Source organism: Choloepus didactylus, chromosome 23, assembly GCF_015220235.1.
Source record: "Choloepus didactylus isolate mChoDid1 chromosome 23, mChoDid1.pri, whole genome shotgun sequence".
Lineage (NCBI taxonomy): Eukaryota > Metazoa > Chordata > Mammalia > Pilosa > Megalonychidae > Choloepus > Choloepus didactylus.
In genome coordinates, this window is record NC_051329.1 from 13,933,951 (window position 1) to 13,997,965 (window position 64,015).

Here is a 64,015-nt window from a genome sequence, read left to right on the forward strand (position 1 = left end):
AGCATGATCACAGCATGGCTTGGGTATCACCTGCGTCTGCCCTCCAGAATTCTGACCAGGGTCGTGCTCAGGCGTCATCAGAAACAGTGCCGACGAGCACTTTTGTAGCACCTACTGTGTGACGGGCACTGATCGACATTGTTTAGAGTTTTTTTTTTTTTACTCCTCATGCCATCCTTATGACAGTTACTATAATTAGCCCCACTGTACAGGTGAAGAAACCGGAGCATAGAGAGATGAGTTTGCCTAAGGCCATGAAGGGAGGAAGGGATAGAGTTGGGATTTTTTATATATATATATATGGTTTTATTGAGATATATTCACATACCCTACAATCATCCACAGTGTACAATCAACCATTCACAGTACCATCAAGGGTTGGGATTTTTAACCCAGGAGTGTGGCTCCAGAGCTGACGCTCTTATCCCCCACACTATCAGCCTCCCTCAAAGGGACGCTCTGGAGTCATGCATTCAAATCCCAGCTACCACACACTCGAGAGCCGCATGACTTCTGCAGGCTGCCCCTCTCTCTGAGCCTCCATTGCTGCATCTGTGAAAAAGGGACACTTATCATAATTGCATCATGGACTTGCCATGATAGTTCTGAGATAATCCACACAAAGGTTAAGGAGAACCTGGTGTTAGCTTTTGTTATTTTTTCCACAAAGGTGGAATGTCTAAAGCTGCAGAAAGGGTTGGAAGGGCTGGGAAGGGAAGACAGTTTACCTGCTTTCCTATGTCCCAGGGTTTCATAAGGAGCAAAAGACACGCCACATGCATGTGACAGCATATTTTTATTTCTATCCTGAAATATTTTAGGCATGCAAAAGTATAGCGAATAATGTTATAAACACCTATGTATTCAACACCCATCTTAAGAAGCAAACACTTTCAGATACAGGTGGAGCCTCCTGAGTGACATCTGCATTCTGTCCCTTCCTCTCCAAGAGTAACCACCATCCTGATTCTGACATTTGTCATTTGCATGCATGTCTTTACACTTTGTAGGTATTTATCCTCAAGTAATACGTGGTATCATGCAGTATGTGTTGTTCCACACATTTTAAAATGCCCCATTAATAATACCATACTGCACATGTCCTTATACAAATTTTTACCAACATGATGTTTTTGAGATTGGTCTATGTTGATGCAAGCATTTATGGTTAATTACTTTCAACTGTGGTAGAGTGTTCCACTGGAAGCCTGCGCCTCAGTTTATACCGCCGTTCTCCTCTCGACGACCATGTTGGTAGCTTCCTTTCCCAGGCTTTGGAATGATGAGCAATGCTGCAATCAATCATTCTGTACGTGGCACCCTGTGCACACATGTACAAGTTTCTCTAGAGACCACAGCAGGAGGTGAATGGCTGGGTTGAAATGCCCGTGCATCTTTGAACAGATCAGATTTCCCAGTTGCCTCCCAACACAGTTGCCCCATTTTGGACCACCTCAAACAGTGTCTGTTGGTCCCATAACTCCACCTTCTTGCCAACTCTTGGTTTTGCCAAATGACACTGGTGTTTTACAAAGGGGAGGCATTCTCATTAGGGATACCATGTGATTGCTGGTGGCGAAGGAGTTCTGGGTGTTGACAACTGAGCTGGAGAGGTAATTTGAGGCCTTTTCCAAGAACAAGTCTACAAGAAGCTCCCATCTTCTCCAGTTTTGGGACCAAGAGTCCCATTCTTGGGCTCCTGCAGCTCCTGTTAGCTCCCCCACTACAGCATTCATGACGTAAAGTTGAAATTACGTTTATTTTTCTCCTGATTCAACTGAACACCATGAAATTGGGAGTTGCCTTATTCACATTTTAGCTCCAGAGTCAAATGCCAAACCTGGCACACAGTCAGCCCTCAATAAATGTTTGTTGAATGAATGACAGAATCAATGTTCACCTCTGCAATATAACCCAGTGCCTGACACATGGTAGGGTCACCTACATTTGGTTGAAAGAATGATGGGCAAAACACTGAAATTAATAGGAAGTAAAAGAAGTTCCGGTATAAGGGGAAATTTTCTATTCATTCATTCCTGTATTTGATTTTCCAACAAGCATTTATTGCATACCTACTACGTGCCAGGCCCATGGTCCCAAACTTTAAAGACCTCATGCTGTGACATTTTGCAGTGACAGAAGTGGGCACAGAAAAGGGAAACCTAATCCATCTGGGGAGGGAGGCAGCAAAGTCTTGCCAGAGGAGACAAAACCCTCCTTGGTGCTGGCCTCCACTTCCCCCTCTGTCCTCCTCTCCCCACCACCTCCCTGCCAGCTCCCGAGGACCCCTCTTCTCCAAACTGTCAAGATGGTCAAATTCAGTTGCCAGATCACATCCCGTTTACCTTCAGTTTCCCTCAAATTGAAAGTGCAAAGGTCATCGTAATTGAGGTGTCAGGGAGGTGGATGAAGAGGTTTGCTTCTTTCTTTGGCTATTACTCAAGAAAGAAAAGACCAGAGATGAAGGGGCCGTGCTGACACCGAGGACAGGGGCTGGAAGCAAAGGGGAAGGAAACCTTCTGAAAGAGACAAAAGCAGGCTCCATGATTTCCTGGCTTTTGGATCGGAGGGCCCAGCATCCTGGAAACTCACACCTCGGGATCTGCCAAGCAGGCATGCGAGCACACCTCCGAGCTCAGGCATGGCCATAAACCACTCAGCCGGCACTCGCAGGCTCACCGCCCCGGCCCCTGGATATACTTGTCCAAAGAGAAGAATTAAAAGGAAGCCATGGGCACGAAGCAGTAAATACTTCCTGTGTTCAGGTGACATCACCCCTAGCTCCCTTCACAGTGCTCCGTCGTTTATGGAGTCACTGCAGCCCCAGGAGACATCTCCTGCGTGGATGGGGTGGGGAGCTCCAGATTTATTTGACCTAACCCACTAAGGGTTTGCCATTTCATTTGGGGGACCAGAGTGATTTCTCATCTTTCCTTGAAGAGAGTTTACCTCCCCTCTCGTCTCACTTTCTCCTGGGCTTTCTGGAGTGAGGACAATGGAGTCTTGAAAATATCAGGAAAAGGAGGTACACAAGGAAAAGTGGCTGTCCCTTGATTTGGGGAGGCTGGCCCATGCTGACATAATTGGTCAGCCTCAAAAGCAGACTGTCACTCAATGGTGGCTTTCTGTTCGAACCTTAAAAAAAATTATCGAGTGACTGAACCATTGCCTCAAAGTTTTGATGAACTTTGCTACTAATTGAAAACAATCAACTCACTCTGAGATTTTTTTTTGATTTTGTAAACCCTCACTGCTAACTTTCAAACAGTTAGAATACAAATACAAGTTGATACAACTTTTCTGGAGGGAAAAGTGATAACATGTTTCACAAAGCCTTAAATCCCAGTAGTTCTGCAGCTAGGAATTCATCCCAAATAAATAATCAGAACTCTAAACCAATATTTAGACACAGGATGTCCACTGCAGTGCTATTTATAATAGAGGGAAACTGGAAATAGCCCAAGTGTCAAGAAATAGGGATCTGGTTGATTAGATTATGTCACCATAGTTAATCTTTTAGAAAATTATTACTAGAATTGAATGCGCATTGTCTGCTTGAAAGTGGGAGGGGGTTATAAATAGGATACGCTGTATGATTCCAATTTTGTTAGAAAGAATATGTTTATAGAAGGTTGTACACCAATGAACTTACAGAGGCCACCTCTGGGTGGTGACCTACACAGGTTCACGTCCCCATCAGATGCCCAGAGCGGGACTCCTGGGGGTTGCAGCCACAAGTGGCAGAGCTACCCACAGCCACCCTCACCAGCTTCCCCTTCACAGGCTCACTGCAGCAGCTGAAGATTCGCGATTTCCCACTGCCCAGCTTGGCTGGTCAGTGCTTCCTTCTAGGACCTCCACCTTCCTCCTGGACCTTCCCTTGTTCAGCATCTCCTACACCTGCTCAGGTATTATTCCATGAACAAACCTCTCATCCCAGAACTCACAGTGGTCCTGCTTCCCAGACTGAACTCCGACTGGTACAGACCCATGTCAGGTGGGAGGCGATTTTGGGTAGCAGTTGGGAGGGCACGTTTGATCCCTATAAACTGTGTGCACCTCAGTTTCCTTGTGTGTATAATGGGGCTATACAATGTGTGGTGTGTGGGCAACAATGAGTCAATCCATGTCAGTTAGTTACTACAAATGGCCAGATAGTTTATCACGTGGTCTTATTTTCTTACTCTGCTTCTCCAATACTTTTACAGAGAATGCAAAAATAATTTCTCCCTCTTTGACCGTATATTCCTCATCTTAAAGCTGACCCACTTCTGCAGATTATTCTAGCTGGTATTAAACTTGTTAAATTTAACAAGTTAAATTGTCAGGCACAATGAGATGGAAACAGGTCCCACTGAGAAACAACAGACATAAGGCTTAGAAATGGATGTTGAGCAGTAATAAAATAATTCTGCTTTCTTCATGACACCCAGTTTGTGGATTCATACGCAAGTGAGGCAGGTCAGGAAATGTTATTTCCATTTTGCAGACGAGGCCACTGATATGACAGGTCCCAGGGCATGGGCTAGTTAACAGCAGGAAGTACCTCCAGGCATTCTGATTCCCTGTTCAGCAATTGACACCAAGATGACAATACCTGTAATTTTCCAGAAAATGCTGCCAGTAATTGTGGTATATGTTATCTGTTTTAATCCTCCCATCTGCCTGCAAGTTAGATATTACTATTACCCATTTTTCTAAACGAGGAAACCGAGGCACAGGGCTAAGTAACTTGCCCAGTGTCACACAGCTGTCAGTGGTAGTCCGGGATTTTTACCCACAGACTCTATCTTCAGAGAGGAATGGAGGAGGAGGCCTCTGATCTGAGCACCAAGCCAGGCAGGGTCTAAAGCCATCGATGAGAAGACATGGGCGTGGCTCCCTGTCTGAGCATCCCTGCAAAGTGTGGTGGGGGATATTATTGGTCCCAGTGATCCGCTCCCCTGAGGTTGTATTATACATCCACGTCCAGGCACCAGTCTCAGGGTTGGCGAGCATGTTTCCCCACAACTCGACTCTGGGCTTGGCTGGGTGCCTTCTTTTGGCCAACGGGACACCAGTAGATGAGACGTGGGCAGAGGCTTGACATGTGCTTGTGCAGTTGACCTGCCCTTTTGCACTATATTTGTTGTGAAAAGATTATGCTAAAGATAGCCACTGCCCCTTCAGCCTGGGCTTCAGCATGAAGCACATGTTGCAGACAACATGTCCTGGATGGCCACTGGTCCAAGAAGGCACCAGACCTGTGAGCATGAGAAAGAATGACTGCTGTTTTAAGCCACTGAGTTTTGGGATGGTTTTGTTACACAGCATTACTGTGGCAAGAGCTGACTAATACATTGAAATACCCTGTTTGCATGGGGAAAAAAGTAGCAACTCTTTTGCATAGTAAGCTCTTGTTTAAATATATATACATATATGGTTGCATGAGTGTGTGTGTGTTACATGCATGAATGTATGTGTGTTCACATGCACATAATATATGGAAGTCTACAGACTAAATGTGAATGGAATTAACACTGTATAAATCATACATAACTGAACTTGACTTTTTAACCAAAATAAAGATAATGTTTTCATAACTGCAAAATAAAGATTGATTTTCTTTTTAAGACTTAATATGTCTGGTCACTAATGGATCTATCAACAGGAAGTGACTTTGTCCCAAATGAAAATGCAATTACTTCTTTGGGAGACATATTCCCCACAGCCAACCAGATCCACCATCCAGGGGAGGTGAACACGTTTTCTGAAAACACCAAGATGAGAGAGAAAAAAACACACAGACACGATTTCTTTAGAACAGTGGTTCTCAATCAGGGGTGATTTTGCCCCACCCCCGAGGATACGTGTCAGTCTCTGGAGACTTCTTGGTTGTCACAGCTGGGAGGGAAGGTGCTACTGGCAGCTTTTGCACAGAGGTAGCCAGGGATGTTGTTATCCATCTTACAAGGCACAGGACAGCCCCCACGGCCAAGAATTACCCAGTTCAAATGTCAACCGTGCTGCTGTTGAGAAGCCCTGCTTCAGAGACTGTCGGTGAAACCCTCCTTGGTCTTGAATCTGCAGCCGGCTGGACAGACACCAGCAGGAGATGCTTTGTGGGTACCCAGAGCCTTGCACCTGAGCTCAACCCAGGCGCCTATCCCACGTAAACAAAGTACAGAGTCCGGGTCACCCTGAACTTTGGGATGGAAGAGGGGGCGAGGTATGTGTTGAGGGGGCAAGAGAGGACTCTGTGATGTTGAACGGTGGAGTCCTTGGGTCCAGACAGGGCTGGTACCCAGGACAGGGCAAATGGTCAGATCACCGGGCGAGAGCAGATCGCCGGGCTGGCCCTGAGAGCGCACATGTCGGATGAAATGACCCACCACTTGCTGAACAGTATGTTTGCTCTGAGTGCACTTCTGTGAAAATGACAGAAATAAAACCTCTTTCACATATACACATCATGTATATATATGCATATGCCATGTATCTATACATATATATCATGTGTGTGTATATGTGTGTGTATTTCTAGAAAAAGGTCTGGAAGTATAGATACCAAGCTATGAGTAAAGTAGTTGGGGGAAAAAGCATAGAAAAAGGAAGAATTTTACTTTTTTATTTTTATTTTACACTCCTGCTTGGTCTGAGACTATTTTTTTCTTGCAGCCACCATACACTCTTACTATAATATTTTATAAAAAGAAAATAATGATTAAAGATTTATAGTAGAAGATACATTTTTAAGCATAGGACATTATTATGAACACAGAACTACCAAACACAAAGATGAAATGGGTAGTATAGGATTTTGATACATTTTTTTTTTAATTTCCTTCCATAAAATGTAACGGTTTTAAGTGTACAATTCAATTATACTTTTTAGTAAATTTATGGCATTGGGTGACCATCACTATAAACCAATTTTAGAACATTTTCATGACCTCAAAAGATCCTTTTGCCCATTCACAGTCAACACCCATTCCCACTCCAGTCCCAGGCAACCACTGATCTGCTTTCAGTCCCTATAGATTTGCCTTTTCTGAACATTGCATATAAGTGGAATCACACAATATATGGTCTTTTGCTTCTGGCTTCTTTCACTTAGCAGAATGTTTTGGAGATCCATCCATGTTGTAGCATGGATCAGTACCCTGTTCTTTTTTATTGCTGAGTAGTATTTCACTGTACGTATAGACTCCATTTGTGTATCTATTCACCAGTTGATGGACCCTTGAATTGTTTTCATCTGGGTGCTATATTATATGTTTTCAAAATATTAATAACTATGCTTGAAAAACATCAGTAATTTCCTATATACATGTACAACCTAGAATATAACAATTCCTCCAAATATATAAACACCACAAAACAAATTCTATCTATCTATTTAGCTAGCTAGCTAGTACCTCCACATTCTCAGGAAAATCGCAACATTTTAGAATTCTCAAGCTTGGAAATTGTAAAGTTATTTAGTAATAAGAGGACCAAATTAAAAAAAAAAAACAGAATACACTGGCTACATGTGTGCTTAGCTGAGATTTATTGAAAATTGTCTTATGTACTGAAGCTAATACAATGCTTGGCCATGTATTGATGCCTTTTATTCTCTCAACCACCCTATGAGAAAGACCTTGCTGTTGTCCCCATTTTACAGGTGAAGAAAGTGAGGAACAAGATTAAGTGTCAGGAAATATCAGGATTGAAGCCAGGAAAGTTGAGCACTAGCCCCCACCCTCCTAACGACTACGCATGCACTGATTTTTGTTAATTAATAAATACTATTTCACTTCTCCCAATCTGTTTATTCCTCAGCTTGAAAATATCCATGCCAGTATCAACCAATCATTCCGTTTCCCTAATGTGCACCAGCTCAAGCGTTTTGCTGGTGAACCTTTGGGAGCGTACCACTCACTAGCATCGTGCAATCTTCAATAGAAGTCTCAACCTCTCCAGGCCTCAATCTTCTCATCTGTAAAACGGGGACAGGAGACCTCACTGGGTTGCTGTAGCAATAAATGAGCTGATGAATACATCAGATGCCTCACAGGTAAGAAGCCCTCGCAAGTGTGAGCAGGGGGTGAATTTTGTTAGCGTTGTGTTATGCTTTTACTCCTCATTCATATTCGTGTCTAGTGTGTGTGGCTCCTTTTATACAAATGCACACCTATATTTACACACCTAGAGGCACTCGCCTAGAATTGAGCAATCAATGTCAGGTCCCAAGCTGCACAGTCTTTCAGTAGAGAGCAGGGGAAATCTTTGCTCAGGACATGCACACGGACCCCCAGATACAGGGGCAGCCCCCACCCCACCCGGCCTTCCCCATCCCCCTCTCCCAGCATTCCAAACTGCAGAGGCTGACCCTGTCTCTCTTGATGATTTAGGTTTTAGAGAAGGACCGGGGAAGGATTTGTTTTGACGTTTAAAGGCAATCCAAGTAATGAATGGCACAGCGCATCCACCTCCCGGTCCATATATCTGTGCAACAGTATCTATTTTTGACGTAGCTGACACGCCATTTCCTTTGGCAGCGCTAGGGGGGCTTGCATTTAAATTAAACTCGTCTCCGACCCCTCGGATCTGCAGCCCGTTCGGGGACAGACTCTGGCGAGGGAAGCAAGAGAGACTGGGGGTGGGGGGTGGGGAGGGGGACTTGCTGGAGGCCAATGATGGATGGGGGAAAGAGCCCCCTACCTACAGGAGCTGGAAACGGGACCCTCTCTAAAGCATTAACGAATGACCGAGGGTGTCCCCAAGTCTTCTAATCACCTTTACTTTGCAGATTTAGAAGGCAATTTTAAAGCAGGCAAGATAAGCAGGTCAGACAAACAGACAAAGAAAACAAAATCAAATCATATAATTGTCACAAAGGGCCAGGTTTTGGATGGGGTGGTGGAGATGCACTTACGTATTAACTACAGCAAAACCTCTCAGGCTTCTGTGAGTAACTAACTGATCCCCGTGACCCACTGCCCAGAAGTTCTGGAAATCTATTCCCAAGAGCTCAGCTGGTGGAGCCGAGAATAAAGGTGTGCTCAGGAATCAGCAAAGCCCAGCTCTGCCACTTACTAGCTGGGAAGAATTCTCTTTCCTTCCCCAAGCCTCGAGATCCTCATCTGTAAAAAGCCCCACATGTCCCCTGAAGGGTTATTGTAAGGACTGAAATGGAGAGAGAGAGAGAAAATATGTGCAAGCGATTTATAAACTGTTGCAAAGTACTCTCCAAATGTTGCAATTATTAGATAACAGTGAGGAGACATTTGTGCTCTGTGATGGCAGAAAACAACTAATAAAAGAAGATATTGGATTGGCCCACCTTCTAAGTCACATGAACAGCTCTCTCTGTGCTCTGCCATTTTTCTTTCTTCCAGCCCTGAGGTACTGAATCTTTGATCTTCTACTAAAAAAAAAAAAAAAAAAAAAAAAAAAAAAAAAAAAAAAAAAATAGATAGTGGGTCCAAGAGGCTGTGTGATCCCTTCTGATTTAAACCTTAAATAAAGCAAACCCCTCCTGGTGAATACCATCACCCATATTGAGGAGAATTTTCTTTTTGTCAAAGCAAAGAAGAGTAGGTGTGTGAATGTTTTTTGGGGCCAGGATGTGTGGGGAAGACACACATACACAGACATACATACCTAGCCTTCATCGACTAGCCAAGAATTCTCACAACAGGGAACTTGGGCAGAAAACAATTCCAACTTCTCCCCAGGCCAAAGTCACCTTGGACCCTGGCGCTGGCTGCTGTGGGATGATGAAAGATGTGTCCCAAGGACCAGATAGAGAAACAATGAGGAAATTTTTTCCAGGAAGCTATTCTCTACCCAAGGATTTATCTCCAACAGCAGCTGCTAAAAGTGCTCTGGGAAAGGGAAACTGGTGAGCAGTCTCCAAACCTGGTCTAATGCAAGCCACCAGCTGGGTTCCTATGTCCCCAAACTCCTTGGAGTCACAGGATCCCATTGCCTAAGAAACACAGCATTTTGCAGTCACTGGATATAAATGGACAGACAGACTGCAGGGGTCCATGTCTTTTGGTGGATGACCTCCTATTTCACACTGTCTACTAGCATATCATGGAATTAGATACCCAGGGAACTCACTTTGGGAAAACACTGTCTCAGTGTCAAGCTTTATCTTTGGACTCTCCTCTGTTCATCTTATTACCAATAATGACCATGAAGGCAGCCCTATTTAGAGATGACACAAACTGGGAAGAAGACTTCATATTTTAGATGATGTTTAAAAGAATCTAAAATTCTAAATATTGTTAGATAAAATGTAGTTGGGTTTAATGACAAACTTAAGCTCGCCTTCAGTTTTTAATCTGATGCCAGTACATAGGATGGAGACATGGTGTCATCACTCACAGTTGGTGTGACCGTGACTCAGAGTTTAGGTTGCTGAAACCCACCAATAAGAAGCGATGACAAAATAGCTCAGCGGTTTTGTGGGCTGTACCCATAGCAGAACGTCTGAGCCAAGATTTGATCAGGACACACCTGGGATTCAGATCTGGGGTTCTGCTGTTGGTGAAGGACCCGGAATATCAAGAGAAAGGAATCCTGGACTTCCAGACAAACAGAAGAAGTAGTCTGGGGCTGTTAGTCCTGGAGACAGGAAGACTGCTGCCCATGAATATTTAGAGAATTGTCCATTTGGAGAAGGAAGAGCCTCATTCTGCATGAATGATGAAGGTTTCACAGGAATCAGTTTGGCTCGACATGTGGTAGGGATTTAAAAAGCTAGAGTTCTTTAAAACTATATAGAAAGGGCTGAGTGTGAGAGTGAGCGCAAGATGGTGTGCAAGAAAAAAGTGGGGACCACCTATCTGAGATGTTAAGAAGGGACGTCTGCACTAAGGAGAGAGTTTGGAACACAAGCCTGCCAAGAAAATGCCCCATTTTTAAGTACCTGTGATTCCAGAAAGCAAGGTTCACTAGAATCTTGCTAAAGCAATAATGTTGAGAAGTTTGGATTATATAAAAACCACCAGAAGACTACTTTACAATGCTCCTCGAGGTGTCATCCCTTGGGGCAGTGTTTCCATAATGATGAAAAGGACAAAACTGAGAAAACAGTATCATATCTTAGATATGAGCATGGAATTCAGGGTCAGGAAGATCTGGATTCAAAACCTGACTCTGCCACTTACTCACTGTAGGATGTTGGGGCAAATTAGACTCTCAGTTTTCTCATCTACAACATCAGAATAATTGTATCTCCATGATAGGACCACTAAAGCATTAAAATGAGGGCTTTTATTGACACCCTAAATTCCTTCTTTTCCTGTTCATAAGATAAAATTGACATATGGTAAAACATGCATACAAAACGTAAATGTTAAAAATCAGAAGCAAACACATCCTGAAAAATCACCTCTCAAATATACTTGCTACGTCTTCTTTATGCTTTTATATCTTTTTCATACTTGCTTCAATAACTGTTTATGATTTTCATCAGGAAAACAAAATCAATAAAACTTGACACATTAAACATTAAAACTTGACACTATCCTTACAATACCCTGTGTGCTCTCCTCCAAGTTAACTTTGACCTCCAACATCCTTTGCTAAAACAAAGCAGGATGTAGCACTAAGAAACCTCAGATTTGGGATCTAATCTCTATCATAACCTCCATTCTTGCCATTATCACCACCATGCTCATCACCACTGCAACCATTATGACCACTGCCATAACCACTATCACCACCCCTACCACCATCATAACCACTATTATTATCTCCATCACCACCATCACCACCACCATCTCCACCACCATCACTGCCACCATCACCACCTCTATGACCACCTCATCACCACCTCCATCATCACCACCACCACCATCACCACCATCACCACCACCAGCAGCACCTCTATCACCACCTCCATCATCATCACGACCACCATCACAACCTTCATCACCACCACCACTACCTCCATCATTATCACCACCACCACCATCACCACCACCATCACTGCCATCATCACTACCTCCATCACCACCCCCATCACCTGCATCACCACCATCACTACCACCATCACTACCTCCATCACCACCATCATCATCATTGCCACCATCACTACCTCCATCACCACCACCATCATCACCTCTATCACCACCCCTATCACACCTCCATCACCTCCATCACCACCATCACCACCACCACCATTACCACCACCATCACTACCTCCATCACCACCACCATCATTGCTGCCACCATCACCACCTCTATCACCACCTCCATCACCATCGCTACCTCCAACACGACCACCATCACCACCTCCATCACCACCACCATCACCGCCTCTATCAGCACCTCTATCACACCTCCATCACCTCCATCACCACCATCACCACCACCACCGCCGCCACTACCTCCATCACCACCACCATCATTGCTGCCACCATCACCACCTCTATCACCACCTCCATCACCATTGCTACCTCCATCACCACCACCATCACCACCTCCATCACCACCACCATCACTGCCACCATCACCACCTCTATCACCACCTCTATCACACCTCCATCACCTCCATCACCTCCATCACCACCATCATCACCACCACCATCACTACCTCCATCACCACCACCATTGCTGCCATCATCACCACCTCTATCACCACCTCCATCACCATTGCTACCTCCATCACCACCACCATCACCACCTCCATCATCATCACCACCATCACCATCACCAGCAGCACTAACACTGACATTACTGTGAAGTGCCTTGGCCAAACCCCTTCAGCTCCCTAGACTCTGTGCTTGAATCTCGGGCCTCAGCTGGTCTATCCTTAATTCAGTATTAAATATTGACTTGGCTCTATAAAGAATTTTAATAGCCCTTTGTTACATTATTCTGACCAGGGTCCCACTGGACTTAAGGGCATTCAGTTCTAGACGTCAACTCGAGGTGAATATGTGAATAAATTTAAATTTGTATTAAAATTCTCTGCAGCTCATAACTTGGGAAGTCTCTGTTGAACATTTGTGCCCTCAGGTTCTGGGCCTCTAAGACCAGTTATCTTGGAAGATTTAACTATGAAAATGCAACTAAGAGTCTGAGAAAAGCCAGTAGCACAAAGATGACTTCCTCAATCCAGGGGAAGCAAAGTTCCAGCCTTATAAGCAAAGTTCTTCCAAAGAATCTGGGGAATCTTTTCTTTTTCTGGACTCCATCCTTGACCTGTTGCCTCACTGTAGAGAGCGTTTCTGAGAGACGCGATCAAAACATTCCATTGAGTCAGACTACATCCAAATATCAGACGATGTCTTTGAACCCCTCCAACAAACCACAAACTTAGGAACCGACATTGACACAACACTCAGAAGATTCAAAACATTGGGCAGGGAAAGAAGGGGAGGGTGTGGGCAAGGACTCTTTGATGCAGTCTGTTTCTTTCTCTTTGTGCTCTAATGGGGTCTAAGGTACTGGTTGGCAACTTCCACATCCGCATGCTTATTTTCTGAAGAAAGTCTCTATCAAGTTCTCTCTCAGAAGTTCCCGGCCAAGAGCAATATTAGAGATTTGTTATTGGTTTAAATAACCAAGCATTTCGATGGATAAACATTCAAGCAAAAAGAGAAGGACATTTCTCTTGAGAAAGAAAGGGGGATGGAGAAAATCAAACTATTAGTCGTCAAAACATCTCGTTCTCCAAAGAACCAGGCTTATCTTTTCACAGACTTTCCTTTGCAAGAATTACTGTCTGACCCCCGTGCCACATTTTTAATCCCTCCAAACTGGTTTTAGTTTTTGCCCAGATGGATGTTGGGTCTGAATTAAAACCGGGTCATTTATCTTTGCCACAGCGTTTTCTTCTTCCATGACGGAAAGTTATGAAGATAGGTGCCTTCTATTCGGAATGCAACCCCTTCCTAACTTATCAGGCTCCTGTGGTTTGCTGATAACCAAAGAGACTCAACCTCAGAGGTGTAGAAACTCATTGAGGATAAATGAGGAGAACATTAAAAAGAAGACATATGGCTTTGCAGTCAAGGAGGAGAGGAGAAGAGGTTTTCTGGATGTGGTTCTGCTATGTTTGCTAATAAAAGGGGCTCTCAAAAGGTTGTGCATCCCAATTTTCCAAATCTGGATTCAAACCCCTTTATGTGTACCTCCTCTTCAGGCCTAATTTTTGGGGAAAACATTAGAATTCCAGGCACCTCTTCAATGAAGAATAAAAGGTAGAGGGCGATTTAAAGCCAATGGCTGATTTCTCCCCTTCTCCCTCCCCTCACTGAGGAGATGACTTCTCTTTGAAGCCAATGTCTGCATCTGAAGCCTTGTCAATAGGAGTTGCTACAAGAAAAGCCCAAACTGTGCCCAGAGAGAGCCTCTCTGCCTTAGTTTAAGGAGTAAGATGAAAGTCTGAGGCCATTTCTGCCCTCCTGGCTGAAGCTTGATGTGCAAGGTCTTAAGAATTAAGGCAAGCCCAAATTTTCAAGACTTAGAAAGCATCCCATTCCTCTAATTCGTTGCTATTCAACACCACCCCACTCCCCATCTTTCAGTTGATACTGGCCTGGGGATTTGGAATTGATTTGGGGGAACCAATCATGAGAGCATCACCCTCTGGGCTGTCTCCTAAATACCTGTTGCCATTTCATAATTATTATGGAATGCTCCCAGTTGTAAGCACCATGATATTGGCTACACATTAGCTGCCGATGTTATTAAATTCCTTCAACATGAGGGAAATAATAAAAACAAAGAGTATCTCATCTGAGGCCAAACAGAGCAGAGGGAGGAAATTAATGAGTGGTGTGTCACCCAGTAATGAATCGAATTCATAGGGAGTAGAAAAAGTAATAAACACCTTTAAAAAAAAAAAAGAAGAAGAAGAAGAAAGCAGCCATAGGTTATTTTGAGCAAAGTTTGTGTTTTTCCCCCCCTTATGACTATAAACTTTCTCGTGGTTAAAGCTACATGTTATTTCTTAGAATATTAAAGTTCTCAGAGTTTGGAGGATGGGAAATCCATCCCTGCAAGGGTTCTGGCCTGTTTGCTAGAATAGTCTCACCAAGTTTGGGTAGCTCAGTGTCATCACCCCTTTTTGTCTCGGACATAGGATGGAAAAGAACATTTGACTCAATGCCAATTCCTGCAGTGCTGGTAACGTGTATTTACTGCCCTCTAGTGGTCAAAGCTTGACTGGACTCCAAGGGATTTTTTTTTTTTTCCCGGTGAGCTGGGTGTCAAGTGCTTTTGAAAAGCAATTTTCCATCTTGCCTGTTGCCTTTGTGCTCTAATTGTAATGGCTTTCAACTTTATGATGCTGGCTCCTTCATTGTAAGCTGTCTCAAACCCTCTTGTGGAAGCAGATGAGTCTTGAACTAAATTATAATTTTGGAAAATGGTAAATTGTAATTTTTCGGAGGGACTCTTTCGGCTTCCCAAAGTAGACCGTTCTTTGCCTGTACTGTTCCCTGTTGATGGCCTATCCCCAAAGGTGGCTTCTTACTTATTTATAAGTATCTTCTGTTGTCCAGGTTTATTTGGCAAAATTATATTTTTTTCTTCATGCTAATTGTGTGCCTTGCAAAAGCTCTAAAACCAAGACATCCCCTTACCTGGAAATTCCACTTCTAGGAATTTTCTCTTAGTAATCACTCTGGATATGAGCAAGATTGAGGGACAACTGTTTCTTTAGGATTGGTTATAATAAAAAAAAATACACAAACCAAATGTCCTAGATAAATTACAGTGGAGCCAACCAATGGGGTAGGAAGTAGTAACTTAAAATGACATAATACAGCTGAGAAGACCTTTTTTTGTTAATAGATGGGAAATGAAGGTCTAGAGACGATGGACCTTCCCAGTGTCTTGCAGAAAACCTTGGGTGCTGGTTAGGTGAGTGTTCACTTTGTGATAAATCATTGAGCTATAAATTTTCTGAATGCATGTATATTTCACAATTTTAAACTTTTTTTTTTTTTTAAAGAAACCAGGTATCCTAACCCCTAATTTAGCACTCTTTTTTCCAAAACTATTCTGCCCGTAGGAGGAAGGGAAGAAAGGGGGAGCTATAAACAAGGGGAAAAAAAAATGGAATTGTGGCTTCTGGTAACTAGATTTTAAAATTGCATTTGGAACATTCAATTGATGAGAGTAGATTTGCTTGTAAATTGCTTTCTCACTGATGGATTGGCAGAGAATGTGAACCGCCAGTAAACTGAGGCTCACAACTTGTTAGATCTGGAAAACAATCCATTTAAATTCTTGACTCCCTGGAGACTGGAGGTTCCTATTTTCTTATTGCCAAAACAATGGTGAATTGCTATGTTTTTTCCAGTCCTTGTTGAAACTCACAAAATATTTAGCGAAAAGCAATTTGCCTATATCTCCAAGATATCTTATAACTCCTTTCCTTTATATTTCTATGTCAGAAGCAAAAAAAAATGGCTAGTCAATTTTGAGTTACATTAAATAAGTACTTATTTTGTACCTGTCACCCTGAGACAACTGGGACAAACAGCATAGCCCCAGACCTTCAGGTGCCCTCAGTCTAGCTGGAAGGAAGTTTCACATCCAAGGGGGGAAAAACAGAACAATCTAAGGCAAGTAATTGCATAGTGTACAATGTCACCATTATAATGCTAAATGAATAAAATCAAGTGTCAAGATGGATGCATGGTTTATCACTGAGAAACTGAGTCAGAATGGCATGGATTTAAGTTCTGGCTCCATCTCTTGACGTCTTTAGGGACAAATGAGCTTAAATCTCTGCAGCTCCGTTTCTTCATCTGTAAAGTGGGAATAATATTAGTACCTATTTCATTAAGCTATTGTAAAGAGTAAATAAGAGAATGCACATTGCTAGAAGATTAAATGTTCCAAAATGTGACTATAATACTAATTACTATTACACGTGACACATTGCTAAGAGATTAAATGCTCAAAAATTCACGAGAATTCTTGAGCCACGCCATTTGGAGAGTCCTGGTGGGGATTCTCAGGCCTTGCATCAGGCCGGATGTGCAGGCCCCAGCTTTAGGAGAATGGCTCCTCAAGTTGAGAAATAACCAAGAGGCCCGAGAAACTGCCATTTCTACATCATTTGCCAGTTTCTCTCAATAGATGGTGCCCTCGAGACCTTTGCTCACAAGGAGTTTTTCACCCAGGGGAAAAGAATGAGTTTCTTTGCCGAGTACAAGTCCAGGGGGCAAGGTCTCCAATTTGATCCACTTCTAAAGATCTTAGCTTCTGAGTGTTGTCACCACAGAGTTTATTTTGCCTAAGAAATGCAACCAGGAATAAATGATCGGAGGCAGACAGCCCTGCCACGGTGTTGAAAGAAACCGGGGCCATTTGGGGATTTAAAATGTAGGGCAGCTGAGTGGGGGGCTGCCACCTTCCCTACTTCCCCTGGCAGGGCCGTGCCATCCTGAGGCAGATTCACGGGCCCTGGTGTCTGAAGCTCTGTATTCGAATCCTGGCCCCGACTGTAGCTGCCTGGTGACCTCGGGCCTGTCACTTCACTACTGCATCCATTTCTTCCTGCCCAAGAGGGAGATGACACCCGTGGAGCTCAAGCCCCTTGAAGGCAAAAAGTAAAAGCTGATATCTGCTAAGTACTTATACTGTTCTAAGCACTTTATCTGTGCTCTCACTTTTCAGGTAGGTGTCAGTAGTGCCCCTGTTTCATGGATGAAAACACTGGGGCACAGTTGCTTGCTCAGGGTCACCCCCTAAGGGACGTCAGTCATGCTTTAACCCAGACCATGTGGCTTCTCAGCCCATGCCCCTCACCACTCACCCCCTGCCACACGCTGCCTCCCCATGTCCCACGTATGAGGTCACAGCATGCATGACTGTGTGCCCCGTCTGGCCTGGCACCTGCTGCAGAGTAGGTCAATGAGAGAAATGGAAGAACTCAATGTCCAGCACTTGAGATCGTGAGAAAATCAGTTTTTTTTTAATCTCAATAGCTGTATCTTAAAGAATACTGGAGCTGTTTGAATCTTTAGTGATGACTTAGTTTATCTAGGTCCCTAATTTTCAAATGGAGAAAGTGACACTCTGCGGGGGGGCAGGGGGGGAGTTGGAAAAAATAGTCAAAGTTCTTTAATACTCCTTCCACTGAGAGATGGGGTCTATGAATCCTCCCTTAGAATCTGGGCTGATGTAGTGACTTGCTTAAAACCAGGAGAAGATGGTGAAAGTGATGCCATGTGTTTTCTGAGGCTGGGATTTGAAAGGCAAAGCACTCCCATCTTATACCCTGGAACATTGTGCTTGGACCCTGAGCTGCCTAGAAGAAGTCCAACTCCCCTGAGACTGCCAGGCTGGTCCAGTCATGAGTAGGAGCTTAGGTGGAAAGCCCAGCTGAGCAGGTGACAGCTGGTATCACGTGCCCATCATGTGACTGAGGCTTCTTGGATGCCCGGCCCAGCTGTGCCATCAGTTGCCTGCAACTCCAGCCAACATCTGACTGCAATCATATCAGAGACCTCAAGCAAGAAGCACCCTGAGCCCTTCCCAAATTTCTCATCCACAAAACTGTAAGCAAAATAAAAAGGTTACTTTAAGCCACTATGTTTTGTTACTGACCGGCAGTAACTGGAACTCAACCAAAGATGTGACCAGGAAGTGACCAGCCAAAGTCAACCATGGGTGAGACCAGGGCTAGAATCCTGATCTCCTGACCCTTACCCAGAGTCCTCCCTGCTCCAAGGCTGAGTTGAGCTTGTTTCGCAAGCCCTTCAGAGATGCTTCCCCGGTGGATACTCTATCCAGGTCAGGAGGTGTTGCAATTTCTGCTTAACAGACCTCTGGGTGCACGATGCCAGGGAATACAAAAGAAAAGCCACAGGCCAGAGAGAGGAGACAGACTTCTTGATGGAGAATTCCAGATAATTTACGTAGCTACCCCAACCTTGAAGGGGTGGAGCTTACCTCCCCACTCCTCACGACGGGCTGCACGTGGTGACTTCCTTCCAAAGGGGACAGCATGGAAAAGGGAACAAAGAGAGTTGACGGTGGAGAAACCAGCCAAGCCCGGCCTCAGCCACTCATATGACCCATGGAAAACAGGGACCCCTGATAAATGAAGTGATGGGAAGGAGACTTCTCCTCTGGGGTTTTCAAACCTTCCCCAAACCCACAACCACCCCAATCTAATCATGAGAAAAAGAGCCACATTACAACTGAGGGATGTGCCACAAAATACTCAACCAGCACTCCTCAAAACGGTCAAGATCCTCAAAAACAGGGACAGTCCGATAAATGTCACAGATTTTAGCCTTAAGGAGACGTGATGACTAAATGTAACATGGGATCCTAGATGCAATCCTGGGACTGAAAAGGGACATTGCGTAAAAAAAAAAAAAAAACAAAGTATGGACTTCAGTTAATTACAGTGTATTGACAGCGGGTTATCAGTCATGACAACTGTACCTTAGTGCTATAAGATGCTGGCAATAGGGAAACAGTGTGTAGGTCTATGGGGACACTCCATCTATGTGCAACTTTTCTGTAAACCTAAAAACATTCTAACGTAGAAGTTTATTTGCATTTTAAGCAAGCCACAGATCAGGCCTGGCCTCCACTCTGTGAGAGCCAGAGGGCCATCACCCTGTTCATAGAGATACAGCCTCCCCCTGTCCACCCAACCTCCCCTTCCCCCACCAGGGTCATCCAAAAAGCGCAAGACTCCAAGTCCACAGGGCCAGCCAAGTCCCCAGCTCACAGGCTACAGGAGCTCGAACCTATGAATCAGCCTCTGGGCTTGAAAACGCAGAAGCTTCCATCCACACTGAAAGTTTGTAGGATTGAAGGACCAACGTGTCAAAGTCCTTTCAAAAGTATGAAAGCACTTTGTTTTTATAATCTCCTTCATATCCAAAGACAAGGATGATTTGATACAAAACAGAGACACTGAATACATGTTTCAATAGGTAATTATCTAATGTACACTCTCACCATATACATAATTTTACATAAATTCATGTGTGTGTGTGTGTGCAGTCTTTTTTTCAACTTTCCTTTTTTAATGGTCTCTCCTCACAGCCTTTTATCTATATCACGATAATCATACTTCACCCTTGGGTGTGTACATCTGTATTTTCTCCATACTTATGTAGTCCTATACAAACCTGCATATACATATACATATATAATATATGGGGAAGGGTGTCTTTATTTACTTACTTTACAAAACATGTGGGGGGCCATATTAGGTACACTTTTTTAACATCTTGCTTTTCTCCCTTAAAACACAAGGTGGTGTTTTAAGTTACCTGGCAATGCCCTAACTCATCTTTTTATTGGCTGCATAATATTTCACAAGTGGATGAACCTTAATAGATTTGGGCATTCCCTTCTTATGGGCATCCATTGTATTTCCAGAGCATTCTAGACACATGAGTTAATGGTCTGATTCTTTTATTTCTTTAGGTTAGATTCCTACAGTGGGATTGCTGGGTGGGCAGGTCTTTTTATGGTGTATTTTCTGCCTATTTTTATTTTATCAGATGTTGCTAGAGCCACATTGAGTCACTCTGCCTTCTAATGTCACTGCATTTGCCACTGTAACAGAGAAGGCTCTTATCTGAGGACCAGGCAGAGTCCAGCTCTGCCACTGATGGGCTGTATCACTGTGAAACTGTGGATAAGTCAGTTTCCCTCTCTGGGACATCTATTTTGTGGTTGGTAAAGTAAGTGATTGGTCTAGAACAGGGTTTTTCTAATTGACGATAGGGCTGATTTTTTAATAAATAAAATGTGTCTTGGACACCCGATATATGAAAGGATATAGGGGATGCTCTGGCAAAGAGGGGAGGTGGGGTACAGAGCCACTGTTCACTTGGTTTTTCCTTCTTCCACCTTGGAGGGTCTTGAGGAACCCACCAGACCCGGAAAATTCTGCTGGGCACAGTTAAAACTGATGGGCATTTCCAGAAGTTTCATGTTCTGAATGGATTTCAATGCTGCACGACCAAGGAATGAGATGAAGGGCTTGTTTCATCAGTGCCACCCGGGCACCACCACTTTACCCTAACGCTACTGAGGAATGACAGAAGAAGAAGGCATTTGTGGCAATTCCATTCCCTGCTCCCCAAGGAAAGGATATCAGAGTCTGGGCCAAAAGAGAAGGGTTAAAACAAGGATAATTTATGGATACCCTTACACCTACACTCTTGAACACCTTGCTGAGCTCCACTTCTTCAGAGAACTTAAACATACGTTCCATGATAAAAAAAAACAAAATCCCCAGGGTTGGCAAAGACATGGGGAAATGCACTCTCAGACAATTCTGGGTGGGGGGATAAACTGGCAAAGTGAATTATTAAACGTCTCGTAAAAATGTATGCCAGGTGGCAGAATATGGCTTCCAGGGAAGATGATGGAGTGGGGAGATAGAGAACACACTCCTCCTACAAAAACAGCCAGAGGACAGGCAGAAACTGTCCAAATCAAGGGTGCTGGGGCTCCTGAGGCCAGGGGAGCACCATCTAGCACCCAGGAAAGAGCAAGAGGAGCAGAATGAGAAGCTGCGGCAAAAAGTGGGGGTGAATCACTCTGGGCAGTGGGTGCCGGCCACTGTTTCACCACCAACCTGTGGAGGCTGAAAAACTACACTCCCTCCTTAGGGCTGTGGGGAAAGATTTGCAAAGAGCACCATTTGCTGGGCAGGCTAGGAAAGTGCAGCTTAGGGGGAAGCGAGAAAATAAAAGGAAAAAAAAAAGATTTTTTGGCATCTTTCCTGAACCTCTCCCAAGGGCCCTTTGGAGCTGGTCTGTGCCCCCTTCATGGGTCTCTGGCCCTGTTTTGATCAGTTAAACATGGGCAATTCTAAAGATCCAGAATAAATTAAACCAAGTGTCAAAGGAGAGCCTTAACACAAAGTCAATCAACAATAAAACCCTAGGCAAGAGAGAGGAACTGACCTTCAGAGGAAACTCATCAAGATAATCAATGACTAGAGTGAGGACAGAAGGGAGCCAAGAGGGCAGAACAGGGAGCTTTAGGATTCAGTTCCTCCTCTGGGGCAGCTAGGAAACAGCCAGGAACTGTATGAAACAGCTGTCTGGGGGGCTCTGGAGGTGAGAACACCGCACAACATTCAAGGAAGAGTGGAAGGAAGAGACAAATAAACAGCAGTGAAGATCTGTGAGTAGATCTCTCCAGGCTGTAGAGGCTGCCCATCCCCCACCGGCATGGCAGGTCACCTCGGGAGCCACTCTTGGCTGGAAACAGAGTCGTCTTTCCCAAGAATGAGGGGGGGGATGGGGGAAGCATGGCCGAGTACTGAATGTGGCTTTTCATTGGTGAATTCGGAGTGCTGGGTTCCAGCTCTGAGAAGAGCTAGAGTTTCAACCTGCCTAGGATAGAAAGCAGACAGCAGCCTCTGTTTCAATCCCGCTCCTGGCAGGAAGGGAAATGGAGATAACTCAGAGACACAGTAACTTCTCCAGGCAGGGGAACAGTTGTTAAAGGGCAGCTCTTTCCCAAAAGGGGGTGAGGGTGGGGGGTGGGGAAGAGGCATGGCCCAGGGCAGTTTGTGGCTTTTTATTGGAGAATTCAGACTGCAAGACCTGGGATCTGAGCAACAGTTTCAACTTGCCCAGGCCAAAAGGGGGCTGGCAGCCTCTATCTCAACTTCACCCCAGCAGGGGCAGAACAGGGTGAGAATTGAAGGCACAGAACCCCTTTGTGGGGACCAGTTGGCTGAAGAGTGCCATGTGCTGGTCAGGCCAGGAAAGTACACATTTAGGGAGATGTCAAAGAGAAGACTTGCATCCTTCCAGTCTCCTCCCCAGGGCACTCTGGAACTGAGCTAAACCCCCTTCATGATCTCTGGGACTGTTTTGACTGGGCAAAACTGACTTGGGAAAGTCTTCTCTGGAGGGACCCTCCTCCCATAATTAGCCCTCCACATAAAAGCAGCTAGAGATCATAAAAAAGAGTGTTGTAAGTATAGAGAGGCAAATCAAAACCAAACAGAACAGATCAACATGCCTGGGGAGGAACAGGGGAAAGGAAGCTTTCTTCTGGGGGTGAAATGATTGCACAAATAGTGCAGTCTCAAAAATTGGACCATACATTCAGGGCAAGAAACAGAAGAATAAGAGCTGAAAAAACCTGGTAAGTTAAATACAAGCTATTCTAAAGGTACAGAATAAGTTCAACCAAGTGTCAGAAAAGAGCTTTAGCACAAAGTCAATCAACAAGAAAGCTCTAGTCAAGAGAAAGAAACTCACCTCCAGAGTAAACTCATGAAGAAAATCAGATGCCAAGACACCAGCAAAAAATTACAAGCCATACTAAGGAACAGTAAGACATGATCCAGTCAAAGGAACAAATTAAAACTTCAGATGAGACACAGGATTTGAAACAACTAATCAATGGTGTTCAAATAAATCGCCTATATCAATTCAAGGAGATGAAGGAAAATATGACAAAAAAGATAAAGGATATTAAGAAAACACTGGGATTGGGAAAGCCATGTGGATCACACTCCCCTTTGTCCAGTGTATGGACGGATGAGTAGAAAAACAGGGGCAAAAAAAAAAAAAAAAAGAGAGAGAGAGAGGCCTCAAACTTTGTAAATATTAAAATTATGTGAGAAAATTACTGGCTTTCCACCATAAACAGACTGATAGTAAGCTCAGTGATTTGGCAATTTTTTCCCTTTTAAATACCCTTTTTTTTTTTTCCCTTTTGATGAGCCTATCTTTCTAAAGCCTGGACTTCCTTGCAAATCTCTTTATAAGTAAACTTCTTATCCTTTCTAAAAAAGAAAGAGGAAGGAAGAAAGGAAGGAAGGAAGGAAGGAAACAGAAAATACTAGGTGAGCATAAAGACGAATTATAAAGCATGCAAAAAATATAACAGTGCTTATGAGAATGAAAGGCACAATAGAAGAGATTAAAAATACTCTAGAGGTATACAACAGCAGATCTGAACAGGTAGAAGAAAGGATGAATGAACTAGAGGATAGGACATCTGAAGTCTTACAGACAAAAGAACAGATAGAGAAAAGAATGGAAAAAATTGAGCAGGGTCTCGGGGAATTGAATGTCAGCAAAAAGTGCACAAACATATGCATCATGGGTGTCCCAGAAGGGGAAGAGAAGGGAAAGGGGGCAGAAATAATATTTGAGAAAATAATGGCTGAAAATTTCCCAACTCTTAGGAAAGATATAAGAACATGTCCAAAAAGCACAACATACTCCAAACAGAATAAATCCTAATATATCTACTCCAAGACACATACTAATTAGGATGTCAAATGCCAAAGAGAATTCTGAAAGCAGCAAGAGAAAGGTGTCACATACAAGGGAAATTCACTAACACTAAGCACTGATTTCTCATCAGAAACCATGAAGGAGAGAAGGCAGTGGTATGAAATATTTAAGATACTGAAAGAGGAAAAACTGCCAGCCAGGAATTCTTTTTCCAGCAAAACTGTCCTTCAAAAATGAGGGAGAGGCTCTCTCTAGCTAAGCCAACTCAGCAGGTGAACTCACTGCCCTCCCCCCTACATAGGATCTGACTCCCAGGGTTGTAAATCTCCCTGGCAATGCAGGATATGACTCCCAGGGATGAATCTGGACCTGACATCATGGGATTGAGAACATCTTCTTGACCAAAGGGTGATGAGAAATGAAATGAAATAAAGTTTCAGTGGCTGAGAGATTCCAAATCGAGTCGAGAGGTCACTCTGGTCGGCATTCTTATGCACTATATAGATAACACTTTTTAGGTTTTAATGCATTGGAATAGCTAGAAGTAAATACCTGAAATGATCAAACTGCAAGTGTCAGTAGCCTTGACACTTGAAGACAATTGTATAGTAATGTAGCTTACAAGAGGTGAATGCAAAAGCTTTATGGATCACACTCCCTTTATCCAGTGTATGGATGGATGAGTTGAAAAATGGGGACAAAAAAAAAATAAGTGAAAAATAGGGTGGGAGGTGGGGTGAATTGGGTGTTCTTCTTTACTTTTATTTTTTATTCTTATTTTCACTTTTTTTGGTACAAAGAAAATGTTCAAAAAATAGATTGGGGTGATGAATGTACAACCATATGATGGTGGACAACTGATTGTACACTTTGGATGATTGTATGGTATGTGAATATATCTCAATAAAATTGAATTTAAAAAAATGAGGGAGACAGAGGCTAAGCCTCCCTAATATTATGCCTAAGAGTCACCTCCAGAGAACCTCTTTTGTTGCTCAGATGTGGCCTTTCTCTCTCTAAACCCAACTCAGCAAATAAATTCATTAACCTTTCCCCCACTTGGGACATGACTCCCAGGGGAATGAATCTCCATAGCAACATGGGAAATGACTCCCAGGAATGAGCCTGGCCCTGGTATTGAGGGATTGAAAATGCCTACTTGACTAAAAGGGGGAAAAGAAAGGTAACCAAATAAGGTTACAGTGATGAAGAGATCTCAAATCGAGTCAAGATGCAATCCTAGAGGTTTCTCTTACGCAAGCTCCAGCTAGACATCCCAAATGGCAACAGTATGCCATGCCCTTACCAACAGTAGTTCTGAAATACTTAGGTCCCTATTTGAGATTCTATGAAAGATTTACTCACTAAATTTTATCTCTCAGAAACTTAAATCCACAAGAGTGTTCCTATTGCAGACAAGTCTTAAAACCCAGAGGCAACAGCCTCTTTAAGAGCAACAGTCAGATGCAGCCCCCTTCCCCATAGTGTCGACACCCCTTTCAATATGAACAAGTTAGGGTGGTCACTGCCTAGACACCCCTGAGGATTGAGAAAGTGATTAAACGAAAGGAAGGGGTAGCAACAGATAAGATAGGGTTTAACAAAGGATTATGAATACTGAAACTTTGTATAAACATATATATATGTGCTAGGGTATTAGAATAGCTAGAAGAAGATAACTGAAATGGCGGAAAATTCTTTGAAATTTGCTCCATAGCTATTCATTGAATTGTGCTTTGACAGTTAGCACCTTACTGTATATACCCTGTATTTCACAATAAGGAAAAGAACTGAAATTGTGGAACTGTAATCTATAACATTCTTTGAAATTACCTATATAACTGCTTGTTGAGCTGTACTTGGAAGTTAACACCTTGCTGTAAGTATGCTACACTTTACAATGACGGAAATAACTGAAATTGTTATAACCCATAGCATTCTTTGAAATTTGCTAACTACTTGTTGGATTGCACTTTGAAAGTTACCACTGTTATGTATATATGTTAAAGTTCACAATTTTAAAAATGCATAAAAAATATGTAGGACTGTACAGCACAGTGAGCCCTAATGAAAACTATGGATTTGAGTTAGTATCATAATTATAATAGTACAGTTTTACCATCACAACAAAGGTACTACACTAATGCAAAATGTTACTAAAGGGAAAACTGTGGGGTATGTGCAGAGGGGTGGGTAATAAGAATTCTGATTTTTCCATTATTTTTCTGTAAACCTACTTCTCTAATTAAAAAAAGAAGAAAATGAGGGAGAATTTAAAATATTCACAGACAAACAGAAACTAAGAGAGTTCATCAACAAGAAACCTACTCTACAAGAAATACTAAAAGGAGTTCTGGGGCCTAAAAGGAGAAGACAGGAGAGGCTTGGAAGAGAGTGTAGAAATGAAGATTATCAGTAAGCATAATGATAAAAAGGGTAAAAAGACAAAAATAAGATAGGACATTGCACTGGTTTCAATCTTTATGTACCCCAGAAGAACCATGCTCTTATGACCCAGTCTTGTGGGTGCAGACTTATTGTGGGAGGGATCTTTTGATTAGGTTTGTTCAGGTTGTTTCCATGGAGATGTAACCCCACCCACTCAAGGTAGGTCTTAATTAGTTTACTGGCATCCTCTGTGAGAGGACAAAGGGCCGAGACATTTTTTAGAGAACTCAGAGATGCTTAGAGAGAAAATACCCAGAGACATTTTGGAGACAGACATTAAAATCAGAGCCAGCACAGACCCAGACACTTGGAGATGCAGACAGAAAGACATTTGGAGATGCTAAGAGATGAAGCCCAGAGTTTGCCCCGGAGAAGCTAAATGAGAACCCACAAATGCATAAAGAGAAAGCCACTGGAATCAGAAGCTGAAAGCAATGCAACACAGGAGCAAAGGACCATCAGACACCAGCCTTGTGCCTTCCCAGCTGATAGAGGTGTTCCGAATGCCATCAGCCTCTCTTCAGTGAAGGTATCCTCTTGTTGATCCCTTAGTTTGGATGCTTTTATGGTCTTAGAACCGTAAATTTGTAACCAAATAAACCTCCTTTATAAAAGCTATTCCATTTCTGGCATTTTGTATAACAGCAGCTTTAGCAAACCAGAACAGACATATAAAAGCCAAAAGATAAAATGGTTGAAATAAGTACTGCCTTTACAGTAATAACGTTGAATGTTAACAGATTAAACTCCCCAATCAAAAGACACAGATTGGCAGAATGGATTAAAAAAAATATGATCCATCTATATGCTGTCTACAAGAGACTCACCTTAGACCCAAGGATACAAGTAGGCTAAAAATGAAAGGTTGGAAAAAGATATTCCATGCAAACAGTAACCAGAAAAAGGACAAGGTAGTATTGGACAAAATATACTTTAAGGGCAAAACTGTTCGAAGAGACAAAGAAGGATGTTATATATTAATAAAAGGGGCAACCCACCAAGAAGAAATAACAATCAAATATTTATGGACCTAATCATGGTGCCTCAAAATACATGAGGGAAACATTGGCAACACTGAAGGGAGAAACAGATGTTTCTACAAAAATAATTGGAGACCTTGATACACCACTCTCATCAATAGATAGAACATCTAGACAGAGGATCAAGAGGGAAACAGAGAACTTGAATAATATGATAAATAAACTAGAGCTAACAGATATACACAGAACATTGTACCCAAAACAGCAGGACATACATTCTTCTCAAGTGCTCATGGATTGTTCTCCAGGATAGAGCACATGTTGGGTCACAAAACAGGTCTCAATAAACTTTAAAAGACTGAAATTATACAAAGCACTTTCATCATAATGGAATGAAGCCTGGAAATCAATAACAGGAGAGAACTGGAAAAGTCACAAATACATGGAGTTTAAACAACACACTCAACTGGTGGGTCAAAGAACAAATTGCAAGAAAAATCAGTAAATACCTCAAGATGAATAAAACACAACATGCCAAAACTTATGAGATGCAGAGAAGGCAGTGCTGAGAGGGAAATTTATAGCCCTAAATGTCCCCATTAAAAAAGAAGAAAGAGCTAAAACCAAAGGCCTAACTGCACACCTGAAGAAACAAGAAAGAGAACAGCAAACTAATCCCAAAACAAGCAGAAGGAAAGAAATAACAAAGACTAGAGGAGAAATAAATGAAATTGAGACTACAAAAACAATAGAATCAACAAAACAAAAAGTTTGGTTCTTTGAGATCAATAAAATTGACAAATCCTTAGCTATACTGACAAAATGTATGCCAGCTGATCCAGCAATTTTCCAACTGAAATTTGGTCTTAAGGAAGTCAGTACTCAAAAACCTATAACAAACATGTTCATTGTAGCATTTTTTTAAAAATAAAAGCTGTTCCTTTTAACCTGCGCATTTAAATCCCAAACTTCTAGTAAATACCTAAACACACAACTATATGGAAATGGAAATATTTTCACCAGATATTGTTGAGTGAGGAGATTTCTCATGTGATCCATTTTTAATTATAGAAAGCATTGTATAGATTTAACTGTTTGGAAGGATATTTCACAATAGTGACGCAACTCTGGGTGGTGAAAAATCACGGGTGATATATTTTTCATTGACAGTCTGCATTTTCTGTATACTTTTCCCAAAAATGGATGTGGAGCTTAACTGTATATTTTTTAAACACATAAACATCTTCAATTGTATTTCATTGGTCAGAACTCCTCATGCATTTTTTCCTTTTAGAAATGACATCTTTTTACATTTTAAATGTGAAAAATGCCTATTGCCAAAAAAAAAATCAGGAACTATAAACAAGACAAATTTGACACTATATCATGGACATCTTGGCATGTTAATATATGCAGATGTAAATCATCACTTTTGATGGATGTTGCTAAATGCTTGGCTGTTACAAAAGATGCCATGGCACAGCAACACAGATGAACCTCAAGAGCACTGTGCTGAATGAATGAAGCCAGACTCAAAAGGCCACATACTGCATGATTCTATTTACATGACATTCTGGAAAGGGCAAAACTTTGGGGACAGAAACAGATCAGTGGTTGCCAGGGTCTGAGGATGATGGGAGAGACTGACTACCAAGGGGCAACACTAGGGAACTTTGGGGAAGTGATGGAACTGTTTGGTGTCTTGACTGTGGTGTTCATCTGTTGAAACATATGGCCACATATGCCCCCCAGAAGTGATTTTTTTCTGTAAAAATTGAGAAGTGTAAAAAAAATTGAAAAATCATAAACTGAAAACAAAGTAATAATTGTAAAAGATGCTCCTAAGAGCAGCAGCCTTGCACACTTGCCCAGGTATAGCTTTGGGATCAGTCCCTACTACTGGAATTTCTTGGAGCTGCACTCATTACAGTGCTGCTCGAGTCTGAAATTTCCTGGAGGTTGGGGGACCTGAAGCTCCAATCACCCCCAAACATGCAAGGGACTCAGAAGTTTGAACAAAATCATCAAAGAAGAAGGAGGCCAACTTTGGTTGAGCACTCAAGTGCCAGGCACCGTGCTGGGCACATTACATCACTGCTGTCCGTTCCTAGCTGTGTGACCCTGAGCAGATGTCTTAGCATCTCTGAACCTGTTTCCTTTCCTGTTCAATGGAAATACCAGTAATACTTCTCAGGATTATTCTGAAGATGAAATGAACTGATAGAGGTAAAGCATTTACAACATGTCTTATATACAGTAATTGCTTGAAACATGTTCATTAGTATTATTACAAGTCATAATACTACTATTATTATCACTATCACAGCAAGAAACATTTACTGAGTGCTCACTGCACATCAGGCACTGTGATTTGCAAGTTGCATGCTTCGCCTTATTTAAAGCTTATATTCAACCCAGTGAGGCAATTATCAAGGTAGATGTGAATGCCTTATTTCAAGTAGACATTTTGACCTCAGTTTTACAGATGAGAAAATAAGGCTCAGAGAGGTGGAGTAACTTGCTCAAGGTCACACAGTAATAGTTGTACACAGGTCTGTGAGATTTCCAAGCCTACGCTCATGCCACTGACAGAGATGGGGTGGTGGTGGGGTGTGTAAAATAGAACCATTAAGGGCTGTGTGGCCTTGGGCAAGTTGCTCAACCTCTCTGAGTCTGGAAACCGGGCAGGATAACTAGTAGCTAAGTGTATTACCAGGTTCAAGAGTCAGGAATGGGAATGAAAGTTTGTTACAGTAGCTTGTTTGACAAATTAGAGCTCCTTAAAATGAAACAATTCTTTCATATATTGGAACACTTTGTTTCAACTATGTCCACATAGTCTCAAAACACTACTGAGAGTTCTTTTCATGTCATGTTTAGTCTGTCCTGGGAAGCTGATGAACACTTGGCTGGAAGGGCTTGGAGGTTAGGACTGCATGTACATAAACACACATCGTCACACACAAATGTGCTGTCAACATTTGTCTAAAGTGTGGTCTGATTATAAAGATGTTTTCCTTCTTAACTCTGTGGTTGATTAATTTAACATTCCTCATTAAAAGTTTAGATAGACATCACAACTGGGGGGTCTTTTACTTTTAAGATATACCTTTATTAGTTTTTTTCTGATTTAAAATTGATATGTGCTCACTGTAAATACAAAATTAAAGCATGCAGAAATATATCATGGAGAGAAACTGTGAGCACCTTAAAAACCCCTAACCCCCTCTCCCCTGAAATAACCAAAATTGGCAGCATGGGGTATGTTCTACAGAAGGTATGCGGAAATTGTTGACAGAGAATGGGGAAGATATGGACAAGGTAGACACTGATGAGAGAAATGATGAGAGTGAATGTCAAGCGTTCTTCAGTCCCATCTAACTGAATAAAGACAGGGTGGGAGGGCTGTCACATGGGAGAATGAAAAGACATAAGGGAATCCTAGCTGAGATTGAGCTTGGTAAGAGCAAATGGTTTAGTGGTGCTCTGACTCAAACAGGAGGGAAAAAAAAGTTACTGCCACATGGAACTTACATTCTAGTAGGAAAGCCAGGCATTAAATAAAGAATCCCAGAAATATATATAGAATTTCAATTACGATCATTGCTGTAGAGCAGTGAGTCTCAACCAAGGGTGATTCTGCCTCCCTGGGCCATTTGGCGATGTCTGGAGACATCTGTGGATGTCACAAGTGAGAGAGGAGGGCAGAGCTACTGGCCCCTAGTGGACAGAGGCCAGGCATGCGGCTAAACATCCTACAGTGCACAAGACGACCCTCATTGCAAAGAATTATCCAGCCCCAAATGTTGATAATACTGAGGCTGAGAAACCCTTCTCTGGAGGACAGGTTACACGGGGCTGCGAGACCAGATCACAGAGAAAGCTGCATCTGTTATGGTAGCACTTTAGATAAGATAAACCTCCAAATCCTACTGGCTTTGCTCATATGAATTCTGATAATTAATTCACAATCAGTTAATCCTCTGATGAATTATCAAAGGTTGGCTTCATAGGAAAGGGATCTGAGCCTCATTGGCTTCTCCCCACCCCCGCCCCAAGAGTATACACTGGAATAAACATCCAGCCACTGGGTTTGAGAACAAAACAATAAAACCAACTTGGATCTGGCATTCTGCCAGGGTTGTTTCTTTGGGTGTATGGGGATAGAATATAAGCATGATAGAGCAGAATGTTACAGAAAACGATGGCTGAATCAGGTCAAGTCACATCAGTTCCACTTTCAAATATCTCTTGAATTTCTCTACTTCACCATCATCCCCACTAGCTTCACCTCTAGCCTGGGAGAGGACAGTAGGCCCCTAAATGCCTTCTTCCACTTTTATCCGCCTAATTGCACATTCTCCACCAGGAGCCAGAGGGATACTTTTAAGAAATTTTTTATTTAACCAAAGGAATGCATGCATGTAATTCTGAAAACTCGAAGGGTAGTAAAGTGTTTACATATTAAAAACAGCCAACCCTGTTCCAATGTTTTCTAACCTCATTCCATTCCCCAGAAGCAACCATTTTCTGCATATAGCTAAATAATATGTTCATACCATTACTTTTTTATCAATTTTAATCATTATCCATTAATTCCTTCTTATGGTAGACGAGAATGTAGCTCCCTTCTATCCCCCTCCTCCCTATTCAATGCTCACATTTTTATGACTCCATAAATTTTCTTCACACTTGAGATAAATAGTATTTTCTAATTATGCTTCTTTCTTGGTTTTTTTTTTTTTTTTTTTTTTTCATTTTTCCTGAGGTTAATAATTGCCTCTTTTTTTCTCTGTTTGAATATCTCTGTACTTATTTAGTTGCTCCACCAGGACTGTCAAATGCCTACCAGTATTATTTTGTAAATGCTGAATACTTCTTTATTAGAGAATTGCACAAAATAAGATTCCCCTATACTACCCTATTATTAACAGCTAGCACTGGTGTGGTACATTTGTTACAATTAATAGCAGCACATTTTAATAACTGTATTATTAACTGTAGTCTGTAGCTTAAGTTAGGGTTCACTGCTTGTATTGTACAGTTCCATGGATTTTTTTAAAAAGTTTTTATTCTATTTCCCCCTTTTAACCACAATCAAATATATGATTCAGTGGTGTTAACTACATTCGCAACATTTGTGCTACCATCACCACCCTCCATTACCAAAGCTTTTTCACTGTCCCAAATAGAAACTCTATACATTTTAAGCCTTAACTCCCTATTCTCTACCCACACCCTGTCCCCTGGTAACCTATATTCTAGATTCTGACTCTATGAGTTTGTGTATTCTAATTATCTCATATCAGTGAGAGCATACAATATTTGTCCTTTTGTGTCTGGCTTATTTCACTCAACATGAAGTCTTCAAGGTCCATCCGTGTCACATGTATCAGAACTTCATTCCTTTTTACAGCTGAATAATATTCCATTGTATGTACATGCCGCATTTTGTTTATCCATTCATTGGTTGATGGACACTTCAGTTGCCTCCTTCTTTTGGCAATTGTAAACAATGTCACTACAAATGTCGGTGTGCAAACATCTGTCCAAGCCCATGCTTTCAATTCTTTTGAATATATACCTAGTCGTGGGATTGCTGGGTCCTACGGTACTTCTATACTTAGCTTTCTGAGGAATTACCAAACTGTCTTCCACAGTGGCTTCACCATTTTACACTCCCACCAGCAATAAGCAAGTGCTCCTATTTCTCCACATCCTCTCCAACACTTGCTATTTTCCATTTTTTTTTTTTTAATAGCAGCCATTCTAGTGGGTGAGAAACAGTATCTCCCTGTGGTTTTGATTTGCAATTCCCCAGTGGCTAATGATGTTGAGCATCTTTCCATATGCTTTTTGGCCATTTATATGTCTTCTTTGGAGAAATGTCTATCCAAGTCTTTTGCTCATTTTAAACTGGGTTGTTTGTCTTTTGGTTGTTGAGTTAAAGGATTTCTTTACATATTCTGGATATTAAACCCTTATCAAATATGTGGTTTTCAAATATTTTCTCCTATTGTGTAGGCTGTTATTTTACTTTCATGATAAAGTCCTTTGAGGCACAAAAGATTTAAATTTTGTTGAGGTCCCATTTACCTATTTTTTGCTGCTTGTGTTTTTGGAGTGTAAAGTGTAAGAAGCCATTGCCTAACACAAGGTCCTGAAGACGTTTCCCTACGTTTTCTTCTAGTTTTACAGTTCTAGTTCTTATATTTAGGTCTATGATCCATTTGGAATTGATTTTTGTACGAGTTAATTTTTTAATTTATTGAGACTTGTTTTGTGATTTAAGAAAAGGTCTATCCTGGAAAATGATCCATGTGCACTTGAGAAGAAAGTGTTGGGTGAAGTGATCAATATATGTCTGTTAGGTCTAGATGGTTTAGAGCATTGCTGAGGTCTTGTATTTCCTTATTGATCTTCTGACTAGATGTTCTATCCATTATTGAAAGTTTCCCCCTTCAAATGTCACTATTTGCTCCATATGTTTTGGGGCTCTGCTGTTAGCTGTATATGTATTTATAATTGTTATGACTTCTTCTTGAATTGATCCCTTTTTCAGTATATAATGACTAACTTTGTCCCTCACAACTGCTTTTTACTTAAAGTCTATTTTATCTGTTATTAGCATAGCTGCCCCAGCTTTCTTTTGCCTACTACTTGCCTGGTATTTTTTTTTTCATCCTTTCACTTTCAGTTGACTTACATCTGGATTTAACGTGAGTCTTTTTTAAACACTATATAGTTGGGCCATGTTTTTTTAATCCATTCAGCCAATCTCTGCCGTTTGGACTTCCTAGATGTGCATATTCACATCTTTTGCTAAGTCTGGGAAGTTTTCTGTCATTATTTCTTTGAATGTTCCCTCTGACCCTTACTTTCTTCTCCTTTTGGGGCCCCCATAATGAGTATATTGGTATGCTTGCTGGTATCTCATAGGTCTCTTAGGCTATTTTCACTTTTTTTCTTCTTTTTTTTTTCTTTCTGCTCCTCATCCTGAATCATTTCAATTGTCTTGTGTTCAAGTTTGCTGATTCTTCTGCCAGCTCAATCTGCTTTTCAAACCCTCCTGGAAATTTTTCATTTCAGTTATTCTGGTCTTCAACTCCAGTAGTTTTATTTGGTTCTTTTTTTAAATTTCTATCTAAACACTGAGAGTCTTGTATGGCTCAGTCATTGTCTTCTTGATATGCTTTAGTTCTTTCTCTGTATTTTCCTTCATCCCCTTAAGCATATTGAAGATTACTTTTTTATAGTTTTTGTTCAGTATGCCCACAGTCTGATCTTCTTCATTGATGTTTTCTGGATTTTTATCCTCTTCCTTTGGATGGGCCATCATTTCCTGTTTTTGTTTGTCTCGTAATCTTTTGTTACACACCTTGCATTTTAATATTTTAAAACATTAGCTCTAGAATTTATTCTCTGAGATATGTTTCTTGAGCATGTAACCAGCTAGTGGTAAGACTGAGATTGTCTTGAGTGTCAGCCCTCCTATCAGGAAGGCAAATGTAGATAGAGTACAGGGTCCTCCCTGTCTTCTCGGGGCTGCCTCTTGTCCTGGGCTTGTGCCTGCCAGCGGCCTTCCAAGTTCCCGTTTACAGGAGTTTGAAAGCCCCCTCTACTTCCCAGGGGACCAACGTTCTCCTGGGTGTTCCACTACAGTGTTAAAACAGGTAAGCCTTTGCCCCTGGCTGTCAGCCTCATTCATCTCTTAGACTGCTTTCATTGCCCCAAGCTGCTTTTGTCTGGAGGACAAATTCTGGGAGAAGGGGCACACCTTCCAAAGTCAGTCCTTCCCAGCCAGAACAAGGCCAGGGACCAACTAAGGGGAGCTGGCTGACTCCCACGTGCCCAGGAGAAGGGATGAGGGAGGGGCCAGGAGGGGCACCAGAAGCTTCTTCCAAGGCTCCCCAAAGCTGTGCTTTCTTGTTCTGCCCAGAAAATGCATCCCCCCTACTGTCCTCTGGAGCGCTGAGGAAGCCTACTTTCCTGAAGTTCTCTTCCGTCGTCCTTGTCCAGGGCAGGTTAGGACCACGGCCACCCTCAGAGCCGGGCCCCCAGTGATCTGAAGTAGCTAATCAAAAGCCTTGATCTAATTGGATTAGATCTTGAAATTGAAGAAAATCTAGGTGCCCTGAGTTGCTGTGATTATTTTGCTGTTCTCCCAGCTTGCTCGCTCTGGTATCTGGTGGTTGGCAGGCATCCAGCAGTAGAACGTGAAGAAGGAAGCTCAAGCAGCTGTAACAGTATCCCGACTCGGTCTTATGCAGCAGTAAGCACCCCCTGGCCAATCACGGAACTTGGGGGGCTGTCTAGGCCACAGCTCGTAAAAAATCTTATAGAAACTTCTGTGTGAGTTCATTGCATAGCACATGTAACTGGTGGGGACCTCTGGGTGACAGAACAGGGAGGTCGGATTTTTTTAAAGTTTCAGTGAGAGATTTGGTTTTTAATTGACCATCAGGTATTCCTGCTTAGACCAAAGTGTAGCTGTAGGGTAGGGGGACACCTCAGGTAGACAACTACTTACTTACTAAACTCTCAGATGCATAAAGGTCTGTTTTCTCATCCTGGCTTTGTGCAACCCTCTATGTGATCTTGAGCAAGTAATTTGCCCTCTTTGAGTCTTTGTTTTTCTCTTCTCCATGATGGCACTATTTTAGTACAATAGCTGCCACCCAGGGCTGCTGTGAGGATTAATTGAGAGCATGTGTTAATCACATGGCAAACAGGAAGCACTCAATAACTGGTAGTTAATACTATCATTTATCCAGCATCTAATGTATGTCATGTACCATGCCAGGATACATGTGTTATACATGTTAATCAATTAATCCTTGAAGCAACGCTATGAAATAAACATATTCATAACCATCCTATAGGTGAGGAAACTACATCCAGAGAGGTTATGTCACCTATTGGAAATCCCAAAATGAGAAAGAGGGACAGCTAGAATTTGAATCATAAAAGACGGTTTGAATAATTTGGAGGGCTAACGTCAATTAATATTCATTTAGGCAAAAACAACAACAACAAAAAAGGCACCCAGTGTTCTTTTTTACTTCAATTGTTCTTTTTCACTTTAATTTTTATTCTTCTTATTTGTGTGTATGTGGTAATGAAAATGTTCAAAAATTAATTTTGTTGATGAACACATAACTATATAATGGTACTGTAAACAACCGAATGTACTCTTTGTATGACTGCATGGTATGTGACTATATCTCAATAAAAATGAATTAAAAAAAATCCAATTGCCAATTCAGCAACACTTGACAAATACTTGTCATGCATCTACTTGCCACCAGGTACCGTGCTAGATGAATGTCCTGTGATCACAAGTCCTGCGATGTTAGAACTTTCCTTGGTACGTGACTAAAATTTTAAAAAAAGAAAAAGAAAAACAAGCCCTAAATAAGAATACGTTGGAAGGATACCCCAACTTATTTCTGTAGGTTGTGCTGCATGAGAAGACTGGAATGTTCTGGAAAGGGAGAGACTGGTGTTCTCTGCCACCCACCTGCTCTCTGCGGACAGGCAAAAACAACTCTCCAGGCTGGTGGAGAGGCTTGAGTCTTCATTAGTTTATACTTATAGAGTGTGTTTTCAGAAGTGCCTTCCTGGCCAAAGCGGGGCTGTCCCCCATATGGGCAAGCAGACCCTAGGCAATCGGTAGTCAATAAGAGAGGCAGAATTTCTCAAGGCAGGCACACAAGTGGAGACACACAGCCCAATACCCCTGCCTTGCCTTCCACATCTCGCAGCTGCAAAATCACAATCGAGAAACAACCAACTCTTAGCTGGAGAGAACCACCTACAGACTGCAACAGCTTTTCACGTCTGGGGGGGCCCAGCCACCCCCATCTCCCCCCATCTTCTCTTCCCAACAGGGAAACAGACTGGAGACTCTGAACTTTCTTTTAGCAATCTGAGTCTAGATACTGCTTTATTGCATTATGAAGAAAGACGCGTCCCCAGTACCCACTGTTCTAGTTTCAAAAGCCGCCCAAAGCAAACACTGTAAAATGCACTGGCTTTAACTATGGAAATGTATTAGCTCTCAAGCTTATGGTTTCCAAGCTGGGAAAAATGATCAAATCAAGGCATCACCTGGCAATGCTTTCTCCCCGAAAACTGGCTGCCAGCAATCCTGACTCCTCTGTCACAAGGCACAGTACGTGGAGGCATCTGCTGGTCTCTCCCTTCTCTTCTGGGTTTCGTTGCTTTCAGCTGCTTGCTTCCATGGCTTTCTCTCTCCTTGTCTGAATTTCATTCTCTTATAAAGGACTCCAGTAAGAGGATGAAGACCCATCCTGGGCCACGCCTTAACTGAAGTAACCTTATCAAAATGCGCTACTTACAATAGGTCCACGCCCACAGGAATGAATTAGCTTTAAGAACATGATCGTCTGGGGCACATACAGTTCCAAACCATCATACCCAGAGATGACAACCATTGACATGCTGCCACTTCCTTTCGCCTTTTTTTTTTTCAGTAATGCATATTTTTCTAGAGTTGTGATTTCTTCTTCTTCCCCCTTTGTGTGTGTGTGTGTGTACAAGATTGGATATTATGATTTTCTGAAACATAGCCACTCCAATTTCTGATTGGTAGACCATTACACTCATCCTCACTAATAATTATAAAATGTAACTTAAAACAATGAGACACCACTTGGGGCCCTATGACATTAACAACAAACACTTCTGTTATTTATATTACTGTGTCAGGCACTGTTCTAAGTGCCCTACACAGATTAACTTATTTGATCCTTCAGTGAATTTGATAATATGGGTTCTATTTATTATCCCCACTTTACCAGTGAGGAAATAGAGGCACAGATAAGTCACATAGCTTGCCTAAGATGACACATCTAATAAAGGACAAAGCTGAGATTTGAACTCAGGCAATCCATCGCCAGACACCATCTAGCTAAAGACAAGGCAATTTAAGCATAAATAAGGATAATGTATTGAATACATCAACTACATTTGCATCCATGAGTTCATAACAGTAATGAAAAATAATGAAAAATAACGCTGGTTACTTTGGGGGGATGCTAAGAAACCAATTCAGTATTTTGAAAATTGGAAAATAAAAGGAAAGAATTAAGCATTTATCTTGTGTCTCCTATAAGATTGGTACATCAGGGTAATAAAAAGGTAGAGTACATGAAGTTTCTCTCCAGAAAAGTATTCCAGCCAGTAAACAAAGAAGGAACGATAAAATGAGAAGAACACCATTTTGTAACCCTAACGGATTCACGGATTTTGGCAGTGACCATCCGCGGCTGCTAACATCCCAAGAGAAACACAAGCAGGTGTTCTTTACCTCCCGATGGAAGAACAGGACATCCCCTATGAAGTAGTTTTGCAATAATAATAATAACAAAAATTGAACTTGAATGTGATCATGCCCTAGGCCTAACTACCAGTTTACAGGAAATGCGGGGGGACAGAGGAACATGTTAAAAGACACCAGAGGCACCAACTTGCCACTCACATCAGGAGCCATCCTGGAAGTGGCTCCTGAGCCACAGCCGAGCCTTTGGATGCTACATTCTTCCAGCTGACATCTTGGCGGTAACCCCATAAGATGCCCTGAGCTGGAAACACTCAGCTAAGCTGGTCCTGAATTCCCAAGCCACAGAAATTGTATGAGAAAATAAATGTTTGTTGTGGTTAAAAAAAAAAAAAAAAGCACCACAGGACAACCTACAGAATGAGGAAAAATATATGGAAATCATATATCTGATAAGGGTTTAATATTAAGAATATATAAAGAACTAGTACAAATCAGCAACAAAAAAAAAACAACCCAGTTAAAAAATGAGCAAAGGACTTGAATAGACACTTCTCCAAAGAAGATACACCAATGGCCAATAAGCACATGAAAAGATGCTCAACATCATTAGCCACTAGAGAAATGTAAATCAAAACTACAATGACATACCACTTCATCACCCACTAGGATTGTTATTATTTAAAAAAAAAAAAAGAGAAGGAAAATAACTGGTGATGAGGATGTAAAGAAACTGGAACCCTCATACATTGTTGGTAGGAATGTGAAGTAGTTTAGCCACCATGGAAAACAGTTTGGCAGTTCCTCAGAAAGTTAAACATAGAATTACTGAATGCTTAAACAAGAACTGAAAGCAGGGACTCCGAGAGATACTTGTACAGTGTTGTTCATAGCAGCATTATTCACTATAGCCAAAAGGTAGAAACAACCCAAGTATTCATCAATGAATGAATGGGAAAAAAAAAAGTGGTGTGTATATGGAATACTACTCAGTCGTTAAAAGGAATGAAGTTCTGGTACATGCCATAACATGAATGAACCTTAAAGACGTCGTGTTAAATGAAATAAGCCAGACCCAAAAGGATAAATATTGTATGATCTCACTTATATGAAATAAGTAGAATATGTAAATTCATAGGATCAGAAACTAGAATTTTGGTTACCAGGGGCCAGATGTGGGGAATGGGGAATTAGTGCTTAATTGGTACAGAGTTTCTGTTTGGGATGATGGAAAAGTTTTGGTAATGGATGGTGATAATGGTGGCATAATATAACATTGTGACTATAATTAATACCAGTGAGGTGTATATCAGAAAGTGGATAAAACGGGAAAATTTATGTTGTATATATGTCATCAGAATAAAGTTTTTTAAAAATCCATAGAACTGTACAACACAAAGAATGAACCATAATTTTAACTATGGACTCTAGTTAATGGTATAATTATAATATCTTTTCAACAACTGTAACAAAATAACCATACCAATGTAAAATATTAATAATAGGGCAAACTGGGGGAGGAGCAAAGGGGTGATTATATGAGAACTGTGTACTTTCTGCAGGATTTTTCAGTAAACCTACAACCACTCTAATAAAAAAAAAAATTCTGGAGACTCCTGGACCAAGATGGGGGGATAAGTTGCTCCATGGTGCCATTCCCCCACAGAATCTTTGAACAACTAGCAAAAACTAGCAAAGCCATCTACCTTAAAACTTTGAAAACAGTTGAAGGACTGCAGTAACTGGGCAAGTGCTGAATCAAGAAAACGGCAGTCAGAGCTCCTGGAGCCCTTCCAGCCCCTCCCCCATCCCTCCCTGACATGGGTAGAGCCAGCCTGTGCTCCCATTTTGGGTCCCTGGCACTCTTCCAGGGGTGCAGAGTACCCCTGTGCACATACTGGGGTGCCCACAGATCACTGCCAATCTATCAGTTGAAGCCTGAAAGACTGAACCAGGAAATGGTCTTGGGCTCACCCTCCCAGCACTGCAGGAAGCAGCAGCCTTTAGAGATAAGGCAGTGTAAGAAATAATTAAGTCAAAGCAGCCTTGGGCAAACCTGCACGAAGTCAACAATAGAGCACCAAGGAGGAGGTGAAAATCTATTTCATAGGGAGTATAGGGGGCATTTGAATTCCTAAAAATGGGGAATCCCATTTCAAATCAGAGACCTAATCTCAAAACTGGAGCATCCAAGAAAAGAAGAGTGAACTAAACCCAATGCGAGCAGAAGGAATGAAATAACAAAGACTAGAGAGGAGATAAATGGAATAGAGAATTAAAAAACAATAGAGAATAAAAAATAAAATAAAACAACAAAACCAAAAGTTGTTTCTTTGCAAATATCGATGAAATCGACAAACCTTTGGCCAGACTGCTGAAGAAAAAAAGAGAAAGGACACAAATTATTAAAATCAGAAATGAAAGGGGAGACATTACCACCAACCCCACAGAAATAAAAAGGATTATAAGAGGATACAACTATACGCCAACACATTAGATTACCCAGGTAAAATGGACAAATTCCTAGAAAACATACAAGCTACCCACACTGACTCAAGAAGAAATAGAAGATCTCAACAGACCAATAGTAAAGAGACTGACAGTAAACTGGGGCAGCTGAATAAGAGAGGACTCTGTAATTTAAAAATAGAAAGTTCACAGCAAAAAGAGGTTTTGGGTAGTTCCAAGAGAGGGGATGAAAGTCCATTTAGGACCAGCCTTAACAAAAATCCCAGAATAAAGATCAAGTCATTCTTGCTCATTTACTCTATTGCAGACTCCAGCTGGCCATCACAGAGAAAGGAGACTTATAAGAATTAAAAATAAAGTATGTTGAGGCTTCTATGGTTTTCTGGCATTCCTTTTATTTTGAATTTCCCTGTTTCAAATGCCTGGGTCTCCACCCAAGATGATCTTGGAAAATGTTATAAATGTAGGTTAAACACATAAAACATTCAAGTTAGAGAAAAACAGGGGAGTCACAGAATATATAAACACAAACATGCATTTATTTCTATATATATTTGTATCAGTAACATTTAATCGAAATAACACCTACCTGGAGAGGTTCCTCAGGAGCAGACTCTGAGCCATTCATTCTTAGGGCAAGAAGCCAAAAAAGAGGATGAGGTACACCTCCACCCACCTTGGGGGTCTGGAACCACCTCCAGCTCTTCTAGAAGCACAAGAAAGACACAGTTATCCCTTATCTTTGCATTGCTCTGGGTGGTCATTGAAGCAGGAACCAAGAGCAAGTTTCAAAAACAAGATTTAAACATGAGCCTTTCAAGATCTTTTTCTTCTATGATGATTCACTCCTTAGTTGGCAAAGTTCTGTTTTCTCCTGATGGATTTCTATTAGTATCAGGATCCTCTAGGAATTCAAGATGGCTGGGTTTTTGCCCTTCTCTGGAAATAGGGCTTTTGGACATTACAGAGGTCCCTGGCCAAATAACACCCTTCGACCCATCATGAAAGGTTTAGAACAGCACTAAGTTTGCTGGCCTTGAGTTCCCAAGTCTCCACAAGACTTGCTGACCTCAAGGATCCTGTACCAGTAACTTCTACTGCATAACAAATCATCCCAAAACTTTGTGGCTTAAAACAAGTCATTTATTGAGCTCGTGATTCTGTATGTCAGTGATATGGGCTGGGCTCAGCTGCACAGCCTGGTCTGGGTCAGGCTTAGCTGATCTTGGCTGGGCTCACTCATGTCTCTGAAACCAACTGCTGGGTGGTCTGTGGGCTGACTATCACCTGGGACACCTTGGTTCTCTTCCACAGGGCCTCTCCTCTCACAACAGGCCAGCTCAGTTTTGTTCATATGGTGATCTAGGGTTCGAAGTGTAGTAGGAGAGCAAGCACCAACATACAACTTTTCAGACCTCTTCATGCACCATGTTTGCTAACATCCCATTGGCCAAACAATCACGTGGCCAAGATAGATTCTACTAATTGATGGGGAGATGTTCACTATTCCATTGCAAGGGCATAGATGCTGGGAGGGGAAAATTTTGTGGCCATTTTTATAATCTACCAGAGTTCCTTTCAATTTCAAGATCCTATCAGATTCTGGAATATTTACGGACTATCTACTAGGTCCCTAATAACACCTCAAGCTTACAAACTTAGGGGCCAAGAGCCTAGGGAAGTGAGTTTAGATACAGTATTCTATGAATCAACACGGGCCAGAACAGGAATTAGTTAAGAATATATCCTCCATATATGGTTAAGTGGGAAAAACAAAACGAAACAAAGTAAGTATATAATGTATGACCCCATTTTTGCTGATCCTATCTGTGGTAGGCTGAATTATGTACTCCAGGAAAAAACAAACAAACAAACAAAAAAACATGTTCTTAATCCATTCCTGTGGGTGTGAGCCCCTTGTAAGTAGGACCTTTTGAAGATGTTATTTTTAGTTAAGGTGTGGTCCAACTGAATGAGGTTGAGTCTTAATCCTGTTATTGGGGGCTTTTTTTCTTTTTCTTTTTTTGCTAGTTTCTGGTATACTGGGAGCTTTTTAAGAGAAAGCCACATGGAGTAGCGAGAAGCCAGAATCAATAGAACCCAGAAAAAAAAAGAGAGGACATTGCCATGTGACAGGAAAGCTAAGGATCCCAAGGATTGCCAGCCAGAAAGCTTATGACTCTAGAAAAAAGCAAGCTTCCAGACTCTGAAACTATGAACCAATAAATTCATGTTGTAAAGCTAACCCATTAGGTAGCATTTATCTTAGTAGCCTGGGGAACTAAGACTCCATCATATTATTATATTATATAAATCTTTATATGAGTATATATGCATAGAAAAAAAAGCCTGGAAATACACATACCAAAATGTTAACAGTACTTATCTCAGGTTGGTGGGATAATGGACTAGTTTCATTTATTTAATTTTTATTTTCTAAATATTTTAATGGGCCCATATTATATTTAAAATTTAAAACAATTTTAACATTAATTGTATATTAATTTTTAAAAGAATCTTACAACTCCTAGTACACTCTATTCCAAAGAGGCATTTTCATACTCTGATGGTTGGAGAACATAATGCCTTTCAGAAGAGTAATTTGACAACACTTAGCTAAAGATTTTTTTTACCCTGCGACCTAGAAACTGCACTTTAAAAATGTATCCTAAAGTAATTATTGTGGATGTACCCAAGAATGTTTATCACAGGATTGTTTATAATAGCTCCCTCTCCTGAACTAAAAAAAAAATGTAGCAACAATTATCAGTAAGCAAAGGCTTAAATGAATTATGGTACGACTACAAGAGGATCTGCCCTTTAGACATTCAAATGATGCTGTAGACCAGGGATGCATTAGTTCTGATTTTTAACAAGTTCCCAGGAGATACAGATGCTGCTGGTTCATGGAGTACAGTTTGATAACCCCTGTTGTATGTATATGTATATTAAAATCATGAAAAGATGTCTATAATGGTAAGAGAAAAGAACAGTTTACAAAGCTGCATGCAGAGCATGATCCTAGTTTTATAAATATACATAGTACATATATGTGTGTATAAATGTATAGCAAAAGGTCTGTCAGGATGCTCTCCAAACTGGTGACACTAATACCCTTTGGAAAGAGGAGGGAGATATAAGAAGTGAAGGAGTAATGAGGAAGGAAGATCATAATGGTTAATTTTTACAATAATAGATTTGCATATTATTTGTGTAATTTGAAATTATTAAAAAATAGAAATCACATATATACATTATTAAAGAATAGAAAATATATGTATATATGTAACACCTAGAAGGAGGTTGTTTTCATTTTCTCATTGCTAAAGCAAATACCATGCAATAGGTTGGCAGAAACAATGGGAATATATTGGCTCAGGATTTTGAGGCTGGGAGATGTCCAAATCAAGGCACCATCAAAGCAATGCTTTCTTCACAAAGATTGGTGTTCCGGGGCTGGCTGCCAGTGATCCTTGGTCCCCGGCACCTCTGTCACATGACAATGCACACAGTGGCCTCTCCTGCCTGTCCCTTCGCTTTTGTGTTCTGTTGACTTTCAGCTTCTGGCTGCTCCCTTTGTGGCTTTCTCCCTCTCTCTCTGTTGCTTTCCCTGAAAGACCAATAGGATTAAGAGCCATGCTGAGTCAGTTGGGCCACACCCCAACTGAAGCAACCTCATCAAAAGGTCTTATTTACCATGGGTTCACACGCACAGGAATGGATTAAGTTTAAGAACAGGTTTCTCTGAGGTACATAGCTCCAAGCCACAACAAAACGTAAATAGTCCTTATTTCTGGGTTGCTAGATTATGGCTAAATTTTTATTATATTCTTATGAGTATCCAATGTTTCTAAATTTTTGCATCGAAGCAATATTACTTATGTAATAAAACAATAAAAGTAACGTGTAAGTAAAATCATTAGTAATAATATACATTTGTATTTAATAGTAGTATTCACAGTGTCCAAAATATACTAGGGTGCATACACACAGCATAAAATGAGATAAGGCCCCTGTCTGCAAAGAGCTTTCTGAGAGAGATAATCCCCTCAGCTCTGAGGGTCTAGAAGGAGAACGCATGTACAGTCAGTGAGGTTAACTAATATACTATGTCTTATGGATAGTGGGGTGGTTTGAAGCTGTATAGACCCCAGAAAAGTATGTTCTTAAAGCTAATCTATTCCTGTGTGTGTGGACCCACTGTATGCAGGATCTTTTAGTGAGTAGGATCTTACGTTAAGATGTACGCACCTCATTTAGGATGGCTCTTATTCCTGTTACTGGAGTCCTTTACAAGCGAATGAAGTTCAGACAAAGAGAGAAAGACATAGATGAGCGAGAAAGCCACAGAAGCACAGAGAGAAAACCACAGAAAGCAACAAAACCTGCAAGAGAAGGGAGAGACCAGCAGACACTGCCATGTGCCTTGCCACCGGACAGAGGAGACCAGGACTGCTGCAGCCTGTCTTCGGGGAGAAAGCATTGCCTGAAGATGCCTTGATTTGGACATTTTTCACAGCCTCAGAACTGTAAGCTTGTGAACTAATAAATTCCTATTATTAAAAGCCAACCCATGTTGGTATATCGCATTTCAGCAACCTAAAACAGATAGCAAGGCATTTTGTTAGTTCTGGACAGAGTTGAAGTCCTTCTGCCTTGCCTTGCCAATAACAGTCCTATTTGACACACTGAACCATTTGCAAGATTTTATCATTAAGGCTGCACATGAGTAGCATGACATCACAGACGGAGGCATCTCAGACGATTACCCTTGTCAGCTCCTTGTGAGTCACTGCCCATGGCCCCATCATGAAGTAAAATGCACTGGGGTCCATCTTCCACGTCCTTTAATGCATAGCTGGAGGACTGTAGAAGGGTCAGGCAGCCATTCCTTCCACATCAACTTAGCAAACTCTGCCAGAGAAAGAATCAGAAACTCAAGGAACAGAATGGAGTAGAAGAAAGCCAGAAGGATGGAAAAGCAGCTCTACTAAGTGAGAACTGTGAGATGCTGAGCAGGTGATTTACCTCCGAGCTTTGGCTTTCCCACCTGCCCGATGCAGACAAGAATCCCTTTCTGCTGCCTTTCCTTGCCTCCTTCTTTAACAGAATTGGCTTTTTCTTTTGAGAACCACACTCAAGGTGATTCTGATGAAACTGTCCACTAAAGATCAATCCAAAGGTGGGTAAACGGCCAGAGGGTGTCTGGAAGTATTGACATGATATGGATGATTGGAGACAGAGTTTCTTACCTTCTGAGAGAAGGCAGCCTGCAGCTCTCAATGGTGGACAGAGAAAGAAAAGTGGTTTTCATGAACAAAATTGACCAAAGATTTTGTTTACTTCAGGGTTTCTCAACCTTGGCATTGTTGATATTTGGGGCTGGATAATTCTTTGTTGTGGGAAGGTGTCTTATATATCGTAGGATGTTTAGCAGCATCCCTGTTCTCCACCCACTATATGCACCCCACCTCCACTGTGACAACCAAAAATCTCTCCAGATATTACCAAGAGTCCCCTAAGACACAAAATCACCTGGGTTGAGCACCACTGATTTAACCAAGGCCCCACTCTAAAAAAGCAATTGCAACATGGGTTTATCCTTGATTACAAAAGAGTCAAACTTATCTGATTTGGTTGGAGCCAAGAATTCAGACATCTCTCCATATAAAGTACCAGAAGCAATTCTAAAGGGCAGAGGGGGGCTGTCCAAATGGGTAGAAGTTTCAGGAAATTTTTCCAAGTCTCATGTCTCTGGTCCTCAGTTTTCAGCCAACACCTGATCTTCATCTGTGGGAAGTCAGAGAAAGTCAGTCTGATTCCTGAGACTAAGCAGGTAAAATCATCAGTCAGGAAGAAATAAAAATAAATGTCACACTGTGGTCTGTTAATTTCTGATGGATATAGTAGGAACAAGTTCACAGAAATGTTGCTATATTAGGTAACTTTCTTGGGGTAAAGTAGGAACAGGTTGGAAGTAAAGCAGTTATCTTAGGTTAGTTGTCTTTTTCTTACTCCCTTGTTATGGTATCTTTGAAATGTTCTTTTATTGTATTTTTTTTTTTTATTTTTTTTTTCATACAGTTGATTTTAAAAAGAAAAAAAAAGTTAAAAAAAACAAGGAAAAAATTATGTAGTGCCCCCTTGAGGAGCCTGTGGAGAATGCAGGGGTATTGGCCTACCCCACCTCGATGGTTGCTAACATGACCACAGACATAGGGGACTGGTGGTTTGATGGGTTGAGCCCTCTAACATAGGTTTTACCCTTGGGAAGACGGTTGCTGCAAAGGAGAGGCTAGGCCTCCCTGTAATTGTGCCTAAGAGCCTGCTCCCGAATGCCTCTTTGTTGCTCAGATGTGGCCCTCTCTCTCTAGCTAAGCCAACTTGAAAGGTGAAATCACTGCCCTCCCCCCTACGTGGGATCAGACACCCAGGGGAATGAATCTCCCTGGCAACGTGGAATATGACTCCCGGGCAGGAATGCAGACCTGGCATCGTGGGACGGAGAACATCTTCTTGACCAAAAGGGGGATGTGAAAGGAAATGAAATAAGCTTCAGTGGCAGCGAGATTCCAAAAGGAGCCGAGAGGTCACTCTGGTGGGCCCTCTTATGCACACTTTAGACAACCCTTTTTAGGTTCTAAAGAATTGGGGTAGCTGGTGGTGGATACCTGTAACTATCAAACTACAACCCAGAACCCATGAATCTCGAAGACAATTGTATAAAAATGTAGCTTATGAGGGGTGACAATGGGATTGGGAAAGCCATAAGGACCACACTCCACTTTGTCTAGTTTATGGATGGATGAGTAGAAAAACAGGGGAAGGAAACAAACAAACAAACAGACAAAGGTACCCAGTGTTCTTTTTTACTTCAATTGCTCTTTTTCACTTTATTATTCTTATTATTTTTGTGTGGGTGCCAATGAAGGTGTCAGGGATTGATTTAGGTGATGAATGTACAACTATGTAATGGTACTGTGAACAATCGAATGTACGATTTGTTTTGTATGACTGCATGGTATGTGAATATATCTCAATAAAATGAAGATTTTAAAAATAAATAAATAAATGTCACAGTAATAAATCCAGGTTACAGTACTAATATTAGAAGTGGTAGTTTTCCTAATTTGTATATCTTGTTTGCTTTGTTCAAATAAGGTTTAGAAACAAAAACGAGCTCATATATTAAATTTGCAATTTATCATAGGATAGTTTCTTCTTGAGTCAGGAACAAGGATTGGGGGCATTTAGTTGATTTCCTGGTGACCCCAGGAAATACCACAAGCAAAGAGGGGAAGTGAGGCAGGGAAAGGAAGGACGTCAGTACAGGATCTGTGAATGAGCAGGTTACCTTCATGGGCAATTTGGGCTCAGTCTCACTTGACTTCTGGGAAGCTGTGTGGGACACACTTCCAAGTCATTGACCCACCTGAGGGGTAATGTACTGGGGAACTGATCCTCCAAATCCTGGTTGGCATTGGTTGAGGGTTCCTTCTGGGGTGCCATCTCCCCAGCACTTCTGGCCAGCACATAGCTGCATCAGAGAAAGCCCTGGAGAGAGCCCTGAGCATGTGGGGGTAAAAATCCATCAGAGACTGTGGTGATGGTGAGCAGCAAGGAGCGTGAGAGGGGTACCTACAGCATCTGAATAGTAATTCATTTGATAAAGCTCATTACAAAAGAATATTCAACTACAAAATTCCATGATTTTAATTAATTGAACATCCAGTAAACTCAAGTATCATTGAGTGTTCTTTTTACCCACAACAGGTCTTTGGACATTAAGGAGCCTATAAAATCACAGGCTATGTAAGAACTCCTGGGGCCTCCTGTACAAGGAGAGCCTGCCCTAGAACAAAGCCAACCTAGAGGCAAGCAGAGCCAGGAAATAAGGAGATAAGAGAGAGGAACCAAATCTCTACTCACGAGTTCCTAATCACATGAGCCAAAGGAGTACCTCTTTGGCTTAAAGGAGATGAAGTTGAGTGACTATCATTTGAAAATGAAAAGTCCCAATTGTCACCCAAATCACGGGCTGGGGAAAGTGAAGACGCACCTGCAGCAGGGTCAAAGGTGAGACTCAGACGAGATGGGCATAGGGTTAGAGTGAGACAAGAGCCCCACAGCCATTCTTGGCCCGCCTTGGCAGACAAAGCCTCCTGAACTGCCAGGGGTGCCAAGGGGCACTCCAACAAGGGCCTGGCCACACCTCCACTTGAATAGGACTCAAGAACCCTAGGAAAAATAATTTGAATTTTGTCCAAAAACTGGAGAGAGGGGAGGGGAGAACCATGCATTTATCCTGCCGCCCCTATACCACCTATATTTCATGGTAAATAAACAGACATGGAGGGAAAGTTCTTCTTCATAAAAGGATGCTATTTTATAAATAAAGAAGAAATGATAGATGAAGGAAAATCATCATTTTGCAACTGCTAATGTAATAATGGATCTAGGCAGCAACTGCCAATGACTGATAAAATGATCCGAGGAAAACTTGTCAGTGAACATAATAACAGACGACTCAGGCTTTCACCCCCAGATCCTAGGAGCCTCTTGATGCAATCAACGGAAAGCACACACAACACCTATGAAGCATCCTTGCCAAAAAATAAATTAAATTTGAGCCTAATCAAGCTTTAAGTGCTAACTACAAGTTATAAGGAATTGGGGGGGTGGGGTGGAGGAACAGACTATATGACAACACGCAGGTGTAAAATCAGCCTAATCCAGAATGCAGGAAACCCTAGGATAAATGACTTGGTTTCTTAAATAAACACATGACATGAAAAAGGGTGGCAGGGAATGGGGATTGGGGGTGATTGCTGACCAAAAGATTGTTGACCTAATCGACATAGCAACCACTTACCATGTGTGGTCATTTTCTTAATTCTGCTTCAAGCCAACTATATAAAAAAGATATTTTAGGAAAGAAAAGATTGAACATGGTTTCGGTATTAGCTGATAGTGAGATCCAGAACCTTCCACCACTTTGGAAAACAGTTTGGCAGAGTCTCACAGAGTTAAACATACACTTACCTACAAACCAGCAACCCCATCCCTACATATTTATCTAAGAGAAGAAATGAAAACCTATGTCCACGCAAAAGCCTGCAAAGGCTGTGGCGTCCAGCGTGGCCCACGCAGCACGGAAGGAGGCTGGGACCTGGGCCAGGGGCTGCCTCCTAGCCCTGGGCCCGCACTCGCCCTCCCGCTCCTGCTCCTGGTGGCCATTCGCAGGTGCCGGGGGTGTGGGGAGGAGCCCAGACCACCGAGGGCCACCCTTAAGACCACCCGGAACGGCGTGGGGGCAAGGACGGGCTCTGCCAGACACATGCAGTGCCAGATCTACGCCTTCCCCACACTATGGTTATAAACCCTCCCCACCAAATGCATGTGGCTCTCCGCTGCTCCATGTTCCCCTTAACCTGGGCATCCCTTCCCCATTCAAAGTGCTGCAGCCAAGGTGATCGGTGCTGGGAGACCTGTGACAAGAATGACTGCGAGATCTGCGGAAATGCGCAGAGAACAACAGGACTGGCTCAGCAGGTTGCGACCTGTGAAACAACAGTGGAGCTCTTGTTGGATGGTGTTACACATTTAGGCCGTAAACCATACCTGGACAGCCAAAGAGCATGTGCAGGTGTACTTACGCCGAAAAATCTGATCTCTAAAGAAGATGCTGACAGCTGGTAACAGCAGATGAGGACAGAAAAACATAACTTTGGACAAAGAACTAATGTTTTTACAGCATAAAGCTGCCTTACGTTGTGAAAGGATTATTTTAAGACCCTACAAGACTTTATATTTTGACATTAAAACGTCAAGCTAAAAGAAAAAAGAAAAGAAAAAGAAAAAAAAAAGTGGGGGAGGCTGTGGAGAGATCATGCTTTCCCTCCCAGGTATTGTCCTGGGTGACACTGCCTTAGTGTGCCAAATTGTCGCAACCCATCCCAGAGAGACGTCTGTGTTAAGAGCTGAGGGTTTTGAAAAGATAGGGTCTGCAACTCAGTAATTACAACTCTATTTACAAAAAAAGAACAAACGTAAAAGTTCATTATAAGATATGTTCAACATTAGCAACATTATCTTATTTGGAAATATGGGAAAAATCCTCACTTAGATATTTGTTTACTATGAAATTTTTAAACACTTACACATTTATTCCCAGAAGGATCTGACTTAATTTTTTTCTCTATTTTAATTGCATATAATATGCTACTTCTTTATAACCTGTTTAGCATATGAATATGTCATATTTCTATTAATGACAACTAGTTGCACAGACAAGGTTTCCATGTGTGTTTTTCTTGTAAACTTGGAACCATCAGCTGGTAACCTCTTAAGAAGTAAAACCAAATGCAGGGGTATTGGCCTACCCCACCTCGATGGTTGCTAACATGACCACAGACATAGGGGACTGGTGGTTTGATGGGTTGAGCCCTCTAACATAGGTTTTACCCTTGGGAAGACGGTTGCTGCAAAGGAGAGGCTAGGCCTCCCTGTAATTGTGCCTAAGAGCCTCCTCCCGAATGCCTCTTTGTTGCTCAGATGTGGCCCTCTCTCTCTGGCTAAGCCAACTTGAAAGGTGAAATCACTGCCCTCCCCCCTACGTGGGATCAGACACCCAGGGGAGTGAATCTCCCTGGCAATGTGGAATATGACTCCCGGGGAGGAATGCAGACCTGGCATCGTGGGACGGAGAACATCTTCTTGACCAAAAGGGGGATGTGAAAGGAAATGAAATAAGCTTCAGTGGCAGAGAGATTCCAAAAGGAGCCAAGAGGTCACTCTGGTGGGCACTCTTACGCACACTTTAGACAACCCTTTTTAGGTTCTAAAGAATTGGGGTAGCTGGTGGTGGATACCTGAAACTATCAAACTACAACCCAGAACCCATGAATCTCGAAGACAGTTGTATAAAAATGTAGCTCATGAGGGGTGACAATGGGATTGGGAAAGCCATAAGGACCACACTCCACTTTGTCTAGTTTATGGATGGATGAGTAGAAAAATAGGGGAAGGAAACAAACAGACAAAGGTACCCAGTGTTCTTTTTTACTTCAATTGCTCTTTTTCACTCTAATTATTATTCTTGTTATTTTTGTGTGTGTGCTAATGAAGGTGTCAGGGATTGTAAAAAAAAAAAAAAAAAAAAAAAGAAGTAAAACCAGGCCTTCTATGTATTATACAATATGCACAGAAGATGATGTAAACAAGATTCAGAAGTACAGCCACTCCCATTTTATGAACCCACTTGTATGACAGATGTCATATCTTGCTATCATCTTTGCCTAAACTGGATAAAAGACAGATTTAATGAGACAAATGGAAAGCTGTTTAACATCATATATGTCAGAGCCCTATAAACCATTATGTTTATTGTTTATTCCCTAGCACTTGATACAGATTCCTGTATATTTTTAAAATATCCATTAGTGGTTTTAGTAAAACTTGTTGTTAAAAAAAAAAAAAAAAAAGACCACAGGTGAACGTTTATAGTGGCTTTATTCATAATTGCCAAAATAGAGACTACCTAGATGTCCTCAACAGACAAATGGGTGAATGATCTGTGGAGCATCCATACCTGAATTCTCACCAATCATGAAAAGAAACAAACTACACGCAACATCACGGGTCAATCCACAAGCCAGTACGCTAAGTGAAAGAAGCCAGACCCAAAAGACTATGTAATACATGATCCCATTTATATGGAATTCTAGAAAAGGCAAAACTATAGGGACAGGAAATAGACCAGTGGTTGCCAGGAGCTGGAGCTAAGGAGAGAGCTTGACTACAGAGGCACATGAGGGAATTTGGGGGGTGATGGAAATGTCCTATACTTTCGTCACAGTGGTGGTTACATGAGTATATGCTTTTGTCCAAACTTAAGAACTCTACACTAAAAAGGGTAAGTTCTACTGAATGTAAATTATACCTTAATAAAAACAGCATTAAAAATGTTTTAATGGCATGAAGGAATGATTTTTAATTTTGTTAGGGTGCTAATATTACAGATATTTACAGAATTGAATTTACGGGTGAAATGGTAAGATATCTGGAGTTTCCTTTTTCATACTCTTTATAACAAAGTGAGAGAAATAGATAAAAATACACTTCTAAGATGGAGATAATAGTTGATCCTGGGTGATTGGTACCTGGGGTTCATGATATTATTCTTTCTACTTTTGTATATGCTTGAAAATTATCATGATAAAAGTTAAAAAGGTAAAAATAAAGAAAAAGTGTGAGGAACTCTGCAGTCACCCTGCCTGGCTTTGCCTCTTACTAGTTGAACTTGGATATATAACCTTTCAGTTTTATGTTTCTCATCACTAAGATGTAAGTAATATTATTACTTATGTCATGGGATTTTATGATGATGAACTGAAATATCCTATGTGAAGGATTTAAGTAACTGAGACACTGTAAGCCCTCAATAAATGAAAGTCACTGTTATTAATAAAAACTGGATTGAGGTATGTACAGGCATGTCCAATAGATTCGGGTAGGGGAGGCAAGCAAGAGAGGCCAGATTTTCAAGGGGACATCAAGTTCCTCTGCATGAGGAAGGAGACTGATGTGTTTCCCGCAGGGCCTGCACGTTGGAAGGGCAGCAGAGGTCATGGGTAGAATGTGAAGTGGGACTTGCACACTCCCTGACTCAGTCTCCCTTTATCTATAATGCCAGCATGTCCTTGGAAGGAGACACTACTGGTGAAAATAAAAGATAAAGGTCACTAGTAGCCCGAGTCACTCTGCTAGGTGATAAATACAAAATAATTAGATGACTAAAGTCAAGATTTGGCTGCAGTGACATGCCATCTAAAAGGATACAAGAAAAAAAGGCATTTTTTCTCAAGTCTCTACTTGTCAGTACCCTTGGCAGTAAGTGAAAGAAACCCAAATACTAATTAGCTTAGGCAAAAGTAGGTATTTATTGGCTCATGTTGCCAGGAAATTGAAGCAAGGACTGGTTGCAGACCTGGGATCCAGGGATTCTGCTGAGGACATGGAGGAATGTCCCTCCTCGTTCAGCTTAGCTTCTCTCTGGAGTTGGCTTATCCCCATCTTCTTCAAATGTGCGTTTTCCAGGTGACGGAGGAGGGCTAAGTGTGGTTACAGATGGCTCCAATTTGACATTCTCTCAACTAGCAATGACAAGTCAGTGTCTGTATAAAATTCCAAGGAAGAGCCCATCAGGTTGTGCGTCCACTCCTTGGGCCACTCACTATAGTTGGAGGATGGGGTACTGGATTCTGCAGATTGGTCCTGTACGTGGCGGCCACCATTAGAATCACTGGGAATCATAAGGACTGCAGGAAAAGATCATTAGACAAGTGACACTGTGAGAGAAGTGATCATTGGGGTCACAAGGCTGCACATGGGACAGTCACTGCATGTCCAAAGCTGTCTGGCATCAGGCCATAGCTAGGCTGGCCCAAGTGGGACACAGTGATATTGGCTTGAGCACAGGTGTGCACGGCAGCGAGGAGCAGTAACTGCGTGATGGTGCAGCTCGGGGGACATCAGGGCTCTGAGAGCACCTGTGGACCATAGTTCAGAGGATGCAGAGGGAAGGACCCAGAGCAGAGGGAGCTCAGAACCAGAAGGATCTGTCTGGGTAAATGCAGGAACACCCCCACCTCCTTCCGGCCTCCTGGAGGGTCTACAGATAGACCTTAGTGAGCGTAGCAGGCACCGTTGCTGGTCTTCCAGATCCTTGAAGCACTACTTCCGCTCACTGGAGACTGCTTACCGCCAATACCTGCAAACCTCTACCTGAAGCACTCAGCCCACCACAAAGCCAGCCAGAATGTGTGGGGAGGCAGCAGGCCAGGGGACTGATGGTTCCGGATACACACCCCAACCACCTCACTCACTGGGGATAACTCCAAGGCATACTTCCCATACTGCTCCCAGCCATCCCCAGTGGGACGGAGCCCCGGCTGCCCAAGGACCCCACCACTGATTGACTTCCTTCCCTATCTCACTTTCCCACCCTCCTGCTGCTGTTTCCTTGTAATCCCCTCCTAAAGAAACTGTCCACTTGGAACCTCATCCCAGGGTCTGTTTCTGAGGGAATCCACAAACCAGTTAGGAAAGATTTGGGGTGTGCATCTCAGCATTCCTAGGGAATCTGTTGAAAGTTGGGCGGGTAGAGTTAAAAACACTGGGGTTTGTAAGTACAGAAGGAAGGAAAGTGGGGAAGGAGAGAGGAGGAAAAGAAGGAGGAAGGAAGAGAGGGAAGGAAGGAAGGAGGGAGAGAAGGAAGAAACGGAGGAAGGAAGAAGGAAGGAAGGAAAAGCAGGAAAAAGAGTAATGAATAATGACCCCATTGTTTGGTGTACAGAAAGCATGCCATACATGTCTGTTGAGTAAGTGAATGAATTAATAAACATAAATGAATAAGTTAAAAGGTCTTCTTCATTTTAGTTTTGTAAAGGACAAAATCCTTTTTTCCTCTGAACACTTCATATCAACAAACAATACAAAAGATTTGCTAAATCAAGTTATACAGTTTCCTTAACATAAAAGCACTTCCTGGAATTTGGTTTTTCTCCTCTGCAACACTGGTGATAAACATCAATGACAAGAACAATGACACCATCTTCCTCGAGGGCATTTGGGAGGCTACAGTGGGAGGGTGCTCCTCAGATGGGAACTCGTGGTGGTGTTGTCACTAGCTATTAGATCAGGGCTGTGTTGATCTCACCACGTGAACAATGAAATTGCAGTTTCCCAAATGGGTTGTAACATTGCCCAGCACCTGCCATGTAACCGTGCTTCAATTAATGCTGGATGAACAAACAGTTAACATCAACGGGCAATTTTTTTTTCTTCATTTCTCTTATTGCCCAGTCATTTTAACCCCACTCAAGAAACCATCAAATAGACAGCTGTTCTATTAGAAATGATGGGCCCTATCTGACTTTCGGGTTAGAATTGTGGCTTGGGTTCAGAATTCCTGGAGATGAACCCCTGCTCACACACCAATGTGTTATTATGTACTCCACATGTGCACCCTTTTTCTTTGATTTGAACCTGGGATGTGCGGTTGAGGAATAGTGGTTGCCGAGGGTTGTGGGGGAAAATACGAGGTTGCAGGTTTTCTGGGCACAGGAATGGGTGAGCCTCATTCCTGGGCAGTGAACACAGGGACAGGGATGCATAAATGTTTACTTTAAGGGGGGGACTCATTTATTTTTCAGGCAGAAAGTTTATACAGCTTGAAGGAATTATTTGGAAGGAAATGAAACCCTTGGCATGTGATACTTACGGGCCTCGTCATTCTCCCTTCTCTCTGCCCAGCTATGAAAATGAGAAGTTTACCCCTTCCATCAGCCCCCAGCCCCACCCCCAGGTCTCACCATCACTAGCCTGGCTACAGATATTCCACAAGGGCAGTTGTTGTTGGAAAGGGTTCCATACTGCAGCCTCAGACAGTCCCCACTGAAGGATAAACTCGAAGCAAGTTTTGTGGATGGAATGAGGCTGGCCCTTGGAGGCAGGGAAGCTGGCAACGTGACTGAGTGGAAAAGGTGTAGCCTTCTAGGCCAGAAAGCCTAGCTTGGACCCTGTCACTCCTATTTGATATGACCTTGGGCCTCAGTTTCCTCTCCTATAAATAGTTTGGTGGATTAATTGCTGACCATGGTTCCTTTCACCTCGGATATGTTATTTTAGGAAACACTCTACTGCATACTTTTGCTCACAGCTCTGTTGTGTCGTGTCTTCCTCCTTGAGTACAACTTCCTCTCTAATTCCTTTTCCCAGCCACTATCCCTTTATCCATTCACTTTCAAAAAAGCACACTGAGTGCCAAGTTAGAGGCCAGGCAATGCAATGGGCCCTGGAATATAGCAGTCAAGAAGACAAAGATCCCTCTTGAGTGAGTTTCCATTCTAGTGGGGAAGGCAGACTTGCTAAGCAAGCAAGTAAAGGATAAAGTAATTCCAGGTCATTGTTAATGTTAATCTGAGAGGGAGGAGAATATGGTCATGCTTGGGTTTGAATCTTCACTATGTGGCCTTAAATTACTTAATCTCTGTGCCTCAGTTTCCTCTTCTGTAAAATGGGGGTGATGAAGGTGTCTGCCTCATAGGGTTGTTTAGAGAATTAAATTAGTTACCACATGAAGCTCTTAGGACAGTGCCTTTATGTGTTAGCTACTACCATCATATGACTATTGCTGTTATCACTATCTTTAACATTGTTGATCTGCCGCTAATTTCACCAATTCTTCCTCTAACTTCTCTCTCTTTTCCAGGCTTTGAAGTCAAGCAGACACAGGTTCAAGTTCCATCCACTACCTATTAATTGTGTGACCTTAAGTAAGCCACTTCACCTCTCCTATCCTTAGTTTCCTTATCTATAAAATGGGGGTGACAATAATAATGATATTCATAAATAATTCCTTTTGCCACAAAAGGATATCATGAAGATTAAATAATAACCCGGGGAAAGTTCTGGCACAAAGTGGGTCCTAATATGCACCAGTTTTTTCTCTTTCTTCTATGTATTCCTATTCACAATTTACTTTTAACTTGCGGTGATGGTATTTTTTATTTTGATGTAGTAAGTTTCCTTTCTCGGTGCTTTATGCACTGAAAAAAACATTATTCTGAGAACAGGGTCCCTGGACTTCCCCAGACTGCCAAAGGTCCACTGCAGTCCATTGCAAATGTCTCAGGCTCAGACACTGAGCTTTAGTTTCCTCATCCATAAAACGATGATGATAAGAGTAGAACATTCCTCAAAGGGCTTGGAGAGGATTAAATTAATTATTGCAGCCAAGAGTTTAGACAAGTACTTCGCAGAGGGTAAGTACTAAACACATTATTACAATCTCGCTTAATTTCAGAAGGAGATTGTTTTTTGGTCTCTATAAATTGCCAAGCATATTAGAGAGTTGGAAAGTTGGTACCTGTCATTACTAGTAATTGATTCCTTTCCCTTTTCTAACTCATGTGGTATGATTTCTTGTTAAATTGCCTTAACTGGAAACCAACTATGTCCCCAGCCTTCTTTAAATCTCTATATATTTTTTTAAGAGGACAAACTAGTTTCACTTTTCTGTTAATTTTATATTTGCTATTATTAAGTACACAAAAAATGGAAGTTTATTGTAGGAGATATAGAAAATACAGAGAGGCAGTTAGATTTAAAAAAAAAAAAAGCCACCCCTCCTCCCTGGGAATCCCACATCCTTAAACAGATGCTATGAATATTTAGTTATTTAGCCTTTCAGACAGGTACACGTGCATACACACAACTTCGTATAACAAAATTCAACAGACCATCTTCTAACCAACTTTTTAACTTAAAATATTATAGTTTCCTCCCCAAGTCAACAATACATGTCCACAACATTGTTTTTTGTGCCAGCATAGTACTCCTTATAAACATATCATAGCACTTCAACATCCCCTTCTGCACACATGGATGAAGCCCTTACTTTACAGAGTGACGTCATACCATTTCTGAACAATTCCTGGAGGTCAGGCCGAGTGGCAAGGATTTGGCATGGATGTAAACACTGAATGGATTAAGACTTTGGGCTCTGGCCCCACAGGGGACACCCACTGTCAGCGTGGAAAGTTTTCTCCCACTTGCTGAGCTAATTCCCATCGTAAAACGGGGAGGTCATGAAGAGGTCATGAGAAGCCCATGGGATGATGATACCTGTGGGGGCTTGTTGACTTCTGAGGAAATGAAAAGGGGTCATTATTTACCCATAACCTACCATTTCATGATCATCCCCCAGCAGGCTCAGTGTCTCCGATATTAATATAATGAAGGGTCTTGCTGCTCCCCGAGGTTGCATCACATGGGAAGGAGGCAAACGTTGGCATAAACAGGAAGCTCTTCGTTTTCTTGCTGAACCACTGTCCCTATTTTCTTCTTGTCTTCTCCTAGGCACCAGGTGCCAGAAGATCTCCCTGGACCCCCGACACAGGCGGCCCTTTGCCAGGGCTTCACGACCCTCGGCACCCCACCCTGAAACATACTCCCTTTTCCTAGACAACAGCCGGGATCCAAAAAGAACCATCGATCACAACACCACATTAGCATCCGGCACACGCTGACGTGCTCCAGGCACGTCCTCCTCGTAGCCTCGCTCAAAGTATCGCGAGAGGTGGTGCTACGCTCCCCGTTTTACCAAAGCGGGGAACAAGGTTTAGAGAGGTTTTTAATGCCGAGCTCATGGGGTTCTAGCCAAGCATGTGGGGTCCTCCAGCTGCTAGGTTGCACTACCTCTTTGAACCCTGCTGTGAGCCATATTGAGGTGGTAACGCCTCATCCACACCTGCTTTAGGCCACTGGAGGCGTCAACCTATCCTTTCAGTCAACACATGACCGCTAAGTATCACAATAAAAAGGCCAATCACATAATTGTGTGTGTGTGTATACACACACACACAAATATATTTACATAGATACACATATATATTTACATTTATATGTAAACACACATATACATATATATATATTTGTATATATATTTAGTTCCTGACCTGATTCTTTATACAAACAAACACACACACAAGTTTTTCTTTGTTTTTAGTTTCTGACCTGGTTCTTCATTCACACGGACACATACAGATAGACACATACACACTTATGAATCAGGTCAGAAACTAAACACAGTTTTTATTCTCCCCCATATAGGAAGGAGCCCAGTGACATAGCCCTGCCACTCTAATGAGGATAGATGGGAATTCTATTTCACACTCCAAGTTCCCTGGTTTGTTTCCATTTTTTTCCAAAATAATACTACACAAATTTTTTAAATAGACATATTTGTAAATGAATTTGGCATGTCTGGTATAGCTCAGGCCAAATTCAATGTTCATCATTCCTGGAGAAGAGGAAAAAACAGTGTTCTGAGTGAACCAGAATTTGGAGAGATTTAGGGATGATTCCTAGGCAGCTGTTGTAATACATATTGCTAGAATGCCTACCTACTGAAACAGAATGTTTGAGCTGTGGCATGCATGCTGTGGACATTCATGCTGTGAGGGTCTGAGTGGCCTTGCCTGGGTGAGGCCATGGCAGAGAGGTCTCTATCAGCCCCAACCCACCTGCAGAGACTGCTCCAGCTCAGGAGAACCAGATAGAAACTGACATTCCTGACAGATTGCAACTCAGTGCAGGACTGGACCACAAAGCTGCTGGGCTTTATACAAGCTTCAACAGGGTTTCTGTTCACATGGAGGGGCTTGCGCTGTATTTCATGTGGCCTCCAAGGACAGTGCTGAGGCCAAGGGGTGGAAGCCATAGGGAGGTTGATTTCAAGGACTGCACCTCTTGTCTCTTCTTCAGCCTTTTAAAAAAGAAGAGTTGGAAAAATAATACAGAAACAATACATAGATCTCCAAAGTACCCTTTCATCCAGATAGCCAGATTTACCAGCTATTAGCATTTTACCCATTTGTTATTATATCATTATATCTATCTATCTTCTAAACATTTGAGATTCTTCAGTCTTTTTATTTTTATAAATCCTCTCCTTGCCTCCAGCTTTACCCTCTTGCAAGTGATCACCAAAATCCAAGGTCAAAAAGTGGGAAGAGGGAGGAAGCTTGAGCCAAAAGTTACCTTGAAGTTTGTGAAAACAATGCATGTACAATTTTTCTTCTGTCACATTAGATTGTATGCTAGTTCTAATTTTCATGTCAACTTTGCAGGCTAAAGTAACGGTGTTATGCCCCTCCAGAATGTATAAAATTAAAAACACTTGTCAGCACTGAGAGCTGGTGAGGTTGGAGAGCAATTGGGCCTCTCACACTTGCTGTTGGGAATGCAAATTTATATTTATCGCTTTGGAAAACTGCTTGTTGGTATCTAATAAAATTGAATTTATTTATAACTCCTGGATATATACAACCCCCCAAATGAGTACTTATGTACACCAAAAGAAATGCACAAGAATTTTATATCAGATTTTTTTATAGCCCCCAAACTGGAAACAAACCAAATGTCATAAAAAACAGAAAGAATAAATTGTGGTATATTCCTGCAATGGAATACTATACAGCCACGAAAAAAACAAACTCTTACTACATGCAACAATATGGACGAATTCACACTCATAATATGACCAAAAGAAGCCAGACACAAAGACAATATGCTGTGTGGTTCTATTTATATGGAGTTCAAAAGTAGATCAAATAATCCCTGATGCTGTCAGTCAGAATAGAGGTTACTCTTGTGGGGAGGATATTTGCCAAGGTGGGGAGTGTGGGAGCTTACCATCATGCTGAGCTTGGTGGTAGTTATATGAATGTATACATGTAAAAAAGTACTCAAGGTGTACACTTCATATCTGTGCACTTTATTATCTATTACAGTTCAATAAAAAGAAAAGTAAAATAAAATACGCATGTGTTTGCTATGTGACGAGCACTGTGAGTGAGTAAAGAAAAAATTAGGAAGGGGACATTTTCCAGTTGGGCCCCAACATCCCCAAAAGAACCATGTCAGAATGCAAATGCAGTTGTTATTCTCCCTCATAAAGAAGCTCAGCAAAATCCCCCACACTCCAATTCAAATGAGACCATGGGAAATACTGACCATTCCAGGGCTCCAAAATTCCCTGCCTGCTGCCCCCTTGTCTAAGAGCAGACATTCCAGGCACTTCCGCTGGAACTCGGCAAACCGTCTGCTCCTGCCACAGGACACTCAGCCAGAGAGTACCTCCTGGTCACTCTGCGGAAGGTTAATTGCTAGTCCCCTGGCAATAATTACACCCACTGTTGGAACATGAAGCAAAGCACTGGATTTCAACATCACAGGGCGGGGAAGACACAGGGGTAACAAAGCTTCCTAAACTGAAGCCTTCTGTTCCTGCAATTTATGGCTCAGCAACTGCTACGTAGCAGGAGGATTTGTTGGCCCAACTGGAGTCTTAGGCCCCATGAGAACAGCCAAGGAGACTTCTTCTGCAGCAGCAGCAAAGCTTTAGGTGAGAGAGAAGGTGACTGATGCTCCAAAGGCCTTTGTGACCAGTAGTTTCTGCTTGACTCAAGGTCATAGGTCATGAGATCTCTCTGTTGTTTAATTGTAGAAATTTCTCAGTCTGGGCACGACTCCCTGCCCTGGAGATTATGCCATCCTTCTCTCTCACTCTGAGTATCTGAAGAATGGCAGTTGAGAATAGCTCTTGCTTCTCCCATTCTCTGCCGCTTGCTAGGGAGAAAGTCTCCATTAGTTATAGCATTTAATAGCTGCTGAGATTTTCTTCAAATGGGGGTTAATTTGGGTGGAGTTACTGACACAAGATTGGCTATGAGTCAATTTATGGGCTTTGGCTACACGGAGCTTCTTTAAGCTATTTGTTTCTGTTATTTGTTTGAAATTTTTCATTTTAAAAACTTTGAAATTAATTTTGTTTCCCTAGATTTTTAAAATAGAATAAGCAATTTAAGAAGGTGAGAGAAACAAAATAAAAAACATGAATTACATGATGGCTTTTAAAAGGCATTTCAGGCGTCAAAGAGAGCAAAGGATAATGCAAACGCATAAAGTATGAATTCACCCGGGAAGTCTTCACAGATGGGGGGTGGGTGGGCGGGAGCTGTATTGCCGCCATATTGAATTTCACCCATCCTGATCCCTGCTCCCTGCCTCACATCCCAGAATGGAGCAATGGGAAGATACAGGAGTCCCTGACCCTTGTCTAGAGATGCTCTCACTACTTTTGCTGTTACTGTTATGACAGACAGTGGAGGACCTGGGCTTTTGAACGCCACAGTCCTTGGTTCACTGTGTGATCTTGGGCAAGTCCCTGGGGCTTTCTGAGGCTGTTTCCTCACCTGTAAAAAGAGGATAATGGTAGACTTGAATTCAGAAGGTTACTGGGAGGATTTACTAAGACTAAGGTTTTCAAAATGCCTTGTGAAACTACTATGTGACATTACCGTCATGTAGTGCTTCCAGCATGACAATTGCATAGGATCTTAATAGGCATCAGATTGTTCATAAACCCCTTGGAACTATAACCAAAGCCATCTGTGTGGCGTGGGGGAGAGGGAGTGGGTGTTTTTTACTTTCAAAAGGTCAAAAATCATTGTTCTACACCAGCGCTGTGCAATAGAACTTTCCACAATGATGGACAGTTACTGTGTCTGCACCAACCGATACAGTAGCCACTATCCACGTGTGGCTTTTGAGCACTCGAAAGGTGGCTGGCGAGACTGCAGAACTGAATTTTCCATTGTCCTTACTTTTAAATAAAAGTGCAACTCTATACAATGTCAGTCCAACCTCCCATATGCAGGTGAGAAAATTGAGGCTCAGACAGAGTGAGTGACTCACCCCAAATCAGACAGCTGATGGTGAAAGAACAAGAATTGGGAGTGTGCCCTCTATTACACTGCACAGGCCTCAAGGCTCATCCTCGTTACTAACCAGGTCACGGCCACGTGGGTGATGGGTCAAGATGAAGCACAGGATGTGGAGTAAAAAGCACATCCCTCTTGCCTCTGCGTTGGTGGAGAAGCACGATGCCATTCCAGGAAGAGCCCTGTTTCAGTTTGCCAAGCTGCTATGACCAATACAACACGATGGGTTGGCTTAAACAATGGAAATTTATAGGCTCACACTTTCAAAAGCTGGAA

At 42.0% G+C, this 64,015-nt stretch overlaps 1 long non-coding RNA gene across 1 annotated transcript; it reads right to left on the reverse strand.

Moving 5' to 3' along the window:
• Positions 1 to 7,558: 7,558 nt before the first annotated feature.
• On the reverse strand, positions 7,559 to 46,679 carry LOC119519404. Its single transcript, XR_005214016.1, has 4 exons — positions 46,643 to 46,679; positions 41,980 to 42,096; positions 9,308 to 9,391; positions 7,559 to 7,960 (listed from the first exon to the last, which is right to left on the reverse strand). It is a non-coding gene; the product is annotated as an uncharacterized LOC119519404 (long non-coding RNA).
• Positions 46,680 to 64,015: the final 17,336 nt, after the last annotated feature.